Source organism: Arachis stenosperma, chromosome 10 (genome assembly GCF_014773155.1).
Source record: "Arachis stenosperma cultivar V10309 chromosome 10, arast.V10309.gnm1.PFL2, whole genome shotgun sequence".
NCBI classification, from domain to species: domain Eukaryota; kingdom Viridiplantae; phylum Streptophyta; class Magnoliopsida; order Fabales; family Fabaceae; genus Arachis; species Arachis stenosperma.
In genome coordinates this window covers 126,668,026-126,739,873 of record NC_080386.1, presented here as the reverse complement: position 1 = coordinate 126,739,873, position 71,848 = coordinate 126,668,026, and the positions used below count along the sequence as shown (strand labels likewise).

The 71,848-nt window shown below is 31.6% G+C and overlaps 7 protein-coding genes across 10 annotated transcripts; 6 read left to right on the top strand and 1 right to left on the bottom strand.

The window, feature by feature from the left end:
- The first annotated feature begins 4,851 nt into the window (after positions 1-4,851).
- LOC130957665 (ATP-dependent DNA helicase PIF1-like) lies at positions 4,852-6,236 on the top strand. Its single transcript, XM_057884513.1, has 2 exons — positions 4,852-5,084; positions 5,177-6,236. The coding sequence occupies exons 1-2, from the start codon at positions 4,852-4,854 to the stop codon at positions 6,234-6,236; spliced, it is 1,293 nt and encodes a 430-aa protein (XP_057740496.1).
- An 8,933-nt stretch (positions 6,237-15,169) lies between these two features.
- Positions 15,170-18,087, top strand: LOC130957948 (UDP-glucose 6-dehydrogenase 1-like). Its single transcript, XM_057884810.1, has 2 exons — positions 15,170-15,257; positions 16,410-18,087. Exon 2 carries the CDS (start codon positions 16,419-16,421, stop codon positions 17,859-17,861), a length of 1,443 nt encoding a protein of 480 aa, XP_057740793.1. The 5' UTR covers positions 15,170-15,257; positions 16,410-16,418; the 3' UTR covers positions 17,862-18,087.
- A 465-nt stretch (positions 18,088-18,552) lies between these two features.
- Positions 18,553-27,042, bottom strand: LOC130955252 (alpha-1,4 glucan phosphorylase L isozyme, chloroplastic/amyloplastic). Its single transcript, XM_057882076.1, has 15 exons — positions 26,533-27,042; positions 25,914-26,152; positions 25,728-25,829; positions 25,172-25,348; positions 24,793-25,068; positions 24,355-24,626; positions 24,015-24,132; positions 23,544-23,933; positions 23,058-23,210; positions 22,360-22,488; positions 21,579-21,815; positions 20,666-20,742; positions 19,608-19,794; positions 19,255-19,455; positions 18,553-18,982 (listed from the first exon to the last, which is right to left on the bottom strand). The coding sequence occupies exons 1-15, from the start codon at positions 26,801-26,803 to the stop codon at positions 18,866-18,868; spliced, it is 2,946 nt and encodes a 981-aa protein (XP_057738059.1). The 5' UTR covers positions 26,804-27,042; the 3' UTR covers positions 18,553-18,865.
- An 11,118-nt stretch (positions 27,043-38,160) lies between these two features.
- LOC130954477 (elongator complex protein 5) lies at positions 38,161-42,425 on the top strand. 3 transcript variants are annotated; one of them, XM_057881221.1, is made up of 10 exons: positions 38,161-38,463; positions 38,592-38,797; positions 39,281-39,373; positions 39,736-39,893; positions 40,049-40,095; positions 40,666-40,702; positions 40,871-41,091; positions 41,183-41,272; positions 41,827-41,902; positions 41,982-42,425. In XM_057881221.1, exons 2-10 carry the CDS (start codon positions 38,631-38,633, stop codon positions 42,164-42,166), a joined length of 1,074 nt encoding a protein of 357 aa, XP_057737204.1. In that variant the 5' UTR covers positions 38,161-38,463; positions 38,592-38,630; the 3' UTR covers positions 42,167-42,425. The 3 variants fall into 3 exon arrangements, with proteins under 3 accessions (XP_057737204.1, XP_057737203.1, XP_057737202.1); XM_057881220.1 differs by having other exon boundaries at positions 38,631-38,797; positions 40,633-40,702; positions 41,982-42,423; XM_057881219.1 differs by having other exon boundaries at positions 40,633-40,702; positions 41,982-42,423.
- A 2,840-nt stretch (positions 42,426-45,265) lies between these two features.
- Positions 45,266-51,387, top strand: LOC130954804 (probable galacturonosyltransferase 13). Of its 2 annotated transcripts, XR_009076423.1 has the most exons (7): positions 45,266-45,945; positions 47,055-47,110; positions 47,233-47,388; positions 48,488-49,078; positions 49,673-49,975; positions 50,458-50,799; positions 50,886-51,387. XR_009076423.1 is itself a non-coding variant. In XM_057881571.1 (6 exons), the coding sequence occupies exons 1-6, from the start codon at positions 45,735-45,737 to the stop codon at positions 50,740-50,742; spliced, it is 1,602 nt and encodes a 533-aa protein (XP_057737554.1). In that variant the 5' UTR covers positions 45,266-45,734; the 3' UTR covers positions 50,743-51,387. The 2 variants fall into 2 exon arrangements, 1 of the variants encoding a protein (XP_057737554.1); XM_057881571.1 differs by having other exon boundaries at positions 50,458-51,387.
- A 1,587-nt stretch (positions 51,388-52,974) lies between these two features.
- Positions 52,975-60,966, top strand: LOC130955161 (chaperone protein ClpB3, chloroplastic-like). Its single transcript, XM_057881966.1, is given in 10 exon segments — positions 52,975-53,322; positions 53,951-54,169; positions 54,593-54,830; positions 55,143-55,338; positions 56,090-56,169; positions 57,204-57,353; positions 57,664-57,972; positions 58,926-59,191; positions 59,338-60,264; positions 60,488-60,966. Coding segments are annotated over 10 exon segments (2,955 nt in total). The 5' UTR covers positions 52,975-53,082; the 3' UTR covers positions 60,818-60,966.
- Positions 60,967-62,211: 1,245 nt separating this feature from the next.
- On the top strand, positions 62,212-69,213 carry LOC130958207 (CSC1-like protein HYP1). The gene is made up of 10 exons (XM_057885182.1): positions 62,212-62,329; positions 62,786-63,130; positions 63,547-63,696; positions 64,266-64,329; positions 64,431-64,640; positions 65,221-65,409; positions 66,461-66,759; positions 67,463-67,739; positions 68,010-68,285; positions 68,427-69,213. The coding sequence occupies exons 2-10, from the start codon at positions 62,850-62,852 to the stop codon at positions 68,820-68,822; spliced, it is 2,142 nt and encodes a 713-aa protein (XP_057741165.1). The 5' UTR covers positions 62,212-62,329; positions 62,786-62,849; the 3' UTR covers positions 68,823-69,213.
- The last annotated feature ends 2,635 nt before the right edge of the window (positions 69,214-71,848 follow it).

Sequence of the window (71,848 nt, the reverse complement as noted above, 5' to 3'; positions counted from 1 at the left end):
AATCGAAACATGAAATTAGATAATATATCTATAGGAGTCGGAGACAAGGCTATGCGATGCTCGGCTTTTTCAGTGGAGACCTTCAAAATATGGAGGCAACTTGAACGAAATGGCTACTTTATATTTGTCATATTATTAATAACTTGAAAAAAAAGCAAAACACGCAAAATAGCAAATCAAACCACGGTTGAATAGATAAAAAATCAGGGAACCATAACATCTCAGAAAAATCATGGCTGATTATAAAAACGAAGAAAAAAAATTCTTTTTTGATGTCTTCCCTTCATCTTCACCCCCAAAACGTCATCTTTGCAAGCTTTTCCCTTTTCTCAAATCCAACAACGTGAGATAAAGACTAAAATTTTCTTCGTTAACATCGAAGCCACATGCAACTAATAATGGGCCCTAATATACCAATCAATCGAAACATGAAACTATATAACATACCTATAGAAGTTGTAGACAAGTTTATGCGATGCTCCGATGATGAAGCTGTTGGTTTCTTCCTCTCTGCGTCTTCGTTTTTCTCTGTCGTGGGTCGTGGGTTTATGGTTAGAATGAAATGGGAGAGAAAAGTCGATCTTTCACTCCAGTTAATTTGATAGTGTTTTTGGATGTAAATGTAGATGAGAGATGTTAGGGATTTGATTTAGAAGAAACTGAATTGAATTTTAGGAATGAAATTAATTACTACAGGTATGGAGAAAAAGGTTGAGTGATAAGTATGTTATTGATAAGAAGGTGTACTCCACTCGCTTATCATGAGATTGTCATTTATTCAGTGCTATATATATATATATATACTTAATATACTAAAACTGGGTTTTTCCCCAACTAATAAAAGTGAGGTGTCACTTTCTCGTGAATCCATTTTTCCTCCAAAATGAATACATTTAATGAATGATGCATGATTATACTAATTTAGGAAAATATTTTTATTATAATTATATAAAATTAATATTTAATGCATTATTAAACTATTTATCAATTATTAAACAAAAATATTTTTAATTATTTTAATGAATAATACATAATTATACTAATTTAGAAAAATATCTTTATTATCTACTTAATATACTAAAACTGGGTTTTCCCCCAACTACTAAAGGTGACGTGTCGATCTCTCATGCCTCCGTTTTCCCTCCAAAACGAATAAATTTTTTTTCTATTCTAAATTATTTTATTATAATTATATTATAATTAATACTAAATAAATAATATATAATAATACTAATTTGGCAACATATCCTCATTATAATTATATCAAATCAATATTTAATGCACTATTAAACTACTTATCAATTATCAATTAAAAATATTTTTAATAATTTTAATGATAATAATAATATCAATAATAGTAATAATAATAATAATAAATATTTGTTACCCAATTCACGTATATCAAATAATTTTTTTAAATTATTTTATAAAAAATATCTTTAATATAATTATATTATAATTAATATTAATGAATAATATAATTATACTAATTTAGAAACATATCTTCATTATAATTGTATCAAATCAAAATTTAATGCATTATTAAAAAATTACCTTAATAATAGATAATTTACATATTTATTTTTGTTTTACTAAAGTCTATATATAGTGTTTTCCTGTGGTACATGAATCTAAATTTGAGAGTCAATTCATAATTTTATATTTAGTGTTTTTTTTTACTACTTCATAGAATAAGAATGTATTCTTCGTTTTTTATTGAAGTTGATCCGATCCTTTTAAGGTTCAATTTATAATTTTTTATAATATTTTTTTATATACTCATTCTATTATATTATTCTTTTGATAATTTTTTATTTGTTGTTACTCTAAGTTATTCTTATCGTCTAATGTTCCAGTTCGATTGTCTTTTGCCACAATCATTTACAATGCATCACATCCATAAAATACCTCATCGAGTTGTCTTCACTGATTCGGGTTCCAACTATATGGATGTAAGCGTTCAAAGAAGAGGCAATAGTCTCTACTTTACCGAAGGATGTAAGCGTTCAGTTTTGCTAAATTCATGACAAATTCAGATATGCAATTTCAACGATTGGTAATATATTTAAATTTTCTTAGTTTAAGATGTTCATTATTAGAATAATTTTTTAACATTTTAATTTTTTTCAGAAATTACCAGCTTTCTTTTGCATGTATGCAATGTCATTGAGGGAAATAAGAGTTAGTTTGGTTTCTCGGTGTGGCAATTCTATACCTTGCCGCATTGCATGGATAGCGGATGATGAAGCTTATCTAACAAGAGGATGGTCTGATTTTGCACGAATTCTAAATATTAAAACTTACGATGTTATTTCAGTTGGTTGTTGTTATAAGAATGATTCTATACTATATGTGAATAAGGATTAAAATAGGTTCAATATTGTTTAGGTAATTTGGTTTTCCTATTAGTATTTGATTAAATTATAATTATAGAATTTTAAATTATTTTCTCAATTTATATATTACGATTATTTTTTGTGGATGTGCTATTTTTAAATAATTTAATAAAATGAAGTAGTGTAAGATATTATTAACTTTATTTTTATCCTTTATTTCTTTATTTGTATTTTCATTATATTTTACAAAAAATGAACCTACACATATATTAAATCGTTGACCTAAAGATAATTTATTTGTCAATAAAAACAGATTTTATTTATAATTGGAATAAAATTTATTTACCAATAATCGGTGGATAAAATTAAAATTACACCGTGTCATATAATTATAATTGATTAATTGGTATAAAATGAAATTATACCCGTGCCATGAGTAATATCTAAATAATTATATCTTAATAAAATATAATTTGAAATAATTTATAAACAATTATCTTAACAAAAATAATTATTTAATAATTGATTTAAAAATCAATGCAAAAAATAATTATTAATAATAGTATTATTAACTGGGTAAATAATATAATTTTAAATTATTACTTGAATATAAATAATATATGAAAATCTATTGAGTAAATTAATGATTTTGCACCTTAATAATTTGATAATTATTATTTAATTAACCAGTTAATTGAATTAGTAATAACAATTTCCAATTTCAAATTTTGTATATTAAGAAGTTATTAAAAACTGGGTAATAACGATTTACACAGAAAAATCATTGATAAATTCAATTAACTATATAGAAGATAATATACTAACAGTTTTAGTACATTATTTATGGCAAGCGAAATTATTTCCTCATATTTTCTATTAAAATTGAAATTAGTAATAGTTTAAAAAAAGGTTTATTAATAAAATTACTAATAGTCACATTTTTATACACAAGATATATGTTTTCTATATATTATTTAAAAAATATAATGAAACATGAATAATGAATGAGTATGTTATTTCTTCGACTAGCTAATTAATGCAAAATCGAGTACCTTTTTTTATTCGATTGAGGTCATATTCTATTTGGTGAAAGTTTTAATCACCTTAATTAAATCCTGTCTTTGTGCCTTAACTTATACAAGTAGTAATATGTTACATATTATTTGGTATATCTAAGTAGTTATTTTTCATAGTGGAGATGTAAAAAATCATATTAAGGTTTATTTCCAAATAATTAGTGGATGAATAATAGTAGATTATATTATTTTGGGAAAGTATTTTTATTATAATTATATCAAATCAATATTTAATTATGATAAAATATGTTAATTATAATTATATCATAGAATTATAATTACGATATTTATGTTATATATTTTAATCATTTATGTACGTAAATAATTAGAAATCAATCAAATTAAATTATCACAGTAAATAATATGTTGTATATTATTACGAAAAATAATCCGTAGATAAAATTAAAATTACACCCGTGTCATATAATTATAATTGATTAATTGGTATAAAATGAAATTATACCCGTGTCATGAGTAATAATCTAAATAATTATATCTTAACAAAATATAATTTGAAATAATTTATAAACAATTATCTTAACAAAAATAATTATTTAATAATTGATTTAAAAATCAATGCAAAATATAATTTTTAATAATAGTATTATTAACTGGGTAAATAATATAATTTTAAATTATTACTTGAAATATAAATAATATATGAAAATCAATTGAGTAAATCAATGATTTTGTACCTTAATAATTTGACAATTATTACTCAATTAACTGGGTAATTGAATTAGTAATAACAATTTCCAATTTCAAATTTTGTATATTAAGTAATTATTAAAAATTGGGTAATAACGATTTACACGGGAAAATCATTGATAAATTCAATTAATCATAAAGAAGATAATATACTAACAGTTTTTAGTATATTATTTATGACAAGGAAAATTATTTCCTCAAATTAAATTTTATATAATTATAGTAAGTCTTTATAATTAAAGCAATATAAAACTGCTTCATATATAGCAATAATATTATACATATTTATATATCTCTTCTTTTATCTCTTTTTTAAAATATTGACATATAATTAATGTAGAAAATATAATATTAAACTGTTTTGTTATGCATATATATGAATTTATATAATAACCCGTATAATTTATACGTATGGCATAATACATATGTCAAAAAAAGATTCCATAATTTTTGAAAACCACTGTTTTGTTATATGAAATTGAAATTGAAATTAAATAATTTCTATTTATATAATTTTTTTTATTAGTATCAAGTATTTTCATTAAAAATTCATATCGTTTGTAATTAGTATATATATATATATATATATATATATATAAGTCGTAATAGTCAATTGTTTCAATTATTTTGACGTTAATGCTCTTGCGAATGAACTAAGTGGGTATTTAAAAAGGCTAACTAATGAGCAGAAATTTGCATACGATCAAATAATTGGTGCTGTTAGCGGTAATATGGGTGGATTTTTCTTCTTATACGGTCAAGGTGGTTGTGGAAAAATATTTTTATGGTCAACTATATCATGTTCAATTAGGTCTAAAGGAGGTATAGTTTTAAATGTTGTTTCGAGTGGGATTGCTGCACTTTTGTTGCCTAATGGAAGAACTGCACATTCAAGGTTTAAAATTCCTTTTGCCATAAATGAGGATTCTTTGTGTAGCATTAAACAGGGAAGTCCTCTTGCAAGGTTAATATCCAAGCTAAGGCCAAATTAATCACATGGGATGAAGCTCCAATGATAAGTAAGTATTCTTACGAAGCTTTAGATAAATGCCTCAGAGACATCTTAAGGTGCTCAGATTCGTATAATGCTCATTTGCCATTTGGAGGTAAAGTTGTTGTTCTCGGAGGAGATTTTAGACAAATTTTACCTGTAATTCTCAGAGGCTCAGGGCAAGATATAATTCAGTCTTCTATTAATTCTTCATATTTGTGGCATAACTGTAAGGTTTTGAAGCTTACAAAAAACATGAGATTGTCACTAGGTGAAAACAACAATAAACAAGAACTTAGAAATGTTGCAGAATGGCTACTCAAAATTGGTGATGATTTGGCTGGTGATACAACAGATGGTGAATCGATCGTTCATATACCATCTGACATTTTGATTAAGAACTCTGAGACAGTTTTGGATAACCTCATTGATTTCGTGTATCCAAATATGTTATCCAATTTATCCGTTGAAATTTATTTCAAGGATAGAGTAATTCTTGCACCAACTTTAGATTTTTGTGTCACTGATGTCAACAACAAGATGACTGCAGGGCTACCTGGACAAGAAATAGTCTACTTAAGTTCAGACTCTGTGTGTGCTGAAGAGGGAAATATGGAACTTGAGTTAGATGCTTTCTCACCGGAGATTCTAAATGGAATAAATTGTTCAGGTCTACCACCACACAAGTTGGTTCTGAAGGTTGGCGCTCCTGTTATGTTGCTGCGGAATATAGACCAAACTAATAGTTTGTGCAATGGAACGAGGATGCAAGTTAGAAGAATGGGAAATCATGTGATAGAATGCAAGACTTTAACTGGTAACAAAGTTAGAAGTATTGTTCTTATCCCAAGAGTGAATCTAATTCCAAATAATGAAACATTGCCGGTCAGGTTTCAAAGAAGACAATTCCCAATTATCATGTCATTTGCAATGATAATAAATAAGTCCCATGGACAAACTCTATTGAAACTTCCAAGGCCAGTTTTCACCCATGGTCAATTGTATGTTACGTTATCAAGAGTAACGAGTAAAGATGGTCTGCGAGTGCTGTTGCAAGATCATGGACACTTGGAAGATAACTGCATGATGAATGTGGTATATAGAGAAGTTTTTGAGAGCCTATAATAAAAAGGTAATAACAAAATGTCTTACTAAATCTATTTATTTATTAAAATTTATTACTATCACTTAACAAAATTTAGAAATTCTAGGAACTAATAGATGAATTCTTATTATACATTAATAGTTTGAAAATATTAAAATTATCATTAAAATTCGTATAATTTTATATACAAACATTGATACGGTATTGTTTCATGTATATATTTTGCAGGTATCAAAAGATAGCATTGAATTGTTATTCAGTAGGTTTAAATTATTTATTGTTTATTACAAAACTTTCTGCATTAGGATTCTCTATTAATTTGTTCTTCATTTTGAGCTGATTTTGATATTTTCTTACTTCACAGTAAACCAACATATAAAATTTTATTGGTAGATTTAAGTATCACTAGATTATTTATGGTCATATTGAGTATATATGCCTGATTTATTGAAAAAAGTAGATTAAATAACTATTTTATAGTTAATACAATTAATATTATATTAAAAAAAGAAAAACAACGCATACAAGTTATTTTTTATTAATTAAATTATTATAATTAAAATGAAATTTAACATAACAACTTAAAATTATAATTTTAATCTTATCACGTGCATGGCACGGGTGATTAAACTTGTAATTATATAAAATCAATATTTAATACATTATTAAACTAATTATCAATCAAAAATATTTTTAAATATTTTAATTATATTCATTTTAATTATATTGATAACCTTCTAATTCTTATTCATTATCCAATGATTTTATTAGTGGCAAGTTATTAACCCATTTATATTGATAATAATAATAATTTTATTAGGATAAATATCAAATTCTATTCCTAATGTAAAAATATAAAATTTAATTCCTTCCATTTTTATTTTTTCACTATAAAAGACCATGTATGCTAGAAGAAAATATCATTCGTTTACCAATTACTCTTTCATTTGATAGCTTTTACAACAATTTTTTTTCTTCCTATGAGGTGTCGTTACAAGAAGACAACTATCGTGGACACAAACTACCACACTCTCCAACTTTGGTGCTTATCATTCGGAGCTATATAAGATATGTTATCTATGAAATATTTATAGACCATGGTGTTATCATGTATGCATAAATAAAAAATATTTCGTATTTAAATTTAAGTCATTTACCTGTTTGTGGTATATATTGTAGTGTGAAATTACTTTCAATATGTGTTGTGTAATGATATTATGTTCTAATTTAAGCTTTTACTTTATAACTGTATTATGATTTTATCTCATCATTTTTTTTAGATATCAAGTTGACGTATTTTTATTTTTTATTATTACTGAAAAACGGATGTGATATGAAATGTACCAAAAAAAACTCTCACATTCAATTTACTTTATTGTAGTCTTCTATCTATTTTATTTATTTTTATTTTCTTCTTATTCATTTTATTTTCTTTTTAAATGTTATGTATTTTATTATAATTTATACAAATCTACTTAATTTAACTATTTTAATGATATTAATTTTAATTATATTGATATAATTATATTTTTTATTCATTATCCTAAAATTTTATTAGTGACAAGTTATTATCTTAATGGTAACCTATATATTAATAATAATAATAATAATAATAATAATAATAATAATAATAAAAAAGATAGAAAATTATATTTTAGAGAAATATAAATGAGTTATTAATAATAGGTTATTAATAATGATAATTATATGATTAATTTTTAATAATCATTAAATATATTTAATATAAATAATCAAGTTTAAATATATATATATATATATTTATATATAAATAACTAATTTAATATTAATCATAATTCAATATATATATTAATAATCAATTTAATATTAATAACGATACTTGTCGTTATTCTTCAATAATAATAATAATAATAATAATAATAATAATAATAATAATAATAATAATAATAATAATAATAATAATAATTTTTTCTTTTATTAAAACACTCATTTAATTGAATTAATATAAATATTTAATGAAAATAAAGGATGAATTTTTTGGCTTGAAGGATAATACAATCAAATATTCTTGAAGATTTTAAAGCTGTAAGTATATATTCTTCCTATATTAATATACGCATGTATGTTACCTTATTTTTTCCATAAATAGAAAATAACATTTATCCGTTAAATTTGTTAGTTGCTCAACCGATTCATCTTATTTATTGTGATTGAGATTGATATATAATGATAAAGATTTTTTTCCTCCATTAATTTTAGTAAAAAAATTCATGACGTAAAATAAAATAAAATAAAATCAGTACCTACTTTTTTTCTCAATAATTTTTATATTTACGGTAAATATTAAATATAAAAAAGAAAAAAATAATATTAATTATTATCACTTTTATTTATTTACATTCATAATTAAATTTAATATAATTATAGTAAGTCTCTATAATTATAATAATTTATATCTGTTACATATATAGAAATTATATTATATATAATTATATATCTCCTTTTTTATATATACTTAGCAAGTATTTCTATTTATATAATTTACTTAATATATTAAAATTGAATTTTTTTCTCAACTAATGAGAGTGAGGTATGAATTTCTCATAAATTCATTTTTCCTCCAAAATGAATGCATTAAATGAATAATGCATAATTATACTAATTTAGAAAAATATTTTTATTATAATTATATAAAATTCATATTTAATACATTATTAAACTACTTATCAATTATCAATCGAAAATATTTTTAATTATTTTAATAATAATAATAATAATAATAATAATAATAATAATAATAATAATAATAATATACTTCTATTTAATATACTAAAATTGTATTTTTTTTCCTAACTAATTGAAGTGAGGTGTCAATTTTTCATAAATTCATTTTTCTTCTAAAATTAAAGCACTTTCCTCTCTTCTAAATTTATTTTTAGAAAATTATTTTTATTATATTTATATTACAATTAACATCTAATGAATAATGTATGGTTATACTAATTTAGAAAAATATATTTATTATAATTATTTAAAATTAATATTTAATGCATTATCAACTAATGAAAGAGAGGTTTCAATTCTTCATGAATTTATTTTCTCTCTAAAATAAAAGTATCATTCTCTCTTCTAAATTTATTTTAAAAAAATTAAAATTCCATGCTGAATATAGGTGGCAAGTTAAAAAAAATAAGCAAGTTAATGGAATCCAATCATATTTCTATAATATATATAAGAATATATATTTTTATTATATAAAAATTGAATTTCTGCACTTCATGATGAGCGTGGCATACTTCTATATCAACTAATTATATTAACTAAATTAATAATATCAACTAATTGATTTGATTAGGTATTTAAATATCACACAATTTATTATAATTTATATCAATTAAATAATTATAATTTATTATATCAATTATTTTAATTCATTAATTTATAAGGTACATAATAACATAGATGATTTGTTACTTATACTGATTAAATACAATAAATACATATTAATTTAGTTAAAAAAATCATTGTCTCCTATATTTTCCTATTTATTTTTTTTAATTCATTAAATCCAATCAATTTTAATAAATTAATTATATCAACTAATTAATTCAATCAATTATTTTTTAATTTATTTTTTGAATTCAATAAATCAAATAAAATTAATTATACTAATTATTTGTGTTAACTAATTGATTTGATTAATTCTTAAAAATATTTTTATTTAATTTATTTAAATATAACTAATTAGTTATTTAATTTTATTAGGATAAATATCAAATTTTATTTCTAATATAAAAAATACAAAATTTTATTCCTTCCATTTTTATTTTACCACTATAAAAGATCATATATGCTAGAAGAAAATATCATTAATTTACCAATTACTCTTTCATTGAGTAGCTTTTACAACAATTCTTTTTCTTCTTATGAGGCGTCGTCACAAGAAAGCAACTATCATGGACACAAATCAGCACGCACTCTTCAACTCCCATGCTCATCATTTAGAGCAATATATGATATGTTATCCATTAAACATTTATAGACTATGGTGTTATCATGTATGCATAAATAAAAAAAAAATCTGTAATTAAGCTTAAGTCATTTACATATTTATGTGGTATATTATAGTGTGAAATTACTTTCAATTTGTGTTGTGCAATGATATTATGGTTTAATTTAAGTTTTTATTTTAGAATTGCGTTATGATTTTATATCATCATTTTCTCTTAGATATTAAGTTGATGTATTTTTATTTATTATTATTGAAGCGGATGTGATATAAAATTTGTAAAAAAAAAAACTCACATTCAATTTATTTTATTATAATCTTCTATTCTTCTATTTCTTTTTATTTTTTTATTTATTTTATTTTCTTTTTAAATATCATACAATTTATTATAATTTATACCAATTAATTAATTATAATTCATTATATCAGTTATTTTAATTCATTAATTTATCATATACATGATAAAATAAATCATTTGTTATTTATACGTTTATTTTTCTAAAATCTAAATCTGAATAATTATATTTTTAGTTTTTGTTATGAACAAAATATTATTAATAATAAATAATAATTAACCACTCATACTTTTAATCAAAGTGTTTGGATAATTTTTATATTTATTAATATTAATTATTGATTATTTTTTCATAAAAAAATTATATTATAATTTTATGTTAGTTCATAATTGATTAATGATTAATGTTCATGTAACTATGTTACTCTAAATTTTATATTTTATAAATATTTTATTTAAATATAATTTTTTAACATAAAAATATATTATTTTTAATAATATCATAATTTTATATTTTTTAATTATTTTAAATGAATATTTTATAAAATACTAATTAAAGTCATTCTTCCCTTTACTTTTACTAATCTATTATCTAACTATTATATAAAATTAAAATCGTATTAATAAATTTAATATTAAAGTTAATTTGATTTTTTATTATTTAGAGTGTTTTTCAATAAATAATTTTATACTCTTTACTTTTTTTTCAGTTTCATTTTGAATTTTAATTTAGTACTCAAAGGTAGTGAAATTCCATTGATACTGAAATAAAGTTACAAAAGGGTCCATAGAGTAGAATAAGTAAAATAATGTGATACCCACATTGCAACATCCAAATAAAACAACTTAAGATCTAAAATGTTTATCTTTCTCTTTTTTGCCGTTTATTATATTATCTATTCTATTATATAAAAATCGAATTTTTACCTTTAATGATAGAATCAACGTAGCATGCTTCTACTTTATTTTGTTTAACTCATTAAAGACAATTCATTATAATGAATTAATTATATCAACTAATTGATTTGAATAGATATTTAAGCATCACACAATTTAAAATTATGTATATTAATTATTTGATTTAATTTTTATGATATATAAATTTAATGAATAAATTAAAATAAGATAATTTATTACTTATTTAAATTGAATACAACAGATATAAATTAATTTAGTTAAAAATTTACTATTTTCTAATCTTCTATACATAAAAATGACAAAATAAAATTATAAAAATAATCTTTTTGTCACTTTTGCTATTTTAATTTTATTTTCTTTGCTTTTTTATGTATAATTTTATTTTATATTAACTTTGTTTATTTAATAATAAAATATACTCATATTAATTCTATCATATAATAATATATTTTTCTCCTATATTAATCGAAGAATTTCAATAGTTATCAACTACATCTAATAGAATGACTGAGAAGTGAGAACTACGAAAAGTTAAACTCAGATTCAAAATGCTGAAACAAAGAAAAGAAAACAGTGGATATATGATTAGAGAAAATGTATAATAATGACAAAATATACTAAAATCGGATTTTTTCTCCAACTAATAAAAGTGAGGTGTTAATTCCTTATGAATTTTTTCTCTAAAATGAAATCACTATTTTTTTTCTAAATTTATTTTAGAAAAATATATTTATTATAATTATATTACAATTAACATTTAACGAATAATGCATGATTATATTAAGAGAAATATTTTTATTATAATTATATAAAATCAATATTTAATACATTATCAACTAATAAAAGTGAGGTGTCAATTCCTCATGAATTCATTTTTTCTCCAAAATGAAAGTATTATTCTCTCTTCTAAATTTATTTTAGAAAAATATCATTATTGATAATTATATTACAATATTACAATTAGCATTTAATGAATAATGCATAATTATAATAATTTAGAAAAATAAAATAAAGTTCAGTAATTTATCTTCCAACTGCACAAGTGTGTAGAATAACTTTTAAGAAGGAGTCACGTATAGTAAATACGGTCGATGATTGTAAAATTGTATACTAACATTGATATAATATTATTTCAGGTATATGTTTTGCAGACATAAAAAAATGTTGAGTTATTTTTTAGTAGATTTAAATTATTTATTATTTATTAGAGAATTTTGTGCATTAGAATTCTCTAATAATTTATTATGTATTTTGAGTTAATTTTGATATGTTCTTTCTTGACAGTAAAATAATATATAAAAATTTGTTGGTAGGTCTAAGTATTATTAAGTTATGTATAGTCATATTGAGTATATATGTTTGATTTATTGAAAAAAAGTAGATTACTAAAACTAATTAATAACTATTTTAGAGTTAATATATTTAACACTAGATTAAGAAAAATCAAATAATACATAACATGTTATATTTTTATTAATCAAATTATTATAATTTAAATTAATCTTAACAAAATAATTTAAAATCATAATTTTAATTTTATCGCGTGCATAGCACGGGTTAATACACTTGTATATATACTATTTTTTGGCTATCTAGCACTACTCTTAAATAAATTATTATGTACAAATACATAGATATTATTTATGGGTTTAATGGTCAAATTAATTTATAAAAATTATTCTCTAAATTTATTTATGAAAGATTTTATCAATTAAATAAAGATTATAAATTAATCATGTTTATTTTTTTGTTACTCTATTAGCTATTTTTGTTGCTTATTGATGACGTAAAAAATAAAAACTGACAATATACATAACATCTAATATGTTCAATTAAATAATAATTAGATAAGTTTATGAAAATTTATCAATTTAGTCTATAGATTATATTGGAATTAAGATTTATTTAATTAAAAAAATTAAAATAATAAATTTTTATAAATATATAATCAACATCTAATTAAATATAACAGATATTATATATACTGTTAGTTAATATCTCACATAATTAATTGTTCTGAAAATTACTAATAAAATATCGAAAGGATAAATATGATTAATTTATAATTTTTTAAAAATTAATTTAACAAATAAAATCTTTTATAAACAAATTTAAAAAATAACTTTTTTTTCAGACTAAATTGCTAGTTACGTATTTATAATAAAACTCAAAATGAAAGAGCCATAATTTACGTGAGAAATGTTTACCGGCTATTTTATTTTGGTTTATATATCTTTTAACGAGTAAATGGTCAAATTCATTCCTAAAAAATTATTTGTTTTTTAAATTGGCTTTTGAAATTATTTTAATTAAATTTGTCTTTTAAAAATTTTAAATTAATTATATTGATATTTTTGTCACTTTCTTTGTTGATAATCTTAAAGTTTACTAACGTGACACGTTAAATGACACTACAACATATCTCCTAAAATCTTAATTAATTATTTATATGATAATTTTATGAAATTAGCACCAACTAAAGCTTAATTAGGGAAATACCTTAAGGTATTAGAATCTTTCTATTTAGAATTAATTTAATCTAATTTCATAAATTTATTGTGTTAATAACTAATTATAACTACTAAGTATATGTTATGATATTTTTTAAGGTACCATATTAGCAAACTCTGATGTCATAGTAACAAAAATGACGAAAGAACTAACATAATTAACTTAAATTTTTTTAAAAATAAATTCAGTTAAAAAAATTGAAGATCAATTTAAAAACAGATGATTTTTTAGGACTAATTTAATTATTTATTATTTTTTTATGAAACATGGCTTACTGACTTTGGTGAAGAAAAGGGCCTCTCTAAATTGTAGACACTTTATTAGGCCATCAAATTAAAGCCTTGGAACAATTCAAGATTTTTATGTTTCTTTTCTCACAGGCTCATAAGCTTCAAATGCACTCATCCTGTTTTTCTTCTTAGTTTTCAAGCAAAGTCCATTCTTAGTGTTGAAGCCTGCACCACCACTTTAATGAAACCCGGTAGAGAATCATACAATTTTGATCAAGATTTAAGACCTAAAGCCAGATTAAAATCAATAAATCATAAGTGAATTCTATGATATTTATAGTACGGTGCCTAACTTTTGCCTAATTTATTTGATATAGTAAATTTTGAATATTTACTAATTTTTTATTTTTATACTTTTAAAATTAAATATTAATTTTTATCCCTTTTAAAAAGTTAGGCAAATATTGTTGGCAACATAGCAATCATCTAAAATCATATTAGTGTAATAATTCCAATAATGATTTTTAATTGGTGATGATGTTGATTGGTTAATGAACAATGTGGCAGATCCCTGAAAATGCTCGAGGATGTCAGGCGTCAGAAATTTATTTTAGGCAAATTCTGTGGTGCCTATAACTTTGGTACCGAAATTGCCGAACTTGCATTTTATGATAAGTTTTAAATATTAAAAATTTATTTACTTTTATATTTTTTAATTTAAATATTTACTTTTATCTCTTTTTAGTAAGTTAGGCAAATGTATATAGGCGCCATAGCATGCACCTTTATTTTATCTTTTCAAAATGAATGGAAATTGGAACCTTGAGTTCATGGGCAAATTTGTAATTTAATTTCACTTAGTTTCCCGTTTTGCCCTTGTTTCTACTCCAGCAGAAAGCCCCTCTACACCAAACGCATCGCTTTCAGTCTTTCACAAAGAAAGGTTGTCCTTTTTGGTAATAAGAGCCACAAAACCTGCATTTTCTTTGGGTTATATTAATAGAACTTTGTCCTAACACTTCTGCCACATAAGCTGCTCTTCGTTTTCTCCATTTCTCACTCTTTCTCTTACACTTCGTTCCTTACTTTGTCAAAAGAGGTAAACGCTTGACACCCCATTTCCTTATTTGCTGATTATTAGTAAGATTTTTGTCAAAGATTTAATCTTTCTCACTATAGTATCATTCTTGTGAAGAGTTGAGTCAATATGAATTTGGAACTTTTGGTTTTTTTTTGTGATGGGTGTAGTTAACTCTTGTTAATTTGGTGGATTTTGTTCTGATTAGTGTAAAAGTTCATAGATCTTTAGTCATTATGTCTTTCTTGTATGTTAAGTTGTTCAAATATATGCTGAATTCAATGTTTTCGTGAGTTTGGTTTGAAGCTCCTTTGCATGTGGATCTATTGCAACAGTAAGGATACATTACAAATCACAAGCATTTTTATTTCTATACTTAGCGCTGGATCTAATTCATGACAATAATTTGTTAAGATTTGCATGCATTAGATCTTGATTCGCATAAAGCGTTTCTTTTTGGATTCTTCCTATGTGATTAGAAGAAAATAAATTAATTCCTGTTTCATCAATCTCATGTCACTGTGACAATGATTTTTGTTTTGATATATAATGATCCACAAGGACCAAATTTGGTTGTAAAACATCAACATACATATTGGGTTAGTTGAGTAGTTATATCACTCGTCCGCTTAAGCAACTGTTAGGAGTTTGAATCCCGCTTTGTGTATGCATCAGTTCATTGGCCAGTGACAAACCCTTAAATAGAGTTCCGATCTGCAGGAAATTAGTAACATTTAGTTCTTTCCGCTTACAAAATCCTCTAAATCTGAAGAGAGAATCAGAATCATTGATATCATTGTCTGAAATCTACCGTTGAAACACACACCAAAATTATCGTCCACTTAGACACTATTTAGACCCAAGGATGGAGAAAGTGGATGAGTGATAAATGAAGAGAGAGGGGGGGGGGGGGGGCACAATTTGGTCTAATGGTAGTAGAATTGGTGTTTAAATGGACACCAACGTTTTATGTGGGCAAATAACATTGTTTGGGATTATAAAGACAGAAGCTAAGCAATTGTGTCTTGCCTCCTTGTTTCCAGGAGGAATACAATTCAAAATTGTTACTCGATCCCCTAATTATGCTGTGCTAGTACTAGAAAACATATGATTGATAGTTTGATACAAAAGATATTGAATTGGCTTTTGCTGTATTTTTACTGATCCATACAGAAAGTAAGAATGGTGAAGATTTGCTGCATTGGGGCTGGATATGTTGGGGGTCCTACAATGGCAGTGATTGCACTTAAGTGCCCGTCAATTGAGGTGGCTGTTGTCGATATCTCTAAATCCCGCATTGCAGCCTGGAACAGCGATCAGCTTCCAATATATGAGCCAGGCCTTGACAATGTGGTAAAGCAATGTCGTGGCAAGAACCTCTTCTTCAGCACTGATGTAGAGAAACATGTATTTGAGGCTGACATAGTATTTGTCTCTGTCAACACCCCAACTAAGACTCGCGGTCTTGGAGCCGGCAAAGCAGCAGATTTGACATATTGGGAGAGCGCAGCTCGTATGATCGCCGACGTCTCTAAGTCAGACAAGATTGTGGTTGAGAAATCCACTGTCCCTGTCAAAACTGCTGAGGCCATAGAAAAAATTCTGACTCACAATGCCAAGGGTATCAACTTCCAGATTCTCTCAAACCCGGAATTCCTTGCCGAGGGAACTGCAATCCAAGATCTTTTCAACCCGGACCGAGTTCTCATTGGAGGCAGGGAGACCCCAGGAGGCCAGAAGGCCATTCAAACATTGAAGGAAGTTTATGCTCATTGGGTTCCTGAGGAGAGGATCCTAACCACAAACCTGTGGTCTGCAGAACTCTCTAAGCTTGCTGCCAATGCTTTCTTGGCCCAAAGGATTTCATCAGTTAATGCCATGTCGGCCCTCTGCGAGGCTACCGGTGCAAATGTTAAACAGGTGTCCTTTGCGGTTGGTACAGACACAAGGATTGGACCTAAGTTCCTCAATGCTAGTGTTGGATTTGGTGGATCCTGCTTCCAGAAAGATATCTTGAACCTTGTTTACATCTGCGAGTGCAATGGCCTTCCGGAGGTGGCAGAGTACTGGAAACAAGTCATCAAGATCAATGATTACCAGAAAAGCCGGTTTGTGAACCGTGTGGTTTCGTCTATGTTTAACACGGTTGCAAACAAGAAGATTGCCATTCTGGGATTTGCATTCAAGAAAGACACTGGAGACACTAGGGAGACGCCGGCCATTGATGTGTGCAAGGGGCTACTTGGCGATAAGGCCCGACTGAGCATATACGATCCACAGGTGACCGAGGACCAAATCCAAAGGGATCTGTGGATGAACAAGTTTGATTGGGACCATCCTATCCACCTGCAGCCAACTAGCCCGACAACCGAGAAGAAGGTGAGTGTGGTTTGGGATGCGTATGAGGCAACAAAGGATGCAGATGGTGTTTGCATTCTAACCGAGTGGGATGAGTTCAAGAATCTTGATTATCAGAAGATATATGACAATATGAGGAAACCAGCATTTGTGTTTGATGGAAGGAACATTGTGGATATGGATAAGCTTCGTGAGATTGGATTCATTGTGTACTCAATTGGTAAGCCACTGGATCCATGGCTCAAAGACATGCCTGCTGTGGCCTAAAAGTAACAGATCACTGCACACAAGTTTGATTCAATTATTGCTGTTAATTTTTACAAGTTTTGTTTTGTTTTGATCTTTGGACACTTTTTTCTTTAATATAGATGTTGAGTATAAATTCAGGGAATGTAGGAGGAGGGTCTATGTTTTGCCGTTCTTTGTGCTCCAAATATTCATTATTACATGGCTGTTATAAATTTTCAAGGAAACTATTTTCTTTTTTATTAAATTGTTTTTCTGTTACTATCATATTGGTTGAGAATTTAGAATGGCCTATGCTAGCTTCAAGTTTCTAGTAAAACTTTTTTTTTCTTGGTTTTTATTTCTTTGTTTTCCATTGTTGGTAAGATTTTTCTTTTGTAGGTACATTGGTGTTTAGTATTCACATCAAGAAAGAAAAAATGACACGATATCTAATAAAATTTTAATTTTTAACACATTCTTTTTTATTATTTCACCAAGACTTTTTTAACTTAAGAGTGTCTTAAATACAAAAATAAGTTTTTGTAATCATCCACATATCTTAATCTGAGTGCCAAAATCTCTTTACAAGCCTTTCACACTTACTGTGACAAAGCTCAAACTAGGATCTACCTCCCCTCGAGATACAAGATAAGAACAATAACCAATTTATATGAAAACTCAGAAGCCAATAAATCTCCTTTAGATAGGGCCTCTTGAGGGTAGATTGAAATTCATCTAATTTTCGTAATATTTATTTTTCGGTAGCATCTAATATTTCCATATTAAACAACGGTCTGATATACTCTCTTGAAAGTTTTTTGGGGCTACACCCAACACAGTACACACAGATAGACATAACATTATATAACTGCAGACTTATTTTTGGACAAACTGGAGATACAGCCAGTCATATCGAAATTGATCTAAGGACTCCTCTATACAAAACTATTATGTTTATTCTTTCGGTACTAGTTGCTTAGAGAAAGTAATGATCATCAAGACTGCGTGGCACCAACCCATGTTATTGATTAAACGAGACCTGTCTATGGCAATTCGACTGGCTCAATGTTCCAAATGTCTCGGGCATATTCATGAATGGTGCGGTCACTGCTAAACTTGTGCGAACCTGCTGTGTTCAATATCGACATTCTTGTCCAAGTCTGCAGGCACGGACATGATTTATGAAAGTTAATCACAAAGGTAAGATCAAATGTATTTATTTGTTGCATATGGATGTTCAGCCAAAACAAGTTGATGCATGAAGAACCAATAATGAGGGGGTTATAATGTGTCTCTTTTAAGTTATGATCACCACAGATCAGCAAGCTTATAATGATTCTGGAATTGGCGCATGCTGCCACAAATAACTCATCAACTTGATAGCTACCATGTTAAGCAAATTCATAAGAGAATATGAAGAGGTTATACTTACTTTTTGATCCTGGTATGCTTTATCAACCTTCTCTTGGCATTCTATGTAGCTGGGGAAGTCCTTGCCAACAAGAAAATAATCTGCACGGCCAAAACCTTCATTTCCTTCTAAGGATCCCATCAATTCATCATAGTTGTAAGGCCCAAAAACACCACTTCTGACGAACTTCTTAACTTCTTCAAATCGTGGATCAGGAACAAACTGAATTGGAAGACTTATTGGGTTATTACCATTGGTTATTCGGAACTTTCTGTACTATATAATTGTGCTACGAGCGAATGCCAAAGCAACATTGCATTAAATATATATTCCATGGAAAGTAAAATGCATATATCATAGATATCATGACAAACCTTTCCCTCAGCTCTTTCTTTCCTAAGACCAGCAATTTCATGAGCCTTAGCGCCAAAGAGGAAGAAGTTGTCTTCTCCAACCTCTTCCCTTATTTCAACATTGGCCCCATCTAATGTTCCAATGAGTATGCAGCCATTCATTGCAAATTTCATGTTGCTAGTTCCACTTGCCTCCATACCAGCAGTACTAGAAGGGACATAAATTATTACTTGGCTATGTTAGCAACACAAATGTTTTGCAGGGAAATAAACTAAAAATTGTAATACTACTGTCACTATCAAATTCTAACTATTTCCTGGAACAGCGAAGATAAACTATCAAGATGCATTCCTCAATTTTCCATGCACAAAAATAATTATTTCTATGAGCAGCATATGATGTGCATATGATTATTAACAAATTGATGTTTTCTATCTAGATCTATTCAAGACAAAATTCGAATAAAGATTAGTGTGAGTGATAATATCTTGCTAATTGTTTTTATATATTAGTTTAGAATAAGGGTTAATAGTCAAATAAGTCCTTAAAAGATGGCTAGTTCTTCAAATTAGTCCTTGAAAGATTATAAATCAATAATTTTTGTCCTTCAATCGCTCAGTTAACAATTTTCGTCAATGATCAATGATATGGAACGTTAACTCACATCATATATGACACCTAGCATATCCAATTAGACGTTGAACAAATATATTTATGAAAATTTATCAATTTAATATCATTAGATTATATTAGGATTAGAGTTTATATAATTAGAAAAATAGACTAAATTAATACATTTTCATAAACATATTTATTCAGTGTCCAATTAGATATACTAGGTGTTGTGTACGCTATCAGCTAACGTTCTATATCATCAATCGTTGACGGAAACTATTATTGAGTGATGGAAGGACAAAAATAACTAGTTTGTAATCTTTGAAAGACTAGTTTGATTGATAAAATTTTTCAGGAACTGACTTTGGAGAATGACCCATTTTTCAGGGACTAATTTGACTATTAACGCTTTAGAATAATCATGCAACCAAAGAATAAGACAAACCATGTAAAATATAATCACCTGATATGTTGTGACAATTCACTTGCTGGAATCAGCATCTCAGCAACACTGACATTGTAATCAGGGACAAAAATAACCTGAATGGATTTACGGAAAAAAAATAAGTAACAATATATTTCAAACTCATATTCCAAAAAATGATCTCGCAACACCAAAGTAGAAAGTTGTCAACCTAACTTTGGTTATATTAACAGCAATATGGTCTGAACCTAATACCCCATGCGAACTACCCATATCCCTCACCACCAGATCACTCTTAGTGGCTAAGAAAAGTCATCAATTTCTAGAAGTGCTCTCTAGAAAGAAAGAGAAAAAGAACAAAGTATCGACTAGGTTTAACTACTGCAGCATCATAGTTCTCTTCTTTCTCCCAAAGGTCCCTTTTTTAAAACAAGTCTCAAACACTTCTCCTATAGGGCCATAGATATCTAATAATAACAAATTTGCATTCAAATATGGCATCAATGATGCAGTAAGACCAAAGTATAATTTGATCAGATGGCAAACTTAATAATTACGGTGGACAAAGGAAATACTTAATTAACAAAAACTTTTTAAGTATTGCATGATTCTTAATCCAGGAACACCGTTTTAGAAGTTTGTTGCTTTTAATATTACTTTCCGGATATACATGATAAGCCTAGGACTAGTTAATGAATGAATCTACCTTCATCAGCGATATCACTATAAACCCTTCGACAAAACAAATACAACTAAAAGAAATAAATAAATCACTTGTGGAAAATGAAAGTTTGTTGCTTTTAATATTACTTTCCGGATATACATGATAAGCCTAGGACTAGTTAATGAATGAATCTACCTTCATCAGCGATATCACTATAAACCCTTCGACAAAACAAATACAACTAAAAGAAATAAATAAATCACTTGTGGAAAATGAAGTAGTGTCTACCTTAAGCAGGTCTCCTATTTCAGGATCGTGATTCACTGTAGCCCCAACATCTGTGATAAATTTCACAATTCTCTTGGCTTGCACATATGTAGCAAATGCTTTTCCCCCAAATATACAAACCCTTGGAACAAAATTTGCTTTCCTTTCTTTGGGAGTCATTTCTTTCATCTTCTTGTAGCGGTAAACAATTCCCAAAATATTCAATAGTTGTCGCTTATATTCATGGATTCTCTTTACCTAAATAAAAACAATTAATTCAAGAGTTAAGCAACCATATACAGTAAACTCTTTTGTATTTTAACTAATTAAAAGAAGGGGGAGGGGGGGGGGGGATGATCACATGAAAGGATCTGAATTAAAACATGCGATATGGAGAAAGAGGGAACTATTCAAGGTTCAAAATTGACGGTTATGAATTATACATAAATAATGGTGTATAGAGCTCTATTTACCAGGGTTTATGGCCTGTCAAGATATACAACATAGCCTACTTATTCCTATATATTGACCTAACCTGTTTTATTAATTTTTTATCCAACAACAACGACGACAAAACCTTGTACAATGCTCTATCTATCATAAATCAATGTGCATTTGATATAGGACTAATGTCTTGTATATAAAAATAAATGACAGTAACTTTGATTCCTTAAGGCATTTATGTATAATTTTTTTCAAGTTACTTACTTTACCTTCAACCTAAAAATGTTTGTAAACTTCCGTTCCATGTTTAAAACTTCAAAATTGGGAGCCAAAAGGATACCTAAAGGAAACACATTACCTGTATGTCAAACATTGCATCAGCACTGACAGAATACCCTGTTCGTTCTCTGATTAATGCTGCAACTTTCATCTTGTTAGCCCTCTTTGCCTCCCTCCACTGCTTTTGTAGATCCTCATTGTCTGCAAACTATTGATAAATGATACTAGTGTAGTCAGCCAGAATTACTGAGGATAATATGCGTAAGACTTTAAATAGCAGTTTGAAGGCAATGGAAAAATCACTTGCTGGAAAAAGCAATGCTTGATTCCAGCTTACTAGTTTCATATAGTTCCCATAAAATTTAATTAATATGCCACATTGACTCCTTCAAGATCAAGAAGTAGCAGCATCCTAATGAAGTTGAGCGAATTATGGACTCCATATACCCATATGCGTTCAGATTCAAACAGCACTCCTCATTCAATGACGCTTCAGCAGATAATTCACTAAGTTCAAATATCTTAGATTGAACAAACAGCTGAAGCAAGATCATTTCCATTGCTCCAAACAAAAGACAACCAAATACATGGTATTTCGATTTTAATTTCTTTATTTGACTGAAATTCAAGATCATTTGTTCATTTATGGAGCAGCAAAAACACAGCATTCATGATAAGAAAATAGAGATTCAAGTATTAAACAAACGCGATCCCTCTTCAATTTCTGAAAAGAAAGGATTCAGTATTAAGACAAGAACAATTAAATAATGTAACTACCTTCCGTAGTTCAGCCAGTTTTTCAGTATTCAGGACCCAATCCTCTGTGCCTATCCACTTGGTTATTATTTTACTTAAGGCAGGATTGCAGAACCTGATCCACCTCCTAGGTGTCACACCATTTGTTTTGTTTTGGAATTTCTCAGGCCACAACTGCAAGAAATATGGCATCAAGATCTGTTACCTAAACAGCTTTTCTTTATTGTGGAGTAAATCTAAGAAAAAGGAGGAAGAACTTTTAAAGACATGCAATACATGCATATCATTAAGAATGTGTATGTATTACATCTTTTTCCCAAGCAGCACATATGCAATTTAATAGGAAAAATGCAGAAAATATTAGCATTATATGAGGCAGTAGCATGATTAAAAAATTTCTACCCTTGTGTAATAGATGAAGTGTAGACTGTTATGTGCTAGTTTGTGCTTTCAAAAGAGTAAATAACTAAGATTTAGAAACAGGGTCTCATCCAATAATGCATTTACCTGATAAAATGAATTGAATACTTCATCCTTCACAATTTCACTGTGTATCTCTGCAACTCCATTCACAGCATGACCACCCACAACACAGAGATTGGCCATTCGAACCAATTTGGGTAGTTCTGGTACTGGCTCCAGCAACTGCTCTTTTTCATCCTCGTTAGCAATTATTTCTTCCCCTCCCTCTTTTGCCTCTTCATTATTATCCTTTTCCACTTCTTGTTCAGGATTTTCAAGCTCGTCATGAGGTTCAATGGTCTCATCAGGCTTAACCAGTACATCCGCAAATTCCACAGGCAATTCAACATTATCTAGTATTCTCATTTCCTTCAACTTTTTCTCCAGTAACTTAGAATCTGATGTGCCATACTCTGTGATTATGGTCCGAATTAGCTGTAAAACAAGAAGTATTAGCAATAACTCAATTGGCTGTACCTTGAAATAAATGAGTTTATACAAATATTTCAACATCACCTCGTGATCAATCATTTCGATAATCTCAACATGGCGTGGAAGCAGTTTCTGCATGAGGTCCAAGCTCCATTTCTCTAATGCCTCAGGAAGTACAGTATGATTTGTGTATGCAACAGTTCTAGATCACAGTGGCAGATAGATACATTCAACCAAGAAACCCAAGTCACATTAAAATGGGATGAGATCACCACCTCTCTCTCCCCCTCCCACAAAAACAAAAACAAATATAACCAAAAGCCATTTTCCTAGTAAGTAAAGTTGGCTATGTGGACCAAATAACATCATAGCATTCTATCATAAAAACCCATGGGAAAATAAATTTAAACAAAAGACAAGATACCTTTGAGTGATATTCCAAGCATCTTCCCAACTTAAATCCTTTATATCTATTAAGATTCTCATCAATTCAGGGATGCACAAGGTGGGATGAGTATCATTCATCTGCACTGCAACCTTTTCAGGAAACTCTTCCCAGTTCACTGTTGCTCCTGATCTTCTCTCAAAACGAGTAATGATGTCTTGAAGAGAAGCCGAACATAAAGTATATTGTTGCTTGAGACGAAGGGTCTTCCCCTCTATTGACTCATCCCCAGGGTAGAGAATGTAGCAAATCTGCATTTAAAAGAAAACAGTCAAACAGCATTAAAAGGATCCTTGTTAACTTCCACTCAGATTGTAATTAGATCAATCAACTAGAAATCCACCATATTATCATAAGTCACTTGTGTGTGTGCTGTGTCTGTGTCATATATATATACATGATCATCATGATGCAAACCTTTTCAGCATTGGCTAAAGCCTCATTTGCTTCAGTGTGCTTTCCAGCATTGAAAGCATACAAATCAAATTCTTCAGATGCAGCTTTGGTAGACCAAAGTCTCAAATTGATAGTGCTTTTAGTTTTATATCCCGGTATTGGGACATCATGTGCAACAGCTAGTATGTCTTCTCCTCCAATCCAATGCTTTTTACCATCTGAGCCAGAAACAACTTGACCATAGAACTTTACAGGATATGAAACATCATTTCTAACAATCTCCCAGGGATTGCCCATCTGTTACACAAAGTGACAAGCAAAGAAAGAACATATTAACAGAAAAGAAAACCTAATGTGAATATTATAATTTTATATATGCCAGGAGAACTTATCAACATACCTCAAGCCAATCTTCAGCAACTTCCTCCTGCCCATCTTTTGTTATTCTCTGTTTAAATAAGCCATACTTGTATCTCAATCCATAACCCCATGCTGGATAATTCAATGTGGCCAATGAGTCCAAGAAACATGAAGCAAGACGCCCAAGACCCCCATTTCCAAGTGCAGCATCCGGCTCCTAATATTGGTCAACCAAAATGAATTACTACAACTCTAAGAAATAAAGTGCAATCAAACATTAAAGTTTCAATCAGATTACTCCTATTGCTATAGCCTATAGGAGCTCAGTAAAGGATAACATTTTGCCAAAATAGATATATAGAAAAGCGAACTTCATAAAAATCCATCAGTTGACCCTGCAATGGGAAAACTTCAATATGACATTCTTAAAGTAAAATAATCACTTCACTGAAACCATTTCAGTTTATTTATCTAAATATATTGATTTACAGGATTCTGATGGGAGTCAAACTAGAGACAACTCATGTGAGTGGAATGAACATACATGCCACATTTTAGAATAAATATGAACAAACAGATACAGTATAATGTCCCACCTGACCCGCCACATCTTCTAATTTATACCCAAGCTTGCTCAAAGCCTCTGCATAGGAACCCGTCAGCTCTAGATTTCCAATCGCATTTAATAATGCTCTTCCCTGCAAGACAGGATGTTACGTGGAAATAAATATTGTATGCCAGAAATGTTCAAATTTTATGAAAGCACCAGCGTCTAGACAAACCTGTAAAAATTCCATTGAGAGGTAATAAGCCTGCTTAACATTCAGTTTCTCATAGTAATCATAAGTAGCATTCCAGTTTATTATTAGAGCATCACGAACACTCTGTGCAGTTGCACAGAAAGCTTGCGGAAGCTCAAATTTCTCTGGTGAAAACAGGGGAGTAAACTCTGCATGGTATTTGATACTTGATGCGATAGAAGTAGCATCTGGTGTGAAGGAGCCCAGAGAAGTTGTAGTTTCTGAAACAAACAATAAAATGAAACGATTAATTGGATCACATTGAAGACACAAGATAACTTTCGGTAACATGCAAAACAGTGAGGAATAATATCTCTGAAAAGTCCCTTGGATGAAAGTAAGGACTCATGTCCCCCGCAAAATAACAAAAGATCACTAAATGTGGCCCGCAAAAAGATCACAAAATTTCAACAATCCTCAGCAATTGTGTCTTTCTTTTCATTCAGATGCTACTTTGTTGAAATTAGAATCTTTCCGATGCCAAAAAATTTCCATGTCCTAATTATTGAACAAAAATAGTAATAAAAAATGAATTTGATCTCAATACAGGGAATGAAGCAAATGCAAAACAGAGAGAGAGAGAGAGGAATGATTTTCAGACCATGTTCGTGAGAAAGTGGATCCTCCTGCTGCTGCAGCTTCTGAGGAGCCTCACTGCTGGACACGCACTTCACCAACGTGAAGGAGCTCCTCCTATTCCTCATCATCGTAAGGTTGAGCTTCACGGTGTTTCGCATCATCAAGAGCTTCGACCTTGAGGATCGCGAAGCCGCACCGATGATCCCGGACACAGAGCTGCACCCTAGAAGCCCCTGGGTTCTCATGGAACCCGCCGTCGCAGAAGAGAGCCGCATTGGCGATGGTGATGCCATTTCCCCAAATCTCAATCTCTCCCTGTGAATGAGTGAGATTTTCTTCCTTTGAAAGTGTGAATGTGAGAGCGAGTGAGTGAGTGCTGTTTCTTTCTTTCTTATCTTGGTCACGAGTGTGGTTGGGTCCTCTCTACTCCATTATTGTTATTATGGAAGGTGTGATTGTTGCACTGTTTTGAGTGTTAGACTTGAAAAATCATCGAAACACGAGATCACTCACTTGTCGTAACTAAAATCTCAATTTAAATGATTTATTCTTTCAATTTCACCTAAAATTTCGATTTTCTCTCACGTGTTCACTTCTATTTTTCCATACTTGACTCATTCGGATCGTACTATCGTATCGTATTGGATTCACTGTGGTCGATGCTATCGTGTTGCCCCTACTCCTCTCTGAACGCCACGTGGCATAACCGTTTCTTTCATTGGCCACTGGCTCCGTGTTAGATGTGTGTGAATCAGACTTTTTAACCTACTGACTACTGTAATAAAGGGTTTATCTAAGAACTAAGAAGTAATTCAAGATGTTAAATATAACTTTATTTTATTAAAACTCACAAATTTCTCAAAAAAAATTAATATTCTTATTGTATATTTATTGAAGTGAAAATTTTAAAAATATATATTTAAAATAGTATTAACAATTATTAACTAAAGTTGCATTTAGATATTCTCTGATAAATAATTATCAGGTTTTATATTTATATCTAATTATGTATTATTATATAAAAATGACTAATAAAAAAATGACTATATTTTAGATTATTGATGTATTAAAAATAAATTAATTTTCATATTTGATGTCTTTACATTTCTATTTGAGAAAAAAAAAAGTCTAATAGCCTAATCAAATGAAATGAAAGATGTAAGAAAAATTCAAATTTAAAAACATAATATTCAGGCTTTATATAATTATAAAAAAATTCTACGACGATGAAAAATAGTCATTATATATTCATATAGAGTAATGTTAGAGAATTAATATTGTAACAAATTATTTTGAATTAATAGTATAGTAGATTATTAACACAAGCTTATTATTATGAAAACTCATTAAAAATGAGTTTTTATTAAGTTTGGAATTCGAATATTTTTTAGTTATGTTTTTAAATCACTATAACAAAAATATTGAGTACCGTTAGATTTATCATTGGAATTAACATTGAACGTTAGCAGTGAGTTTATCAGCGAATTTACTATCAAATTTCACAATAAATTCGTAACTCTAGAAAATTACTATCGAATTTAGTTTTTTGACGGTAAAATTGTCAATAATATTTGGAGAGAAGAATAGAAAATTTGGCGTGATCATTACCATCGGATTTATTGGCGACTAAATCTGACGGTAACGTTGATTTAGTTAAACTATTATTTGCTGTTAGGTTGATTTAGAATAAAATTATAATTTTTTTATTGGAATTTTTCTTGGTTCATAGGTAATTAGGCATGTTATTGTGATTTTTGAGTTTGTAATTCGAATTTGTTTGAATTTATTGACTGATATTCTACTGAACATTGTAATATAATGCTGAATTTTGTGTAATTGATGTTGAATTTTGTGACTTGATGTTAAAAAAATGCAATTAAATTACTTTTTCCTTTTAGGTTGATTTAAAGTAAAATTTGAATTTTCTTATTAGGATTTCTCTTAATTCATAGATAATTAAGCATGCTATTATGATTCTTGGATTTATAATTTGAATTTGTTTGAATATAATGATGAATTTTGTATAATTGATGCTGAATTTTGTGACTTGATGTTGAGAGAATGCTTGTTAGTTAAACTACTTTTTGCTGTTAGGTTGATTTAGAATAAAATTATAATTTTCTTATTAGAATTTTCTCTTGGTTCATAGGTAATTTAGGATGTTATGCTATTGTGATTCTTGGGTTTGTAATTTGAATTTGTTTAACTAATATTTTGCTGAACACTATAATATAATGCTGAATTTTGTGAAATTGATGCTGAATTTTCTGACTTGATGTTAAAAGAATGCTTGTCAGATAAACTACATTTTGCTGTTAGGTTTATTTAGAATAAAATTAGAATTTTCTTATTAGGATTTCTCTTAGTTCATAGATAATGTAGGATGCTATTGTGATTCTTGGGTTTGTAATTTGAATTTGTTTGAATTCATTGACTGATATTCTGCTGAACATAGCAATATAATGCTGAATTTATTGTTGATTTATTTTTCTGAATTTCTGTTAATTGGTATGCTATTTGCAAACATGGCGACGGGTAGAGGTCTGACGGATCAGGCTGCTGGTCGTGGTCGTAGTCGTAATCGTAGTCCGGGTAGAGGGAGGGTTCCTTCTGGTACCGCCAAAAATTCTGGATTCTCTCCCTCTACTCTAACTACCCCCGTGATGCCACAGGTTGCGGATTTAGCGGACCAGCTGTTTATCATGGTCCCTGATCTCAACTACGTGCCTTCGTCGATGGTGACGACGCCATCTCCTACCGCTCAGCAGCCCGTTGCCACGGCAACACCACCTCCAGTGACGGAAGTTGTGTCCCCGGAGTCCTCTCATAGAAGTGAGGCAGCTGATGCCCCTCCACCACCTCTCTCATATGATTGACCATTTGACCTAGTGACGGCACGGGATAAGTATCACTTTGAGTCTTATAAATTTTCTGATTATTGTTATTGCTAAAAGTGCTTAAAACTTGATTATATTTTGGTGGATTTAGGTTTGATTGCTTGAATGTGGTTTCCGTTTACTGATTATGATTATTAGTGAAAATTTCCGGTTATTGTTTCTTGTATAGTAGGTTTAGGGTTGGTTGCTAGGTTAGTGTTTCTTGTTTACTGATTATGGTTATTGCTGCAAGTGCCTAGTTATTGTTTGTTGTTTTGTGAATTTAGGTTTGGTTGCTTGAAAGGTTTCCTGTTTCCTGATTAAGGAATTGCCATAGTGTTTTATTGTTGTTAGGTTTGCGCCGAACAACAACGTGTGTATTTAGGGGTAATTACCTTTTTTTAGTTTCAAACCTTTTAAACTAGTTTATATCTTTTATTTTGATTAACTAATTTTAAAGTTTCTTTGTGCTAGCTGCACTTTATATGGGATGCTGAGCACAATCTTACCATCAGGAAGATATTTGATCATAGAATGGGTCGGTGGCTCCAACAGATACTGGAAGATGCTCGTGAGGGACGGGGCCACCTGACGACATGGCTCCAATTGGAAATAAAGAAGGCTCTATTAGTTCATCGGGAGACCGATGAAGGGTTAAGGCATCGGCGTTTCACCAACAGAGCTAACAGAAAATCGGCCAATCGTCCAAGTATACCGGCGGCTCAGCGACCTTCATGAATACTAAGCTAGGTTTGATACTCCATTAGGCGTAATTTGAAAGAAAGTCGAAAAATGGAAAATATATGAAATATATATATGAGATCTCCCTATTCTATTAATAAGGATTTATCTATTAATAGAAGATTAATTTAGTAATAGTTCTTTCTATTAATACTTCTATATTAATACTTATAATATAAAAGGATTAATCGTAGAAATTAGTCGTATAAATAGAATAAATAAATAGAATAGTATTGAATAGTATTCAATTTGAGAAGAGAATCTTTATAGAGGATTTCGAATAGATTCGAAATTTAATAGATTAATAAAATCTATAAATCTGAATATATTACTCCTATTGAATATTCAAATTCATTTTTCTATTACTATTCTTTTTATTTTGTGATTTTATTCTATAAATTTAATTATATTAAATTGATAGATTTTGAAAGTTGAATAAGGTTGGTATGTAGTGACTTTAGTTTTGTTAATAACTTAGTTATATTCTTTTACATATCATTACTAGGCATCCTAATCATATTGTTTCAATGCAACATGTATAGTCGAAGTCGTTAGATCGCAAAGCGACATTAGCGGAGACGTTCAAGTACAACCACACGCTAAAAGGAGAACAAAGCGATATTTGCTAATCAGCAGTCTCAGGATTATTATGTGAGTAAACATATATATGATTTTCTAGTATAAAATTATTAGAGATTAACTATATATCTGTCATACTAATCACAATAACTTGCATTACACAAGAGTCCTACATACAGAGACTAAAGATCACGACCCAGCAGTCTCGCCAAAGTGGGGAGGACGCCACTGATGGCTTTGCAACTACAGTCGTCGATCTTGACGCAGTTTGGCGCGAGACCGCCTCAGTGTCGTACAAGAATCGCATATATGGTTTGGGGTCATTCTTTGCCAACAGCCTCCGCACCTCCACGTTGAGGCCATCGTCAGACTCTGCCACCAGTCGAGTCGTCGAATCCGAAGAAGGCGTGGATTTGAGGCTACAGGTGCAGGTGCTCCAACGCAGCCTTCACCAGTAGGCTCATGAGCTGAACAATTATCGAGAGAGGTATCAGAAAATTCTTACACGCGTGACAAATACGGATGACCTCAAATTGGAGTGGAGGGAGCAACTAGAGCGGTTCAACGTATGGAGGCTCAAATGGAGGTGTACTAGGCTCAGATGCATGCCGCTGGCATCATCCCTACTGGTGGCACACAAACATCACCGCCTTCTGCGCCGTCTCTTCAAGGCCACAAGACCGACAATGAGGACGACGACGACGAGAACTACCTAGATCTTTAGTTATAAGTGTTTCGTTTTATTGTTTCATTATATTTATTTAATGTACTTGACTTTTAATTTATTTAAACATTGTATTATTTATTTTAAGTAATAGAAATTTATTATTTATGAATTGTCCATTAATTGTGTAAAAAATAATTTTAAATAAAAAATTAAAATTGACTATTTATTTCAATTTTTTTTTAAAAATTAACATTACTGTTAGATTTACCGATGAAATAATCTTATGGTAATAGTGCGAAAAACAACATTTTTTGGTGCCAACAATACCATCGAAAAAATTTGTCGAAGTCAATTGGTTTTTCGAGCTAATAATCCGTTGCAAAATCTAACGGTAATTACCGTCGGATGAAAAAATTCCAACAATAAATATTTATCGGTGAGATTTATACCATCTGATTAATTCAAACGGTAAGTATAACCGTAATTCGATACCGTTAGATTTTTTTGTTTTTCTGACAAAAATATGATGATACATAATGTTTTTTGTTGTGGATGTTTTTTTTTTTTTTGAAAATTTCAGATGTTTTTTTGTATTGAATATTGATGGTATAATGTTGACTCTTGAAATTTTTTATTTATATATTTATTTGTATATATTATTTGAGATATATTTTTAATAAAGTGATGAATCATTCAAATATTTTATTTTTTACCTTAAAATAATTAAATAGTTCAAAACAAAATAATCAAACTTGTCTCCACTGAATTTGTTTAAACTTAAAAGCACTAGTCTCCATCAAGAAATTTGGATCGTCCATTGTAACAAGAAATTTGGGTCGTCCATTTGCGAAAATATCATTTACAAATTGTACACCAAAAAAAAAAAAAAAAAACATCATTTACAAATTACAACTGTATTTGGTTTCTACCTATCAAACAAGTATGCATAATTATTGTCTCAAGCCTTTACCTGGGACGTCCGTTTGTAACATATATGCCATTATCAATAAGTACATAATGTCCCAAAAAAAAAAATTTAATTATTCTATTAGTCCTATAGTTTTATTAAATTTTTAATTAGATCCCTATATTTTTTATCTTTTCATTTGCGTTCCTACACTACTTTTAATTTTGTAATTACGTCTTTTTAATGTTAAAAATCTTAAGATTAATATAATATTTTTACCAAAACACAAGCCCTCAAAAATTTAATTAAATTTTTAATTATAAATACTTTCAATTTGCGAAAAAATACTCAGTTAACTCTAATATTTTTTACATTAGAAAGAACTTAATTACAAAATTAAAATAGTGTAGGGATCCAATTAAAAAGAAAAAAATATAGGAATCTAATTAAAAATTTGGTAAAACTATAGAGACCAGAATAATTAAATAAAAAAAAATTGAATAAGTGCATAGAGTTTAGGAGTCTATTATTGAGTTAATTTTAGATTACATTGTTTAGCGAATATTTTATCTTTAAAATATTTCTATTTTTTGGAGTCCGAAACTATTTCTATTCTCAAACATATATTTTACAATTAAGAGAATTGTATTTTTTTAAGGATAATGTTTGGTTTGTATTTTATTTTTGTTTTAAATTTAATTTTGATGTATTATGTAAAATAATTTTATACGTGTATCTAATTATATAATGTCACATTAAAAAATAACTATTTTATTCATTGACCATATAAATAATCATCCAAAAAATAAATGTAATTGCATGTATTAGTATATTAAAAATAAATTCTTTTATTTTAATATTATTAAAAATTAATATTTTAAAATAATAATTATTAGATGATAATGCATATGCAAATATCACTCCAAGATACAAGAGATTCCTAAGCCACTTTTGTTTATATTCTTATTTTTATTTTAAAAAAAAATAATTATTTTTATCTATGAATATTCAGAATACTAACAAAATTATTCACATAAAAATAAAATTAAACTTATATTCATAAAAAAAAATTTGTATAACAAAAGTATTCAATCCTTAAATTATTATTATTTTTTTTAAAAATTAACTAAAACTTTTAAATTATCCTTATCTTTTTTTTTTTGAACACAGGTAGCTCAACACAATAAAGTGGAGCAGAAGAACAAAGGACAACAATAAACAAAACCTAAACATAAATAAAAAGTTATAATCCGTTGTCATCTCCGTCATTGCCATCAACAACCAAAAGGATCAACTCCACACCATTCCTTGTAATTCAAGAAGGACAGAATCTTTACTCCTTCAACACTTGTCTCTACTCGCTGAAAAACTCTGCTATTCCGCTCCAACCAGATGTTCCAAATAACCGCACAGAATCCTATCAGTCATTTCTTTTGCTCAGACTTCCCACCTATTACTCCAGTCCAACTCTCAAAGAACTCTTTAACGGTTCCCGGAGTGGTCCAAGCTCTACCAGTAAACGTCAACCAAGCACACCATACCTGTCACGTAAACTCACAAGCAAAAAATAAATGATGTATAAATTCTATGTCTTTTTTATACAACACACACATATTGTCATGATGATTAATAATGCCAAGTCTACTCAGCCTCTCCTTTGTGTTGACCATGCCTACTAGCACAAACCAAGCAAATAGCTTAACTCTTGGAGGAACCAAGCCTCTCCAAATGGAGCTTGTGAAGTTGTAACTCATGATGTCGACTGAGAGAGTCTCTTTTTGAAGCATCTGCACAAAAGAATTAGTAGAAAAAATATCAATTTTATCAAATTTCCATACAACTGAATCCTCTCTATCAACCGATAACCTTACAACCCGTAACCGGTCGTGAAATTGATTGAGCAACTCTAACTCCCATTGGAAGAGTTCTCTCCTCCATTGGAAGTCCCATACCCACTCTAGCCCATCCCAAAACCCACAATCCCCTATTACGGATCCTTGTTGATTTGAAACAGAGAAGAGTCTCGGAAAACAATCTTTCAAAGAGCCACCTTGTAACCAAGCATCCTCCCAAAAATAAATGTTTCTGCCGTTTCCGACCTCCATGGACAGACCCTTAATCATCATATCTCTAGTCTGTTGCTCCTTAATATTAAGTTGGCAAATATCTTTTCACGACCCCCTCTTGATAGAAAAGGTTGGGTTGATAACGTTACAGTTGGGTCCAACTGATTACAAGAGCATACAACCTTTTTCCAAAGCGGGCAGTCCTCCTTTGAAAAGTGCCACCACCACTTGAACAGAAGCGACGCATTCCTAATTAGAGCATCTCACACCCCCAAGCCACCTAGCTTTCTCGGAGCCTGAACTACCTCCCATTTCACCAGTGGTATCCCGTTATTCCCATATTCTTTACTCCACAAGAACCTTCTTTGAAGTCCAATGATCTTTTCTGCAACCCCCTTTGGCATCTTGTACAAGCTTAAGTAGTAAACCAGCAGGCTATTGAGAACAGATTTTATGAGAACCAACTTACCCACTTTGTTGAGAGATCTAGCTTTCCATAAGCTCAGCTTGTCTTCCACCTTATCTTTGATTGGTTTTCAGGTCTTCACCAACGGAGGATTAGCGCCAAGAGATATTCCTAAATACCTGATAGGTAATACCTCTTCGGCACATCCCAACAGACCACACATATTCGTCACCCATTCCTTCTCACAGTTGACTGAAATTAGGCTCGACTTTTCAAAGTTGATACTCAGGCCAGACATTAACTCAAAACAACGTAGGAGCCTCTTATAATTCACTAGCGTCTCCATTTCCTAAGGACAAAATAGGATTGTGTCGTCTGCAAATTGGAGATGCGACAATTCTATATTGTCCATTCCCACCAACAGTGGAGAGATTCTGCCATTTCTAACCGCCTCCTCCACCATCCTGTGTAGAACATTAACAACAAGAACAAACAGGAAATGGGAGAGAGGATCGCCTTGTCTGAGGCCCCTCTCCATCTTGATCGGCTTGGTTGGTGACCCATTGATTAACAATGACATAGATGCTGTAGTCACACATTTCTTCACCCAGGTTCTCCATCTAAGACTAAAACCCATCTTCTGTAGTACTATATCCACAAAGCTCCATCTCAGTCTGTCATAGGCTTTCTGAAAGTCTAATTTAACAATTGCCGCTTGCTTCTTTGGCAGCTTAAGCCAGTGGACTGTCTCACAAGCAATGAGGGCACCATCATATATTTTGCGGCCCTTTACAAATGCAGACTGAGTCTCCCTCACTAGATGTGTTGATCTTAACCCAATTAAATAGTTTAACTATACCAATTTTCTAAACTTTTAATTTTATTATTATTTTTTTATTTTTTACGATATTCTCCGATCCAATAGATTAAAGACTAATTATTTGAGTTTCATTTAAAAGTTTATCACTAATAAATAAATTGCTATATATATAAAACGGAATTTAAATTTCGACACTTACTTACGCAGACTAATAAATTAATCATTAAACTAACCCAACTTATTTTTCTAAACTTCTAATTTAACCTATGTAATAATGAAATCAGACCAAATTTGACCCAACCTAATTGTATTTGGGACCAAGTCTTGATCTTGTCCAAGCCACAAACGCTCCTAATTTTTTCACATTATTTTAAGCACAAAAATTATAAATAAAATCTACTCATTGTACAAATTCAAAAAATTTGTGATGAATATTTGTGGTCGTATATATGCTGTCCCATAATAATTTTGCTAAGTGTTCATTTGGATATTATTAAATCAATTAAAAAGATATTTTTAATTAATTTTTTTATTTTTTAATATATTTGAAAAATTTTTAATTAGGTGTGTACATAGGTCGAGCCATACTAGGTTTGGCTTAATTTAAATCCGATCTAAAATATAGACCGTATCTAATTTTTAGATCCTAACCCGATCCTAAACCCAATAAAACCTACACACCTTAGGGTCGGATGAAAACCGGATAAAAATCGGATGAAAATTGGGTCTTTAGCATGTAAAAATTACCTAATCTCCAACTATTATTTCACAATTCACATAATAAAATTCACTTAAAAAAATATAACAAGAACCAACGCTTCTCTAAAATTAAAGCATAACCATAATCAATACTAATATTGTCTAATAACACCAAATATTTAAATCAATACAAATAACAATATTATGCATTAGTGTAAAGTCTTATGCATTTTAAACATAAAACATTAACTTATAATCTTATAATGACTAATAACACAAAATATTAAGGTTTACAATATTTAAATTGCACATAAGAATAGCCATCATCCATCACTAATAACACAAAATATTAATTGTGTATGATGACGGGCCATCGGGCCGAGTTCGGGTGACCCGAGCTATGGGCCGGACCCGACCCGAAATAATAACCGGGTATATTTTTGAGACCCTTACCCGATGAAATCACACTAAATTAACCCCTAAAGTGTTCGGGGCCGGGCCAGGCCACATACACCCTTATTTTTAATAGTAAAAATAAAAGTACTAGAAAAAAATATATTTTTTGAGAAATTACAATTTATATTTTTTTTAAAAATCTGTTTTCTTAAAAATATATATATTTTTCACATAATAAATGAAAAAAAATACTTTTATCTTATTTTACCCAAATATAATTGATAAATAATAAAAATTTTTTATATGAGACATCTAAACATAAAATCACTTTTACTTTTATAAAAAAATCTTTTAAAAAATATTATTTAATAAAAAAGATCTTTTTCAATAATAACACCTAAACAAGCCTTTATAGTATTAATTTTCTAATCTATTTGTAATTCTGTAATATTATTACAGTCAAAATACTACAAATTCTTCTAAAAAAAGTGGTGTTCAAGATCAAATAGACATATTTTTAAAATTTTATAATTTGTAATATTATTATGGACAATCTATAATTAATTTTAAAAAAAAGTGGTGTTCATTTTTTTTGCTTTATTTTTTTATTTTTTGTAATTTTTTTAGGATTAACCACAAAAAATATTCTCAAATTATTTAGATGCCGACAGAAATGCATCCGAATTTTACTATCGACAAAAGTATCTTTAAATAATTTAAAAACAAAACAATGATACCCAACCATAAATATATATTTTCAAAAAATATCTTAGAGATTGAATTTTGATGTGATCTTTTACAAGTATAATTAAAAAAATGAGATATTATTATTTTTAAAATTTGGTAACTTTTTTTTAAGTATATATTTTTGTAATTTTTTAAAAGTATTATTAGTTGTTAACAAACAAATTACAAACAAAATATATACTCAACGAAAAATTACCAAATTTTAAGGATAATAATATCTCATTTTTTAAATATTTTTATAAAAAATTATATCAAAATTCAATCTCTAATGTATTTTTTGAGAAATACATATTTAATATTAGATAATCTTATAAAAAAATTAACATTAAATATGTAAGAAATACATTAGAGATTGAATTTTTATGTAATTTTTTGCAAGTATAATTATAAAAATAAAATATTATTATTTTTAAAATTTAGTATTTTTTGTTAAATATGAATTATTTTGTAATTTTTTAAAGATATTATTGATTGTTAATAAAATAAAATTATAAAAAAATATATACTTAATAAAAAATTACTAATTTTTATATATTATAATATTTTACTTTTATAATTATGTTTCTAAAAAATTATATCAAAATTTAATTTTTAAAATATTTAAAAAAAATATATTTATTATTGAATGTTATTATTATATTTTTAAATTATTTAAAAATATTTTTGTTAGATAATAAAATTTGAGTATATTTTTATTGGGTTTAAATAATTTGAAGGCATTTGATGGTTAACCCTTTTTTGTCATTTTTCCTCGATTAAGAGGTATAGAGGATCCAGTTCCAGAGAAATGCGGAAACCCGTAACCCCAAAACCCTGCTCCGCCCCAAAACCCTCACGTAAGCGTTGGCGTAGCCCATAACCGTCGTCACTCATCCTCCTCCCGTCCTCTCTCTCCTTCGCCGCTCGCCGCCGGCTTCTGCTCCGTTGTGCTCGCTCGCTTGCCGTCTTCTGTTGTCACCGGCCGGCTCTGCAAGTCTGCTAGGTTCGATCTGCCAGCCGTTCTGCCTCCGCTCGCCGCCGTTCCTCTCTGCCTGTTCTGCCACACTGAGGTTAGAATTATTATTTAATTATAATTATATTACATGCATTTATCAATAAGTTGCAACTAATTAACCGTTGAATCCATTTTGCTTAAGAAATGACAAGTAGTTTATGCTATTGTTTTTCACTGACTTAGTGCCTCGACCGTTGGGATTTTGCTGACTCTGCACTTAAGATGGCAGAATCAGTTTGTAGATCTCTTAGGGATGGTGTATTGGAGGGAGAGCTTGCACCTGCTCTCACAATCAAGGACTCTTTGTCTTCCCCTTTTGGATTCAATGTGTTCTCCCACATTCTAGTTCAATTGTCGTCACACATCGTCGCCGGGAAATCTCAGTCGCGGTAAGTTTACTACACTTATCTAAAAATGATAACTTTGTTTTCTATGATTATGAATTGTTTTGTATCCTAGGATACTAAGAACAAGACACAAAGGACAGAAACACAATAATTAGTATTTTTGTATTTTGTTTGGTGAAAAACTAGAACATATTATGAAAGTATAATTTGTTTTCTTTTTTTTTTCATTCAAAAAATTTGGAAAAAAATATAATGATAAATAATATATAGTTATGAAAAATAACAAGAATAATGAAAGGAAAAATAAAAAATAAGATGTGTCTTTTGCTAGTGTCTTTGTTCTTTTCTGTCCGGATAGTCACAAAATACATTAATTCAGTGTCTCTGGACACATCCATGTCTTATCTGCCAAATCGTATCTCCGTGTCCCTGTTTTAGTGTCCCGTGCCTGTAAACAAACGCAGCAGGCTTAATTCTTATTTTTAATATAAAATCTTATGCTCCAATGTTTCATTTTGTATATAGAGGTATGGTGATTGTTTCACTTTCTCGGAGTCCATCGTCGTATACTGGTTTGTTAAAGATGAATGGAGTGGACGTTGAATCTTCTAAGAAATGGTAAATATTTTCAACTTATTCATGGAACACTTGTGTTGAGGAATGTTAACTTCAATTTTTCTTGTGCATTACAATTCTTCATTAAGTGCTATGTCTTACTCTTACTCTTACGTGAATTTATATTTAGATTTGTTTATAATAATTATAGAGAAAATATTAGGGGCTAGCACTTTTATTAAAATCTAGCCAGCATTTAACTATAAAAAAAAGTGTGTAATCCCACACCATTAGATATAATTTCACACCATTAAAAATACTAATGATGGCTAATTGATGGCTACAAATTACCAAATGTGCTGGCTCCTAGCACTACTGATAATTATATTCACTATTGTAACTTCTCAGCATCTATGTTATTTCAGGATTCACATTTTGGATTGTTATACAGATCCCCTTGGATGGAAGGATAAGACAAGGAAATCTGGAGACATTATGGATCCTTCTAACCAAATTTTAAGTTCTTATAAAACAGTGAAAGATGTTAACAAATTATTTTCAGTAATTTGTGACCTCGGTCGAGGTATTACAGTTAGATCTTTCTTTATTCTCACCAAAATTAGCTTGTACAATTATGATATTTGTCCCCTTAAAACCATTATGCTTCATTTATTGGATTCATTATTTATTTATCTTGACACATTCTTTTGAATAATACTTTTCATTTCATACATGCAGGATTGGTTGGGGAAAATAAGTCCCGCTTTTGTGTTGCCATAGACTCGGTAATTTTACATGCTGTAACTATTAAAATTTTGATTAATATTGCTTTAGTATTTAATAGAGATTTACATGAATTTTATTGTGTTATTTTGTGTTGGGGTCTTGGGGATGAATGCTCTGAATGATTCAGTTCTTCATTTGCTAACTGTGTAACGGACATATGCTCAATGAAACTTATGAAAAGTTTTATATGTTTCTGAGCTAATGCAAATCACCTTGAAATATAAGCTTTTAAGAATATAGAATATCCATTTCATTCTAAGACCAGTGTTCAAATTTCATGTTATCAGTGAATAGTGTAGCTATTTGAATTTTTGAATCCCTCTTGCTGTAGGTAAGTATTGCATGAAGTGTGTAATTCTGAGAGTCATTTGTGCCTGCACAGTTACTGGTATTACACTTAAAATTCTTTAGGGAATAAGTAGAGAGAGGGGCAGAAGCTTTTTGTCTCTCTTTTTTTTTTTAAACTGTATTTCTAGCTTTGTGTTGTATTCTCTGTCTGTCTGTGATCCTAATGCATTCTTGTTGGATATTATCAGCTAAGTGAACTGATGAGACATTCATCCATGCAGCCAGTTGCAAGTCTTTTAAGTAATCTGCGTAGCCATGGTATTCACTCTATTATTTATTCAATAAAGTTCCTTGGTTAGCATTGTGTACTGTATTCAAAATAAGGAGGGTAGTTGATTGTTTTGGAAGTTTATGTTTATGGCTTAGTTTGACATAATGCTTTAACTGTTTCTTCACTAATTTCTTTCTTTTTTTCTTTGGTTGCAGATCAAATTTCAAGTATCTTTGGGTTATTGCATTCTGACCTTCATGAGGAGAGAGCTTTAGCTGCTGTTGAGTACACGTCCTCCATTGTAGCCAGTGTTGACCCATTTCATCATTCTGTTGATGGTCAGGGAAGTTATATAAGGAATTCATCCGAGCCCAATTTGACCAAAGGAAAACTTAATATCAGGTCCAAACGTCGAAATGGGCGAGTTAGAGTGACGGTGATTTCTTTATTTCTGTTTTTAAGGTTTTTTGAAACAAGTATTTGACAAAACCAATGCACTGAGGTTGTATTTCTCAATTTGTATTTAGTGCGAAGAATTTAAAGTTGGGCCTAGTGGAATCAGCTTTGCACCTGTATCAGCAGTTGACGGAGCAGCAGTTGCTGGTTTAATTCCAAAGGTCAGTTCTATAATTTCCTTAAGATGAAAAAATGGAGAGTCATGTCTATTTCTTAAGAAGGAAAACCCCAACCATTGTCTTTTGATAAGAGACATTGAACCACGACTTTCTCCCCGGAAGTTTTGATTGAATAGAAATGGGCAAGATTCAAAATTTCCTTCCCCCCATCCCACCCAAAATTTTGTTGCTGGAAAATATAGCCCTCTAGCATAAAGGATTAAAGGTTCAGAAACTCCCAACTGTGATTAATTTAGTTTTTCTTTGTTTAAATGCTTCAAATATTACATGGCATATTTCCACACAAGAAATAGGAAGCAAACGGTTATATTATGTACTAATTTGTTGTGCCGAAAACTTCCCACCGAAAGGCACACCTGTTCTAAGCCATTCGTCTGCCGACACTTAGATGGAGACTATATCGTACTTCTACACATCGGAGTTAGGCTTACTGGATTCTGCCTGCGACCAAGCCATAAATGCTTAATTATGTATAGTTGACTTCATTTTGTTGACTGTCACTTAATGATATGAAACAATTTGGATTTTCTTTACAGGTACAATTCAATCTGCAGCTGTCTGAGAAGGAGCTAGTTGATAGGTCAAGAGTTGTGCTTCCTTTTGAACACCAAGGTATGAAATAGATCTATATTTTCTCCTTCCGTCAAATGATGTGCATACGCTAATACTGAAGCTCTTCATTCTCTTATAGGAAATGGTAAACCAATACAAATTTATGATGGTAGAAGATCTCTGGAAGAGAGCAACAATGAAACAACACCCATTTCAGGTGGCAAAAAGGAGGATTCTGGCAGGGGCGAGATCATATATTTTCGCGATTCGGATGATGAGATGCCAGATTCTGATGAGGACCCTGATGATGATTTAGATATATAAAACATTACTGTTCTCTTCCTGCTGTATTTGTTTTTCATCAAAGATAGATTGAAGGGTGGATTAGGATTGTGACTAATACAGGGGAAACTGTTTTTAGTGCTCATATGTAAAAATGCACATGTATCACATTCCAATATTTGTACAGCCTAACTGAGGAACCTGATTTCGTTTTGGATCATGATGTTTTGAATTCTAAGGTTTCGAATTTCGATTTTGTTTAGACAGTTGGCTTATTTAACGAGCTAAATTTTATCCTAATATGGAACACAATATTTAACATGGTAGCTGTTATCTCCCAAATTTAATTGTTGGGGTGAATGAGGCAAGTGCCATTTTACCCGCTTTTTTAAGTAACGAATTATTTTCTTGGGGATTGAACTGTAATTAATTATATTATTGGGTGCGTGTTAGTTATCGATTAATCATTTTGTATATCTAACCACCTGTTTAGATATATATAATTCTAGATGCATATTATTTTGTTTTCCATGTTATTTACATTTTGATAATCCCATCACTATATACACTTGACGAACATAATTTACTTTTTAAATGGATGTTATAGAGGTGTATTGCACAAATGTGGATTAGAAGAATGTAATAGTAACATATGGATAAGAACATTTCGATAGATATGAGAAGGGTATTTCAGTGGAAGCAAGAAAGGAGTATCAATGAAATAGACTTTTGGCTCAATGAAAAGAGGTTTTACCCCCCATTGAATTTCATGCTCCTCCTATATATGCATACATCACATTTTACATGTTAATATTTTACATCATATTAACATGGATACTTTTAGAATTTAATTTTAATATATTGTTAGTGTAAAATAGTTTTACACGTGTTTGAATAGGAGAAGACACTGATAGACAGAGATACAAAATTTTGTGTTCTTGTATTCTGTTTGGTGATAAACTAGAACAAATTATGAAAATTCAATTTATTCTCATTTTTTTCATTTATTTGAGATAAAAAATATAATAATAAAAATATAATTATGAAAAATTAACAAGAATAATGAAAAAAAAATCGAAAAATAAGTTGTGTCCTTTGTTAGTGTCTCAGTATGCTTCCTGTCAGGATGGACACAAAATACACTAATTCAGTGTCTCTAAACACATTGTCTCTGTCCATGTCTCCTCTATCAAATACGATTTTGTGTCTCAGTGTCCCTGTCTCAATGTCCTGTCTTTGTAAACAAACGCAGTCATAAAAAAACTGTTTGACTGGACTATGCATCAAAATTAAAATTTTAAAGTATGTATATGCCCGAGCAAATGCTCCCTTTCCAAACTTTATGAATCTGCCTTTTGTAATTGCAAATTGGTCCTTACACTTTTAGTGAAATTGTAAATTGATTTCTACACTTTAAAAGTTTATAATTGAGTCCCTAAAGAGAATTAAAATTTGCAATTTAGTTGCTGCCGTTCAAAACGTGTTTGATTTAATAGAATATTCTTAAAATATTCTCTATTTTAAACATGTGAGCTGCACATGTTTGACAATAGGAACCAATTTACAATTTTAGTAAAAGTATGGAGACCAACCTTGTAATTTAATCATTTAAAAATGACCAAAAACTTCCTAGGCTGTCTAAATCCATCTTGCCTCTCCCCAGCTCTCTCACTCTCACTTTCTCACTTTCCAAAACGACACCCCAACCCCAGCGCTCTCTGTCTCTCACCTTGGTTCATTATCGCCATGCTGGATCCACCACATTTGTGCTCACGAGTCGGGTCTCGCCTCCTTCCTCCATCTTGCCTCTCTCATCTGGTGACTTTTTCTTCTCTTCCAATCCTAATACTGAACACCGATAAATGGAAAAAAACAATTCCAATCTCGAACATACCCAAAGCGAACAATTCAATGTCTAAGAAAAAATAACAATAAATTAACATAAAAATAGTAACTCAATTTATCAGTGGATCCGGCCGCGGTGACGGAGGCGAGAGGCACGACGATGGTGAGCCGAGGTAAGAGATAGAGAGCGCTGGAGTTGGGGTGTTGTTTTGGAAAGTGAGAAAGTGAGAGTGAGAGAGCTGGGGAAGGGCGGGGTGAGTCCAAATAGCCTAGGAAGTTTTTGGTCATTTTTAAATGGTTAAATACTTAAATTACACGGTTAGTCCCCATACTTTCACTAAAATTACAAATTAGTCCCTATTGTCAAACATGTGCAGCTCCCATGTTTAAAATAGAGAATTTGCTGAGAATATTCTTTTTGAACGACGGGGACTAAATTGTAAATTTTAATTCTTTTTAGGGACCTAATTACAAACTCTTAAAGTGTAGGGACCAATTTGCAATTTTACTAAAAGTATAGGGACCGACGGTATAATTTAACCTATAATTATACTACTTTGATAATTTACACCTAATATTTACCAGATCACACTTTTTAAAATTGTCAAACGATTAAGCCCGATTCATTTATGTTCAATTTGTTGAAGTCTGTTTTATTCACGAGCCATCATTTTTAGTCTGGACTGTTTATGACCAGTCCAATAAATTAAACGGGTTGACTTGTTAATTTTTTTATTTTACTTTTTAAAAAATATTTTAATAAAAATATTATTTTTAAGTAAAAAATCTTAAATAAATAATATTTTTTTATTTAATAGGTCAAATTAAAAAGAAATTATGGTAAAAAGTACAATTTTTCTTAAAAAATATAAATGGATCGTCCATTTAGTCCTTTTAATTTATAATTGTTTTTAGGTTAATTAAACTCAACTTGTTTAATCCAAATTCAAAATAGATTTAATTTTAAAGACAAAATCTACCAATTTAAATGAATAAACAAATTTATCCGGCAAATTTAGCCCGTTCCATTTACCACGCTCTTCCTTTTTTTTTTTTCTTCTCATTTTTTAAGACAAAAGGCCAAAAATAAATCGATAGCCAGTTAACTACATAACATGAACATCTACATGTACATGGTAAGAAAGATGAACTAAAATTAACCAATAATATTACCATATAATGCTGCCCACGCATTCCTTTTTAGTTTTTATTGACTTGCCCATATTCATAGGAAAATACCTAAATATAACTAACAAAACCATGTCCCTACTTCCTAATCTCAAGGTCAAACACAAACACTTCATTTCTTTCTCTCTCTCTCCCTCTCTCCCCATAATCATTCCTTGGGGGAAAAACTCAAAAAAGAACTAATAAAAAAATTAAAATTAAGTTAAAAAATTAAAAAGAGAAAATAAACGAAACAAAACCCCGTAGAAGAAAAGTTCCGAACAAATCCAGAAGAAGAAGAAGAAGAAGAGAAAGAGAAATTCCTGTTTCGGCTGAATAAGGCGGAGACCCCAAATGCGGTCTTTTAGAAGGCCACAGACGAATACCATTGAAACAAAAGAGAAGAAGAAGAAGAAAGTAAGAGAAGAGGAAGAAGAAGAAAGAAGAAAGGGGATTATAGGGAAGAATAGTGTGGATGTGGTAATGGGAATTGGAAAGGAATGGGAGAGTGCGAGAAAAGGAGGTGAAATTAGGGTTTCTGTTGTTGTTGTGGCGGTGAGTGTTGATGTTAGGGTGGTGTGCATCTGCATAGACGAGAATGCACCTTCGCTTCTCGCCTAGCATGAGAAGCATCACAATATCGAGTAACAATGGATTTATTGACTTGATGAAGATCAAGGTCGCAGCTTGCCACATTTCATATCGTACCCTCTTCCACACCATTCTCATCCTCGCATTTCTCTTGCCCTTTGTCTTCATCCTCACCGCTCTTGTCACCCTTGAAGGTGTCAACAAATGCTCCTCATTCGGTAATTCTTTTATCCATTTTCTATTTGCTGTTTATTATTCCGCTTCGGAGATTTGATTATTGTGGATTCTATTTTGTTGAATTTTACGCTATCATGCAATCAGATTCATAAATTTAGATGACTTTTTGACTAGTGGATTTGATGTAACAATATATAATTGGACTATTTTTTCCCTAGTGTTTGATATCTTTAGGGAGTTTTTTTCATCATTTCTTTATTTTGAATCCTTTTATTTGGCGCTAGAATCTTTTGCCTGTAGTCAACTTTTTATTATTTGATATATTTTGATTTGAATATTGCTTGGTCCGGTCTACATACCTTCTGGGCTAGGCTCAAATTGGTGAGGATGGGGCGAAATGACCTTAGCTTAGAACATACCATTTGATAGATTTTGTCATTTTGATTTAATGTTGTTCGGTTTGATCGAATGGGGGAACGGTCGAATGGTCTCTATGTGATCTCAAAATCACGGTCCAAGCTGTAGAGTCAGCCATTTATGCATTTGTCAGATTAGGTTGAATATATTGCAACCAAAGACTCTTCCTCAAATCCTATATTAATGCAGGATATTTGTGCACTGAACCGCCCTTTTGTTGTATTGTTTGTTCGGATCCAAATGCCATCCAGACTCATCTCTGTGTTAGATGAGGGGAGGAATGACCTTTGCCGGAAACCCACTTCTAGAGAGAAAGTAGGATTAAGCAGAAAGGGGATGGATAAAAAAGATTTAGACCTTAAAAGATTCTAGTGATGATGATGCTTTTCTAATATGTGTTGGCAAAATTTGTACCTATTCTGATAATTCTTTTACATGATAAATTAATGCATGCTAAGTTTTTTCCTTAAATTAGTGAAGCATTTTATATAATCACGAGTAGATAAAATATAGATAAATATTTATAGTGCCTTAGCACCATAGTTTAGCAAAGCTAGGTTTTGTTCTACTATTACAGGTTAACTAATAGAAATTTCAAGATACATATATTTCTTTTTGTTAACTTAAAATGTTATCTTATTTATTTGTAATTTTCGTTTGATTTTCATATGTTTTTGTGTACCTTTTGCCTATATTTAATCCTTGATTTTTTTTTGCTTGTTTTGTACTCTAGATTGTCTTGGTAGGCGTTTAGGACCAAAGTTTCTTGGTAGGGTTGATGATTCAACGGTAATTTTTTTACTTTTTGATTTATTTCATAAGTTTTTCTATTACAATACAATTTTTATTGAAGTTTTGGTTAAATAACTATTTTCTAAAACCTATCTGTGGTGATGGTAATGCTATGGCAGAGACTAGTTAGAGATTTTTACAAGATTCTTAAAGAAGTGAAAACTGGGGAAATTCCAGCTGATCTAAAGCTGCCAGATTCGTTTGATCAGCTGGTTTCTGATATGAAGAATAACAACTATGACACGAAAACATTTGCGCTCGTGCTAACGAGAATGGTAAGTTGCCTAGTGCGTTTGCTTTATGTATTAAATATCTTAGTATTGGTCAATCGGTTTTGAGAGGAGAAAGTAGCTGTTGAAATTTAAATATTTAAATGCTTCTAATTATATAATAGGTGTGTGTGTGTGTGTGTGTTTTTTTTTTTTTCTTTTTAAGGGGGAAACAAACTCAAAAACTCATTTAATCTATGCACTTGGCTTAGAAAGTGGAGAATGAGATAATTGATGTACTATTCATGAACTCTGGCTAAGAAAATTTGTAGAATAAAGACTTAGGAGTTGTACTAATTCTGCTTATGACATCTCCAAATTTTCTTCTGTTTAAGTACTTAGTTTGAACCTACAAAGATACAATAATGACTATTTTTAAAAATCATGTGGAATTTACTACTAAGCTAGGTATTATGTTTTATTTGTACTATAATAAGCTTTGTTACATTGTGTAACTCACTTTTATCATTTTATAATATGCGAAGTTTGAAAGCAATTTTTTAAAAATAATACTGGCTCTAGATTTTTGACAAAAAAAAAGATTTTTTATCAAAAGAGTTTATTTATATGCATTGCAGGATTTACAAGAATCATTAAATTATTTAGTCTTTCTTTTGTTCTTTTCCTTATTCTCACATTACATGAGGAATAATTGTGACAACCCTTTGCCTCCTACGGCTTTTAGACCCACAGGAATAGGCTACTTAACAAGAATAGCTATTGCGGCACAAATTCACACCCATGAGTCCTTTTTAATTGTTTAAAGATTATTTTTATTTCAATTGAATACAATTACATCTTTTCATGTCTCTTAAGAAATAAATAGAAAATGAGAAAATACTTTGTCATCATGACTGTTATCATCTTTGTTTCAGTTTACAATGCTTCATGGATTCCTCTTAGAAATTTGAGCCATTGTTTTATCATGTGTAGCATTGTTATTACGTAAGACTAAATTTATGTGTATTTAAGTGTTTAGTTTTGTCAATATTATGCCAAATCTTGTCATATTGTTCCGCAATAGATGCTATTGTTCCTATGTTAAAAGGTGGTGACAAAAGATAATCATATTGACCTTTGTTACAATGTATTGTTCTTTGGACAGATGGAAAAATTTGAGAGAGAAATTAAGGAATCTAAATTTGCAGAGCTAATGAATAAGCACTTTGCAGCAAGTTCTATTCCTAAAGGGATTCATTGTCTAACTTTGCGTTTGACTGATGAATATTCGTCAAATGCCCATGCACGCAGACAGTTGCCCCCTCCAGAGTTACTTCCTCTGCTGACTGACAACAATTACCACCATTTTATTCTCTCAACTGATAATATATTGGCTGCCTCAGTAGTTGTTACCTCTACTGTGCAGTCATCTCAAAATCCTGAGATGATAGTCTTCCATGTCATCACTGATAGAAAAACTTATGCGGGTATGCATTCATGGTTTGCGCTAAATTCTGTCTTCCCTGCTATAGTTGAAGTCAAAGGTATTCACCAGTTTGACTGGTTGACTAGAGAAAATGTTCCAGTACTTGAAGCGGTAGAACATCAAAATGGGATCAGGAATTACTATCATGGAAACTATGTTCTAGGAGCTAACCTTGATGATATCAATCTACGAAACTTTGCTTCAATATTACAAGCTAGAAGTCCAAAGTACATATCATTACTCAACCATATCCGTATATACATTCCCGAGGTAAGTTAAATTTAACACCTCTCTAACCTTGCACTCATGCACTCTCCCTCCCTCCCTACTTCTCTCCTCTGTGTGTGAGTGTAAATGTTATATAAGAACAATGCATTTTGTTAGGTTTGGCAAAGAAATTAATGCTCTTGAATATTTATTTTTGAATGGAATATTTGTGACTGACTTCACCTATTGGAATTTTGGTCACTTATTTGCAAAATTTATATTTGCAAGAGTTGGTTATGAGCACTACTACTATATTCAAATTTTGATTAGTCATAGTGACTAAAGTGAACTCAAAGATTGTAAAGTGAAGGATAAGTATTGTGTTGAACTATTTGAGTGAGATGTTTGTACTATGTTTCCTAAATTGGTTTGTACATTTTGGTTGCGATTAATTTATATATCATAATGGAAGAAGACAAACTATAACATAAATGTAGAGTTGCTCAATTGCAACATTTGGGGTATCTGCATTGGTTTCATTATCACCAATCCATCATCTGTCAATTTTTATGTGAACCATTTTAACATTCCTAAAAATAAGAATTTCTTGCTCTAATTTGTGCTTATTGACTTGGTGGTATTTTTAATATGTCGCAGCTTTTCCCAAATCTTGACAAGGTGGTCTTTTTGGATGATGATGTTGTAGTTCAGCGAGACTTGTCTCCCCTTTGGGATATTGACCTAAATGGTAAAGTTAATGGAGCTGTTGAAACTTGTAGAGGGGAAGATGAGTGGGTAATGTCTAAGCATTTTAGGAACTATTTCAATTTTTCTCATCCTGTCATTTCAAAAAAATTAGACCCTGAAGAATGTGCTTGGGCTTATGGGATGAATATCTTCGATTTGCGTGCATGGAGAACAACAAATATAAGGAAGACATATCATCAATGGTTAAAAGAGGTAAAGTCCCAAATATATACACTCAGCCTAACAAAATTTTAGTTACTTTTTGTGTTAATAATTTTATGCTCTAACAAAGTTTTTGAACATTTTAAATATATGTTGTTGTATACCCAATAAATTGAGTACCTTAAAGATTTTTTAATGTCAGTTTGGCTGATTTTAGTTTTAGAACACATGGACCTTTGGCTGCATTTGATATTGTCTCTAAGATAGAGAGAATTTCTGTTTCATTTGGTTGTGGAGACAGACACAATTTCTGTCTGAGTTACAAAAAATTATGTATTTTCTGTACTTCCTGAATGTGGGGATAGCAAATATTTGTTTTCGTCTATCTGTTGCTGTTCTCTGTCTCTGGATTTCTATCTCTGAGGCAGTATCCAAATGTAGCCTATGTTCTAATGTTTTAAATTCCCTTCTTGGAGTGCAGTCAAAGTTAGAATTTGCATAAGAATTTATTATTAATGGCTTCTGCATGGCAGAATTTGCAATCAAACCTAACAATGTGGAAGCTTGGAACCCTACCACCTGCATTGATAGCATTTAAAGGTCATGTTCAACCAATTGACCCTTCTTGGCACATGCTTGGCTTGGGTTATCAGAATAAAACTGATGTCGAGAATGTTAAAAATGCTGCTGTTATTCATTACAATGGTCAATCAAAACCTTGGTTGAATATTGGCTTTGAACATCTTAGGCCTTTTTGGACCATGTATGTCAATTATTCAAATGAGTTTATTAGAAATTGTCATATATTGGAGCCATAGTCTGTCGAAGCGACGAGCCATGGTTTAAACGACAGGGCATCCTATAAAAAAGGACAAGTAAATACCATTTTCATCTTAATTTTTTATTTTATGTATTTCTTTACTTGAGATTTTTATTAAGATGAATTCGAGATGACATATAGAGAGCATTGGATGAAAGGGGAAAATGATCAAGACATTGGAGTGGTTTTGCTACCATCCTTATTTTGCAACATGATTCCCATAATGGTCTTGCCTTCAGAGTCAGATTCTTGTGACAGAGAAACAAGTCCTTTAATCACTATTATTAGTCTTTTAAGAGGCTATTATAGTAGAGATACCTTAGAGTGAATATTGGAGAATAAACCAAATTCTGAAGATTAAGGTCATGCCTATTTCATCAAATCTAGTTTGATGCCGACTCTGCTGAGAACACAAGTGGTAGGATAGCTATGTTTTTTCCCCTCCATTTATTATTTTTAGTTTGTTAATTTTATGATAGCACCAAGTTTCTTACTATACACCCATTTGATTTGATATATTGATTGTAAAATCTAGGAGTAGTTCATGAGATTACTTTGTCACAGCTCCATTGAATTGGGGGAACTGTCTATAGGAAATATGTTATTCTTTGTGTACGATTACCAAATATTGGAAATGTGCATATAATTCTTTTTAATTTTTATCCTCTTCTCCATCCTTAAAATTCATGCATTATAGTAATAATAATTCTGTTTTAAATTTTGGACCTTGTTATTCACAACATTAATATTGCAATATGTATAAAAAGGAATTCAAAAAGGTTAAAAAGCCTTAAAAAAAAAAGAATGCGAATACTATAGTAAGAAAATACTACTTAAATATTATTATAACTAACTTTTTGGCGGGTTTGACGAGTTAGTCTGGTAAATTCAACCCGTTTTATCACTCCTAAGCATATGTATAATCTCATATAAATAAAAAAATATGTTAAATAAGTTAAATATATTCAATAATTTTTTTTAAAAAAGTATATTTCAAACATAAATATAAATAAATAAATAAATATCTTTTATGCATCATAGGGATATATAGACTACTTGTGAAATAAAAATAAGGAATTCACAGTGTTAAGGATAAAAAGCTACTCATACATTTATAATAATTTCCCCCCTTTACACCTTGAGAAATTTTCAGAATTTTTTTTATGGAAAAATTCGCGGCTTGTTTGGTTTATATTTACATTTTTTTGTTTTTTATTCTTTTTTTTTAATTTTGTTAAAAGAAAATAGAAATAAGAGATAAAATATTGTATTTCTGTTTAAGTGGTGGTGGCGGTTTTCAAAAGAGAAGTGTCCATTATGGAATTAGTGGATCAATTACATAAAACTTTAAGGCCTATTAAGAGTTGTTTGGAAGTTTGACAAGGAAGGCATATTTTCAACTAATTATTTTGTGCAAGTGATGCAGTCAGAATTCATCCTGGAGAAAATAACCAGCTACAGTTTTACCAGAACTATTTGGAAATGTTTGGTTTTGCCACGAGTGGAGTTGTTTATTTGGTTTACTTTGATAGGGAGAGTGAATACCAAAGAAAGACTGCATAGACTGGGAATTATTAGACATGGTAATAACATATGCATTTTGTGTAAAAAGGATGTTGAATATATTCTTCACTTATTTCTAGGCTGTGAGTTTACTTGGCAGATGTGGTGTCAATGGCTATTTGAATTTGGGAGATTATGGTCTATACCGGGCTCACTAAAGAAACATTTTGAGAACTGGACAGGTGTTGCTAACAGGAAGAGAAAGCATAACAAGTAGCTCATATGCTTTTTCTCGGTTATTTGGAACGTTTGGTTAGAGAGAAACCGGCGGATGTTTAATAACATGCAAGGTGGCGCCGTAATCAGCTATAGAGAATGGAGTTGTTTAGATCCCTTCTGTTGTTGATGACAATGCTGGAGATGACACTAGGGACAATTTTCTGTTCATTATTTTACATGTTCTTTTTGTTTGTTAGTTTTATTTATCTCGCTTTATTGTATTGTGTTGAGCTCCTTTATTAAAACATATATATATATATATATTTTTTTTTTTTTCACAAAATCCTAAAGATAAAAAAATTGAAAATGAAAGTAGAATCCAAACAAATATCCATTCCTTAATTTGAATAAATTACTTTCATTTATCATTTCCTTTCATATCCAAAGTAGGCCCATTTGTGTGAACCGGGTGAAGATGGCGCATTGCGCACCCGGCTTATCCAACAACGTGTTCACGTATTTCATGACTTTCCTATTATACACCACAAAGACGAGCATTCCATATTTCCATCACATTAACAACTTCACCGGAGATATTTTCCGGTAACCTTCGGCCATGGCCTCAACGACGTCGTTTTCGAGGCTCCAAATTCCAATTCCTCGTCGCACAATATCAAACGACGCGCCTCTTGCGCGGGTTCAACAACTCTCCCTCTCCTTTCCCGCGAAATCCACTTCCCTGAGAACCTTGAATTCTGTTCCTACGAAGAAAAGAGAGGCTTTAGCAAATAGGTTTTCGCGAATTGGAAGGAACCCTAAAGGGTTCTCAATTCGCTGCACATCTTCAAGCGGAAAGGTAGCATTACTATCGGTGACATTCATCATTATCGTTGTTATTACTTCAATTGATTATTTTAACGTCTTTAGTTGCTGCTAACTTTCGAAATTCGTTTATCCTGTTCATAGTAGCAATTTAATATGAGTGTTTTTTTTTTTAAGTTTCATTTCTGTTTTTATCAATGATTTAAAAACTGAACCACAGATTGGATTGAGCAAGCTTCCTGTTCCTGGTTTTTACTACCACTGATTGAATTGGAATATATCTGAACCAGAAACATGACACTTTCATAGTTCAAAAGGTTCAACTGTTTAGTATGGAAATTCAAAAACTTTGGTTTTGACTTTTGAGTTTGGACTAAATTATTTCTTAGTATTGAAATCGGACAGCCTGCGAGCTTGAATGAACCGAATTTAAGCTGGCATGAGACCGTTTTTTGTTGTGTGTTAGTGGGCTGGCATGGCTTGGCTCGACTCATTTCCAGTTGTAGTTGCTAAAGAAATTTGTTTTGGAACTTGGTCAACTATGTTACTTACTTACTTGATACTTGTTTGTGATTTGGATAATTTGTTGCTTGTGAGGCTAATTGGATCTGGTTGGAGCTTCAGAGGCAAAGTGATTTATATTGGGCTTTGATGCATGGCAGATTACACAACAGGAGTTCACAGAAATGGCATGGCAAGCGATTGTCTCAGCGCCAGAAGTGGCTAAGGAGAACAAGCATCAAATTGTGGAGACAGAGCACCTGATGAAAGCTTTGTTAGAACAAAAGAATGGGCTTGCTCGTCGGATCTTTTCCAAGGTCGGGGTAGATAACACTCGACTTTTGGAGGCTACTGATAAGCACATTCAGCGGCAACCTAAGGTGATTGACCAACTTAAGTAACTTTTATTCCTTTAGCGTGTGTTTGTGAATCTTAAAATTTGGAGGGGAAGCAAAGAATGGAAGGGGTTTTGAAGGGTAAAATATCGTTCTCAGTCTCTCTCTCTCTCGCTTCAGATCACTTCCTTTTCCTCCCTTCCCCTGTGAAATAAAACTAATAAACATAAATATCTTTGATGGTTATTGTCTTCAACCTTCCATAGTAGTTATGAATTTGGATAATTTGGCATGTTTATGTTAGATGTCAAAATATACACGTGTTATGGAGCAAATGAACACCAATTGAATCGTTTCAGATTCTTTTAAAATTTGGCAACGTTATACTTTTTATCTGATTTGAGTATATTATTCCCTAAGCCTGTAGGCCCAGAGCCTCATTAATTGTAACTTGTCTGATCATGTTAGGTTCTAGGGGAATCAGTTGGTTCAATGCTGGGGCGTGATTTGGAGGCATTGATTCAGAGAGCCAGGGACATCAAGAAAGACTATGGTGATTCATTTGTGTCAGTTGAACACTTGGTTCTTGGTTTTGCCCAAGATAGACGATTTGGGAAGATATTATTTAGGGATTTTCAAATATCAGAACAAGGTCTAAAATCTGCCATAGAGTCTATAAGAGGGCGCCAATCAGTTATCGACCAAGGTCATTCACTATCCTTGTTTTTGCAATTATAATGTATAATTTTTTGTTTAAAATCAAATTTAGATTTAGTTCATTATCTATAAATGTGTATGTTATCTTACTTTTTTTCCACCTTGTTTTGTTTCGGGGTAGGCAACATTGAGTTGCTAATTGTCTATTATTGAAAATTTAGTATCTTTAGATGTTACTGTGAACCAGTGGACTCTAGTTCTGACTGAAATACTCCATGGAGTGTTTGGAGCTGTACATTGAATTTTTCATTTTCCACATCTTATAATGCATAAGTCTGAACTTAAAATTAAATTGTCACAGATCCTGAAGGAAAGTATGAAGCCTTGGAAAAATATGGCAAAGATTTGACAGCAATGGCTAAAGCAGGAAAACTTGATCCAGTCATAGGAAGAGATGACGAAATACGCAGGTGCATTCAGATTCTCTCCAGGAGAACCAAAAACAACCCTGTGCTGATTGGTGAGCCTGGTGTTGGGAAAACAGCAATTTCTGAAGGGTAAGTGACTAAGTGCTTAGTCTTCCTCATAGCTTTTGCTTGTGTTTGTATTATTGTTAACATATTTCTTTATTAAATTCAACATGCTGCTACCATTTTTCCTTACCTGGATTTCATCTGTAACCACTTCATACATACAATATTGGTACCTCATTGTAGGTGTGGAAAAAAAAAGTTGAATGATTTATAAACTGGAGATGTCATTTTTTCCTCCTCTAATATTTAAGACATAAATAATAATTTATATAACCATTACAATACTATTTAGAAAGAGGACCTATTCAAAAGTAAGAAGACTAGAATGGAAGAAATAGTATGATCAACTGTCTAGTTACTCTTAGTACATGGATTCACATCAAAGTCGTGGTTTCATTGCAGTTACTTTGATTCCAAGCATTGTGGTGACTGCAATGTGTGTTGCAGTTGATGCAGAGCCATGAAATATTTATTCTAAAAAGCATATTATGATGTATTGTCCATGGCAATTTTTCTTGTGAAATCAATCCACAATTGTTGGGTGTTGGCACAACTGCAATGTTGTATCCACAACAGCTGATGCAGTTTGTCGTTTGAAACTGTGCTCGGTTGGTATGGACATCAATGCCATTGGAATATTTTTTTGAGCCACACATGCCGGTTTTTCTCATTATATGAGCAGGTCCAATACTTGGTTATAACTTACGTGGATGTTTTTTTTTATAGTTTTCATTAATATGCTCTTCATGTTGATCGGACTTTGCTTTTGTAATAGACTCGCTCAAAGAATTGTTCAAGGAGATGTTCCACAAGCTTTGATGAACAGAAAGGTATGTGATTTATCCTGATAATTAAGTTATTCTAGCATTTGTGATCAAGCTGAAAATGGAATAAAAGGGCAAGAATATTACAAAAAAAATGTTCACAGAAGCAAGTTTTAAGCAACAAACACTGTTGCAATGGTAATCAGGCATTCACTAGTCAATACCCATATCCATACTCCAGTAAATGTGTAGGCTCTCATGAAATCTGAAAAATATCAGCACAATCCATACCAAATGCAGATTTGAGGTGTACAAGTGAGTCTCAGCACCCAGTGCATGCAAACCATGGTGGCACTGTCATCCCACCAGAACCTAATTATACACCTTGTTCTCCTTCAGTGCATCCACCTCAATCACTTGAGCTGCAAATTAGAGTTTCCTTGTAGGCCTCCTGCTATCCATGTTAGCCACTTCTGTGTTGAACTTCTTGTACCTCAAGTTTCTCCTTCCCTGTATTTGGTCCGTTTGAGAGTGCATGTTTAGTTTAATTTCCTGAGATGAATGCTGAAGAAGGAGAAGTGCATGTGAATTTTATCTTAGACAGAGGAGCACAGACTTAAAAGTCAGCATAAACCTAGATCTTATGGACATCTTTTTGTAATGTATTAAAGAGGGCCTCTCTAATCGGTGAAAAGTGGTGGGTGTCCACTAACAGCCATTGCTGGCTTGGCTCCGATAAGGCAATTCTGAAAGGCGTTGGTAGTTGGGCACTGGATCCCTTCATACCTAGAGATGTGTGATGCTGGGTCGAGGTTTGGTGAACTCGATGCTCCTCTAGTTAAAGTATCGGGCCCCTTTTGGTTTTGTGCCTAGGTTACTCCTTCATAATACCCCAGAAGGGAATTTCAATCTAAATCAGTCAATATTCACTTTATGCTATTATCTCGTTTCTCACTATTTTGATCTCTATTATATATACACTGCACTTCTAGTTTTTATTCTTTTCTTTTGCTTTACAAGTTTGTAATAATATTTATGTTATTTTTTCTGTTCTTTTGGTACTGCGTAAGCTGGCCAGGATTTGTGAAATACTGAAATAGATATGATGCGCTTGTTTCTTTTCAGCTTATTTCTCTGATATGGGTGCACTTATTGCTGGAGCAAAGTATCGAGGAGAATTTGAGGATAGACTGAAAGCTGTTCTCAAAGAAGTAACCGAATCTGATGGTCAGACTATCCTTTTCATTGATGAGATCCATACAGTAGTTGGGGCAGGTAGCAGGCTTCAAAACTTTCCACTTTTAGATATCTGATTCTTTGGTGTTGTAAAAGCTGTCTGAAGGGTCTGCACAATTCACGCTTATTTCATGTACATCTGTTTTGCTTATTCTGTGCACATAATTGGTCTCTATACAAAAGCCCTTCAGATCCATGGATATTTGGATGATCAAAGATGATACATTTAAATTCATGTATTTTCCTAAAATGTTACATCAGTGTGTTGTTGATGCCTCCAAATGTGTATTTAAAATTAAAGATGTGAATGTTGAACTTGATTACAATTTCTAATTTTCCTGTATGTTAGGTGCTACAAATGGTGCAATGGATGCTGGTAATCTCTTGAAGCCCATGCTGGGTCGGGGGGAGCTGAGATGTATTGGTGCAACAACTCTAGATGAGTATCGGAAGTATATTGAGAAGGACCCTGCACTAGAGCGCCGTTTCCAACAGGTTTATGTTGACCAACCTTCAGTTGAAGATACTGTTTCAATTCTACGGGGACTGCGGGAAAGATATGAGCTGCATCATGGAGTACGCATCTCTGACAGTGCACTTGTTGAAGCTGCAATCCTTTCAGATCGTTACATAAGTGGGAGATTTTTGCCTGACAAAGGTATTAATTACAGGTGACAAACACTTGGTTGATGAATATTTGATGCAATGAGAAATTTTCTCAAGCATTTATGCTTTCTTGTAACAACAAATATTATATCTGTGGTAATTGGTATCTTGACCCCTTACAAGTTTCATAGTATGAGTTTTTGTTCTCGATCAAAGATCAGGACATTTTTTGACTGATTTGAAGTGTAGTATAAAAACATGTGAATTCAGTGTAGGTTATGGTTATAGATTTTTGTTAGAATAGAATTTGTCTGCTTTTCAACACCTTGGAAATGCAAGTGCCAGGAGAATAGTATATCATGTTTAAAGAATAAATGATATAAGTTATTGCATCTATTCCGTAAAATCTTTAAAGCACTTCCCTAGTCTCCACTCTCCACTGATGTTACATACGTGTGAGCAGACATCAAATTATACTTCATTTCAAAAGACTGCTTTCGAATGGTCAATATATTGCTTTAGGTTCTCCTCTCTTATTTTGTGTTTGGCCAGATTCTTTCTAAAAGCATAAATGACTACATTTCTGTATTGGTCTAGAATCATTTATTGTCGTGAATTGCTAGAAATCACTTATTGTTAGAAATCAATAATGTTACAAATGCCTGTATAGTTATCGCTACTTGTTGGCAGGTAGTGGTTGATCGTTGTAGAGTATATCGCGAGTAGTTGATGTATGAATTATAAGTAGTTGAGGTATCATGATAGCATTACTTTCATTAAGATAATCAAAGCTCTTAAATTCTCTCTTCATTCTAACATGCTATTTATACAACTAGGATAAGTTTGGGAAATAATTATAGCAACTACTTACAATTGATCCAGAAAGCACTAACAATAATACTCTGCAACTGCCTGCCATTACCTGCCAAGAACTAGCTATATGTTAATAGACATTATTAATGCTCTTCAAATATTATTGTTTTTCTAACACTTCTGAAATTGCAGCTATTGATCTGGTTGATGAAGCAGCTGCAAAACTAAAAATGGAAATTACTTCTAAACCTACTGCACTTGATGAGATTAACCGGTCAGTGTTAAAACTAGAGATGGAGAGACTGTCTCTTATGAATGATACAGACAAGGCTTCTAAAGATAGGTTGAATCGGCTTGAGGCAGAGCTTTCTCTCTTAAAAGAGAAACAGGACGAACTGACTCAGCAATGGGAGCATGAGAAGTCTGTAATGACTCGACTTCAGTCAATCAAAGAAGAGGTGTGTTATTAAATTTTTATATTTTTTTTGCCTAAGGTGCGTTTAGATTTTCAATTAAATAAGTGAGGAAGGAATTTTAAACGAACAGCAGACCGTATTTGAATGTCCAAAAAATATTAAGATCACTTCTGTATTTATGCATGCAGATAGACAGGGTAAATCTTGAGATCCAGCAGGCTGAGCGTGAATATGATCTTAATCGTGCGGCTGAATTGAAGTATGGTAGTCTGAACTCCTTGCAAAAGCAACTTGAAAGTGCAGAGAAGGAGTTACATGAATACATGAGCTCAGGCAAGTCCATGCTCAGAGAGGAAGTTACAGGCAATGATATTGCTGAAATTGTAAGCAAGTGGACTGGAATCCCTGTTTCAAAACTTCAACAATCAGAGAGAGACAAGTTGTTGCAGCTAGAAGAAGAGCTCCATAAGCGTGTTGTAGGTCAAGATCCTGCAGTTAAGGCGGTAGCTGAGGCTATCCAACGTTCAAGAGCAGGTCTTTCAGATCCTCATCGCCCTATTGCTAGCTTCATGTTTATGGGACCCACTGGTGTTGGTAAGACGGAGCTGGCTAAGGCCCTCGCTTCCTTTTTGTTCAATACAGAAGAAGCACTTGTACGAATTGATATGAGTGAGTACATGGAAAAGCATACGGTCTCAAGATTAATCGGAGCTCCGCCTGGATACGTTGGGTATGAAGAGGGAGGCCAACTTACAGAGACAGTTCGCCGCAGACCGTACGCTGTTGTTTTGTTTGACGAGATTGAGAAGGCTCATTCAGATGTTTTCAATGTATTTCTCCAAATTTTGGATGATGGAAGAGTGACTGATTCGCAGGGTCGCACAGTAAGTTTTACCAACACTGTCATCATCATGACATCAAATGTTGGATCACAGTACATTCTCAACACAGATGATGACACTGTACCGAAAGAGTTAGCATATGAAACCATAAAGCAGCGGGTAATGGACGCTGCAAGGTCCATCTTTCGGCCTGAGTTCATGAATAGAGTTGATGAGTATATCGTCTTCCAGCCTCTAAACCGTGACCAAATTAGCAGCATTGTCAGGTTACAGGTAGTTTTCCCTCCCATCCTCCCTCTTAATTAAGAATGCTATTAAGAAATATGGTTCAAGTGGTTTGAGTTTATCAATTTTGGATGGATGACAACTGCATTTTAATAAGCTAGTCTGGAATATAATTTCTGATCTGCATATCTGTTATCTTGAGCATGATTATTGTGAGGATCTTTTCCTGTAATTTAATGTCCAAAGCTCACTTTGTAACTTCATTACACAGTTGGAGCGCGTGCAGAAGAGAATCGCAGATCGCAAGATGAGAATCAAAGTCACAGATGCTGCAATCCAACTTCTCGGAAGTTTGGGGTATGATCCGAACTATGGTGCTAGGCCGGTCAAGAGAGTGATTCAACAAAATGTGGAAAATGAACTTGCCAAGGGTATACTTAGAGGAGAATTTAAGGATGAGGACACAATTTTGGTAGACACTGAAGTCACAGCGTTTGCTAATGGTCAACTTCCTCAACAAAAGCTAGCGTTTAGAAGGCTTGATGCTAATTCAGAATCCTCCATTAGAGGCAGCATTGAAGGCTTTCCACAGATTCTGTGAATGCCTCGAACTGCTCCTTACTATTCCACTATATTCTAGGTTTCACCCAAATTTTGAGCATTCATAGTTCATACGTTCCTTATACCAATTGAACTTTTGTGTATACTGTATAGATTCCATGTACCTTAAAGTTCTTCATTTCTAATCCATTTCCATTTTGATCGATAAAGTTTGAAGACAAACGACTTATCTTTTAAACCTGGGAAACAATTTGTGATGCCATTTCAGCAAATTTACCTGAGCCAAACAAAAATAAGTCGGATTAATGTCCCGAAAAGAACAATTAATAAATCATCATCATCATCATCGTCATCATTTTACTCTTCAACTACCAACTTTAACAGTGAAAAGTTTGGATCTTGCTGTAATATGTAATATGTGTTTTGTAGTTTTGCTGTATAAAAACAATATATAAAGTATGTATAGAGTTGGGTCCAGACATGCATGGTGCTTGCTGATCGAGACTTCGAGTTTTACCATACGATGCGAAACAACAATATGAATTACGGTATTTATACATGCATGCATGGTGAATTTGTTTAAGATAATTACTGTTCACATAAAAATAATAATTAACATGTGAATATGTATTATATTAAACAGTTTAATAAAATAAATTAAATTATTTAATAATTTGTTACCATTATTTGTATATAATTTTTTTTATGCGAATAAATACTTTTGTGTAATTGTAATAGAAACTAAATATCTCTTTCTCTTATACTTATGTTTTATGTAGCAAAATAATCAATATTTTTAAACACTAAATATATATAATTTTTTAATGCGAATAATTACAAAGTAAGATTCAAACCTCAAACACTTATTTAAGTGGATGAGTGAGTTGACCACTTGACCTCAAACACTAATGTTTAGTATTTATATAATAATAATTTTTATAATATACGTTAAATATGCTTAAGCCACGTGCAATAATTTTACAAGAGAAGTTTGTGGTGCTAGAGATTTTATTGTTCTTAAAGTTTTAATAATTAATTTTGATATATAATATATTATTTCACATGTCTGATGCATGAAATGCGATATATGAAAGGGGAAAAAAATGTAATGTAATAGAGAAGAAAACCCATGGCGAAAAGAAAGGAACGAAGGTGCAGCACGTGGTCGACTGCTCGTTGCTTTTCAATCCATCACTGCCACCAAGCACGGCGCCTCATCATTTATAAATAAGAATAAAGTTACAAATAAAACTCGTAAAAAAATATTAATAAAAATTTTTAAAATGATAAATGCGAATACATTATTTTTAAATTAATCACTATAATTAAAATAAAAGATGTTAATTTAAACTAATTTATCTACGTTTATTATCTTAATGGATTTTATTAATATTTTTTTAAAGTTAATCTACTCAAAATATAAATCTGTAAATAATAATTGCAGCAGAGTAAGAGTCGGTTCCTGCATCGTCTTTTGTTTCTGCTACTTCTGTGAGTTGTGTCGTTACTCAATTCACGTGCTTATCTCTTTCGCTGCTTCTGCGCAATACAGGTTCTCTTCTCTCTTTCTCTTCGACTTCAAGCTATTCATTTTCTGTTTAAACATGTATGAATTTTGTTTCATTATTTCGAGCACGTTAATTTGGCAAAATTGGTGTGTTCCTCATTGTTCTAAATTTGTATGTTGACTTTATTATAGCATCAGGAGTTTAGAATTAACTTATGCTTCTTATATAATCTATCATTTGAAAGAACAGATTAAGGTCAATGATTGATGAAGTAGATTTATGGTGTTGGACTTGGACAAGTTCAAAATTCAGATGCTTAGTGTTCTTATGTTGCTGTTCTTTGGTGCTTAATGCTGAGTGGTTGTTTGCATTGTGCTTCCTCTTTTGTTTGGGATTCTTCTTACTTCGGCATGCATTAGTATTACGATGGAACCAAAACTGGAAAATTTTCTGTGATCCTTGGCTATGTGCTGATGCCAAATATTTCGATTCATTTTCAGGTCTGCAGTTGTGTTATCACGTGTCAAGAGCTGAAACTTCTGGTGTCAAATCCGAATTTAAATTATGATTCTTTCTGCTCTTTTGACTTCCGTTGCCATTAATCTTGGCCTCTGTCTTTTATTTTTCACCCTATACTCTATATTGCGAAAGCAGCCTGGTAATGTCACTGTCTATGCACCACGCTTAGTTGCTGAAGGAAAAGTTAAAGAGGGTGGTCAATTTAACTTGGAGCGGTTGCTACCTACTGCTGGATGGGTGAGAAAGGCATGGGAGCCTTCGGAGGAAGAATTTTTGTCAAACGCAGGCCTAGATGCTTTTGTCTTCATGCGCATATTTATCTTTAGGTGAGGTGAAATGTTTGGTTGACTAAAAGTTTGGAGATTTGAAGATGCTTTAAATCATATATCTACTCATTTTAATGGATATTGTAAATATCAATAGCTGATTTCTGCAATACAAGACAACTTCATATACTACACTACTAAAGGTTGTATTCTGTTTTAACGTGTATATACTCAATTATATTCATTCATTTTCCTTTTGACTGACATTAAGTATTTTCTATATCAAATTCTGAGTGGATATTCACATTTTCAATGTGACATATTTATATGTAACCACCATGGCTCAGCATTCATTAACCTTTGTGTCCATATTGCTGTAAACTATTATTGGTTTCTCTAGTTTGAGTATCCTTGCATTGGGAGGGCTCTTTTATTTGGTTCAGCTGACCCTTTTCCCTTCTTATGCCATTGTACAGTTTAAAAGTATTTACATTCGGAGGAATAATTGGAATGTGCGTTCTTCTCCCAATTAATTACTTGGGGACTCAGCTTAAAGATGACTCAGATTTTCAGCACAAGTCTTTGGACTCGTTCAGTATATCTAATGTTAACAACGGTTCAAACAGGTGAATATTATGTATCAATAACTCAGATATTATCTATTCATGATGAAGAACTATATAACAATGATATATTGATGTCTAGGATATATATCGATATTAAATCTGAAGACACACATTTTACTTAATAAATCCACCTTCAGGTCAGGTGACTTCTATTAAGTTCTACAAAATCATTTGTTTGAATGACACCAAATTTGTGAATATTCTCCTAGAGTTGGCATCTTTCTTCTCTTTGCAGTTTATGTTTCTGAAATAAACAACACTGTTGCCTTAATTTGAAATTCATTGCCTCCTCTGACATGGCAATGTGGCTAGGAATGTTCCGACTAGATTAAGAAGGCCAAAGTTTTAATTTTCATGCATTTGTATTTTGATGTCCTGGTTTCTAAAACGGCATTTGTTATATAAGTCTATCATGACACTTATGATATAATTTTATTTATTTATTTATTTTCTGTTGTGGCTACATAGCATGTTCAAATGAAAGGAGTGTTACATGAGCATTATTGAGATTTTTAATTATCTTTTATTGTAACATTGAAATTCTGATACCTAGATTGGCTTTTATCAAGGTTATGGATCCATTTCAGTGCTGCATATGTTTTCACTGGAGTTGTTTGCTATCTTCTTTATTATGTAAGTTTTATTATACTTTTATTTGTAAACACAGACAAATTCTCCTATTATTTTGTAAAGAGAATGATTGTCTTCTGTGTTTAATTTAATGCCATATGCAGGAGTATGCTTACATTTCATCAAAAAGAATTGCTTGTTTTTATTCATCCAAACCTCAGCCTCATCAGTATACCTTGTTAGTCCGTGGTGTTCCGATTCCACCTGGAAGCACATGTAGTGAGACTGTTGAGCGCTTTTTCCAGGAGTATCACCCTTCTACGTATCTTTCACATTCTGTGATCCGTCGAAGCAGTAGACTTCAAAATCTTACTGTGAGCATATTTTTTTCCCTCTGGAGCTCCCTCCCTTGACTTGATCTTGTCCCTGAATTTTGGTTGCATTGGACATTGCTACCTTGTTAGTTTATTTATTAATGAAAGAGTATCTCTCCAGAATTCCTACATGTTAAATATGGAACATCAATTAAATAATCACTTTATCACTTCTTCCCTATTAACCAATAATTTGTTGAAATTATGGTGTTTTAGGCAAGATAACAGTACACAACTCGCGTCTGTTTCCTGCAAAGATCAGGGCCTATTTTCATGCATTCTCTATATAATACTTGAGGGAAAGCTTTGCATATCTTGTCTGTTTTTCTTTCTTTCATGAGTGTTAAACATTTTGGATATCTAGATTGTGTTTGGTAATTGAGAGATACCAAAATGTGTTTGGAGCTGGTACAAGTATACAATATTGTGTGTCATAAGATACAAAAGTGGAAACATAACTACAGAAGGAAGACAAAACTTATACCAAACACAGCCTTATAGTTTCACCAACCATATAATTTTTTCTTCTAGTCTTCTAGTATTACCTATATATCTTACTATTAAAGTTTATTCTTTGAAGGCTGATGCAGATAAAATGTACAAAAAGCTAACCCGTTTGAAATCAAAAAGCGATGCTCCTCAAAGTCAAAGGCGCGATGGTCTTTTTGGACTTTTCGGGCGTAAAGTTGATCTTTTGGATCACTATGAAAGGAGATTGGGAGACCTGGAAGATAATGTCAGAATGGAACAATCATCAGTGGCAGCCAAGGTAACTCTCATGTCTAAGCATAAATAACAACCTTCACTACTCAAGTGATAACAAAATAACTTATTTTTCATCAAAAGCTTGTTTAATATCTAATTGGTTTACATGCTGCCTGATAATAAACTACGTTAATTAGATTATTACTTCATTAAATCATAATTTAAACCAAATTGACTGTCACTGCATATTTAACACGGATTATGTTTGGTTTTACTCAGTATTACCAACTTGATTAATAATGGCAAGATGTGGCAGGCAACAAAATTCAGTTTTCATATATCAATTCTATTTCAGATGAGACAGGAAATGGGAAATATGGGAAATGAGATCGCATTAGGAGCTCTCAAATACTGAAAAATAATAAGACGAGTGTTGGACCAAAATTGACCGTATTTTAGACTTCTATCATCAAAAAATAAAAATCATTAGCAAATTTTATAGTAATTTATTTCTTTCTTTCTTAACAAAGCCTTTTTCCACTGAATGGGGTTGGCTATATGGATCCAAGACATCATTGCGTCGCATCTATGGATTGGGATGCAACTAAGTTTTATGTTGACTATCATAGGTCTATTATAACCCTCTTCGTTTTTCCGGGATTGGGACTGCGATATTAAAGTCACATGATTAAAATGCACGTTTTAAAGTAACAGCCTAACAGGATTAGATGTACAAGGAGGGTTTTTTTATACTTTTCATGAGAAAATATGGAGAGAAAGAATTGAACATTTGATTTGTACGAGGTAATTCACCATTTACTAAAATGAAGCATAGATTTCATTTGCTAGATAGAAGATCCTAATGTAATATTTATTTCTTGAAGCAAAAAATAATCATAAAAAATTTCACGTACTAGCTCATGATTATGTTCAGTTTGGCTTGCACAGCACTTGTCTCCTCCTTTATAATATGTTGTCTATTAGATTATTCATATCAATAGTTATTTTGATGGAGGATATTCTTTCCTACAATCAGTATATTTCTTAGTAATTAGGTTGAGTAATGACAATAATGATGTCTAATACATTGACTTGTGCTATCAACAAACTTGAAGGAAGTTCCAGCTGCCTTTGTCTCATTTAAGACAAGATTTGGTGCTGCCATAGCTCTACACATTCAAGAAGGTGTCAATCCCACAGAATGGGTTACTGAGCAAGCTCCCGAGCCTCGTGATGTTTATTGGCCTTTCTTCACTGTTTCCTTCATTCGAAGATGGATAAGCAAGCTGGTAGTTTTTGTTGCATGTGCTACTCTTACAGTTTTATTTTTAATCCCAGTGGCAATTGTACAAGGACTGACACATCTTGATCAGTTGGAAACCTGGTTCCCTTTTCTTACAGGCATACTGAGACTGTAAGTAGGAATTCCTACCTGTTGACCTTCATCTTCATGAGAGCATGCATCAGAGTTAGATAATAATATAACTACCTTTGCATGCAGACTTCCATTCTCTACGTCCATTGAAATATATATTTGACTTTTAGATTTTTAGTTGTATAAAGCATCTGCTTTTAAATGTACACATTTTTGTTGGTCGTGGCACATATTTTTCACATTAATTACCATTTTAATTTTATGCACAAACATATTTTCATCTTTCATCTGGTAAGCTATGAAGGGTTTTTTGTTAATTACGAAAATTAATCATATCTTAGACCTTACTTGCATCAGTGCTTGTATCGCAGGCTGTTGGCAATCTCCCATTAGCTGAATTCATTCTGGCTAAGAGCTGCTTTCTTTGAATAGTCATAAGCGGGATGGGTTACACCTTAGATTCAGTATTCGGAATAATATATCCGGAGTTTTAGTTTGAAGGCCCTCATACAGCATATTAAGAAGAATCATATATCACCATCACACAATGTATATTAGGCAATGTGCGTGAGCGCACGCAAGTGTGTCTATGATACAGTTTTCTGGGGAATACATTATCCCTTTTTTTCCCCATTGAACTGTTGACTTGTTGAGTTTGTGATTGCAAGTTGAGAGTATACTTCATTGCTTTATTATTTGCACTAAAGTTTTCTTACCATGAATTTGCAACATGTGTTTGCAGGTCTGTTGTGAGCCAAGTTGTAACAGGATACCTTCCCAGTTTGATTCTTCAATTGTTTCTGTCCTTTGTTCCACCTATTATGATTCTGCTTTCATCCATGCAAGGATACATATCACTGAGTCAGATTCAAAAGAGTGCATGTACTAAAGTATTATTGTTTACCATATGGAACATTTTCTTTGCAAATGTACTATCAGGGTCAGCTCTTTATCGAGTGAACGTCTTTCTTGAGCCCAAAGAGATTCCCAGAGTACTAGCTGAAGCTGTACCAGCACAGGTGATAATCATTATTGAATGTCATATTATATGAAGTTTCACAAAATTTCTCCAGTATTTTATAACATAGATTGATGGTGCGTTTGTTTATCATACAAGAAGTATGAAGTAAATTCTCAGTCAAAAATCAGTTATCTTTAAAGAGGCGGAAACAACCGCACCGAGTTATCAATTTTTTTTGTTTCTCAACTTAATTTTGTTTTGTTATAAATGCCTGTTACCAAAATCCAATCTTCAAAGATGAAATTTCATATACTTTCCCTTGTTGCAGGCATCGTTTTTCATAGCATATGTTGTCACAACTGGGTGGACCACTATAGCGTCGGAACTCTTTCAATTGACTACACTTCTATACAATTTTATTAGTAGAACTTTTAGTAGCAACAGTGATGATGATTTTGAGCCCCCATCAATTCCTTACCACAGTGAAATTCCCAGGATTCGCCTCTTTGGTCTTCTTGGTGTAACATACTTCATCCTTGCTCCACTAATACTGCCATTTCTCTTGGTCTACTTTTGTTTGGGATACATCATTTTCCGCAATCAGGTTTGATATTGTTATTGCTTTTCCCATATATTATATGCATTTGCATTTCTTTTTGTTTTTGACACAGGTATAGTTGCTGTTATCTTTTTTTCTTTTCATGAATGAAATTCTAACATTGCCTTGAACATCTTTTGGTGACAGTTCCTAAAAGTTTATGTGCCCAAGTATGAGACTGGAGGACAATTTTGGCCAACAGTGCACAACTCCACAATTTTTTCATTGATATTGATGCATGTAATAGCCATTGGGATTTTTGGCCTGAAAACGCTTCCTCTGGCATCTGCATTGACTATTCCTCTTCCAATTCTCACACTTCTATTCAACGAGTATTGCCAGAATCGGTTCTTCCCTATGTTTAAGGACTATCCTGCTGAGTGTTTGATCAAGAAGGACAGAGCAGACCAAAATGACCATAACATGTCGGAATTCTATGATACAATGGCCAATGCATATAATGATCCAGCCCTGATGCCAATCAGATACTCCGATAGGCCCAATAGCAACCGCGATCCGCTCCTTCATAATTCTCAAGTTTAAGTTTGCGGCACTATTTGTGTGGCATCTGTTGCAACTGTATAGCTGTAGCCGTTACTACCGTTGTATAGAGTTTGGTTTTGAGATTTGTGAATGCCTGTATATAGCAATGTATCATCAATTCATGATTCTGATTTGAGTTTGATTTGGTGGTCCTTGGTGAGAGGCATGTGTTGTGTTTTAGTGTAAATTTCCAGGGTTTAGAATTTATGCTTGTAATGAGTGTGGAAAGATTTTGATATGAGTAATAACTGCCCTTGCTTGTAAAAGAAAGATGACGAACAATAAAATTCGTGGGTGGAAGCTTTCGATGCTGGTATTTACCAACCAAATGGTCCCAAGTTTCAACTAGTGAGTTAGTAGTAGTAGCATACCATCTGTCTGTCACAGTTTAATTTTGATTGATATCGTAAAATATTTTTTATATATTTGTTTAATTATATGTGTTCTTTAAATGATTATTTATGTAGTAAATATATTTGATGCATGTGTAGAATTCTTTTATACTAATGATGTATGGAGATTAAATTTTACTAAATATAATTTTAGAACTTAAGGCATGTTTACCACACCATTAGATATAATTTTAGAACTTGAGGAATGTTTACCACATCATAATAAGTGATATGATATAACGAAACTGTCGGAAAAAACTCAACAAATGTTTAAACAAGAATTTGTCTAATAGCGGAAGTACTAAAAATAATTTTCCTACAACTTGTGTAATTAAATAGGCAATACAAAAAATATTCCAAGCAGTAAATATAATGGCAGAAATTAAATAAGACACAAGAATTTTAATGTGGAAAAATTCCGAAAAGAGGGACAAAAAATTCACGGGATCTAATCCAGTAAAATCTTCCACTATTAGAATAATGGGTATACAAACAGTCTTCCTAGTGACACTAGGGCATCTCAACAATAAACAAAATACATCATTAAAACTGATGGAATCAACATAAACCCTCTACAAAGTGTGTATCTCAAATCAGGCAAAAGAGAAGGCAATACAACTAGCAAGTTATATCCTAATGTTCATCTTTACACCAGGAATAACATACTAAAATTTTATAAAAAATGGAGCGAATGTACCAAGTTAATGTGATAAAAATGACAATGCTCTTTTCCCCCAATTTTCTTCTTCTCTCGACGCCGAAACCTGTTTCTTTCTATGCTTTCTTTTTGGAATTTGAAGAAAGCTTCTCACTCTCTCTTCGTGGCGTTAGCCACTTTCTTTATTTCTTTATTTATTTTCTTTTTCTTTTTTTTTTGTTTTAAAAAGTTGTGGGTCCCACTTGATGTTGGGGACTCACCAACAAATCTTTCCCTCACCAACTCAAGTGGGGATAGGCTGTTCCACCAAACCCGCCTTCTCTTTGCAGGAATCAAACTTCACTATAGGTAAACTCTAAGTCATCATCTCTGAACTATTATCATCAGTATGGATCTTTTCAAGTGCATATGATTTCATCTCAAGCGCTTGACGTATCCAATGATACCTCACCTCTATGTACTTCGATCTGGAATGAAACGTCGGATTCTTGCTAAGATGGATAGCACTCTGACTGTCACAAAATAATACAAACTTCTCTTGATTAATGCCTAAATCTTGTAGAAATTTCTTCATCCACAAGAGTTCCTTAGAAGTTTCAACAACAGCAATGTATTCTGCCTCTGTAGTAGACAAAGCAACGCATTTCTGAAGTCCAGATTGCCACGACACAGCTCCTCCTGCAAAAGTCGTCATATAACCAGAAGTAGACTTCCTTTAATCAAGATCCTCAACCATATCCGCATCTGTATAACCATCCAACACAGGTTGACCACTCCCAAAGCATAAACAAACTCTGGAAGTACCATTAAGGTATCTGAGAATCTACTTCACCGCTTGCCAGTGTTTCTTGCCAGGATTAGAGAGAAATCGACTAACAACTCCAACGGCATGAGCAATATCCGGCCTGGTATAAACCATAACATATATCAAACTGCCAACTGCAGATGCATATGGAATCTTCCTCATTTCTGCTTTCTCTTTCTCACTTGTAGGACATTACTGCGAACTCATCTTAAATGACTAGCAAGTGGAGTACTAACAGGTTTAGAATTACTCATACTAAACCTCTCTAAAACCTTTTCAATGTACTTTTACTGCGACAACCACAGTTTCCCATTCTTCCTGTCACGAGTGATACTCATGCCAAGAATTTTCTTTGCAGGACCCAAATCCTTCATAGTAAAGGATCTGTTCAAGTCTTTCTTAAGACTTTCAATCTTCTTAGTGTCATGACCAATAATCAACATGTCATCAATGTAAAGCAAGAGAATTATAAAATCACCTTCAGAAAATTTCTTAACATACACACAATGATAAGAAGAAGTCTTATTATACCCATGACCTTTCATGAAGGAATCAAACTTCGTGTACGACTGTCTCGGCGCTTGCTTCAGCCCATATAAGCTCTTCTTCAACTTGCATACAAGATGCTCATTTTCTTTAACCTCGAAACCCTCTGGTTGTTCTATATAAATTTCCTTATCTATGTCACCATGAAGAAATGAAGTCTTCACATCAAGCTGCTCAACCTCTAAATTCAAGCTAGCTGCCAATCCAAGCACAACTCGAATATAGGACATCTTCACAACTGGAGCGAAAATCTCCTCAAAATCAATACCTTTCTTTTGCTCAAAGCCTTTCAAAACCAATCGAGTTTTGTACCTTGGCTGTGAGACATTTTCATCATATTTCAATTCGAACACCCATTTATTCTTGAATGCTCTCTTACCTTTCGACAACTTCACCAATTCAAAAGTATGATTCTCATGCAATGATTTCATTTCTTCTTGCATGGCCTTCAACCAATCTTCTTTATTCTCATCAGACATATCTTCTTGGTAGCTTTCTGGCTCCCTAGTCTCAGTGTTCATCACATACTCATGAGGAGAGTATTTTTTAGAAGGATGACGCTCTCTAGTAGATCTTCTCAATTCAGGCTCAACTGGTGATTTAGGTGAAACTTCAACATCTGGCA

Coding starts and splice junctions, on each gene's coding strand:
- LOC130957665 (XM_057884513.1), top strand. CDS start 4,852: ATGGGTGGATTTTTCTTCTTATACGGTCAAGGTGGTTGTGGAAAAATA. Junction 5,085..5,176: donor CAGGGAAGTCCTCTTGCAAG/GTTAATATCCAA, acceptor TAAATGCCTCAG/AGACATCTTAAGGTGCTCAG.
- LOC130957948 (XM_057884810.1), top strand. CDS start 16,419: ATGGTGAAGATTTGCTGCATTGGGGCTGGATATGTTGGGGGTCCTACA.
- LOC130955252 (XM_057882076.1), bottom strand. CDS start 26,803: ATGGCATCACCATCGCCAATGCGGCTCTCTTCTGCGACGGCGGGTTCC. Junction 26,153..26,532: donor TCCACTTTCTCACGAACATG/GTCTGAAAATCA, acceptor TGTTTGTTTCAG/AAACTACAACTTCTCTGGGC. Junction 19,795..20,665: donor GAATTGTCACAACATATCAG/GTGATTATATTT, acceptor TGTCCCTTCTAG/TACTGCTGGTATGGAGGCAA.
- LOC130954477 (XM_057881220.1), top strand. CDS start 38,631: ATGGCAGAATCAGTTTGTAGATCTCTTAGGGATGGTGTATTGGAGGGA. Junction 41,273..41,826: donor TTGCTGGTTTAATTCCAAAG/GTCAGTTCTATA, acceptor TTTTCTTTACAG/GTACAATTCAATCTGCAGCT. Junction 41,903..41,981: donor GCTTCCTTTTGAACACCAAG/GTATGAAATAGA, acceptor ATTCTCTTATAG/GAAATGGTAAACCAATACAA.
- LOC130954804 (XM_057881571.1), top strand. CDS start 45,735: ATGCACCTTCGCTTCTCGCCTAGCATGAGAAGCATCACAATATCGAGT. Junction 45,946..47,054: donor CAACAAATGCTCCTCATTCG/GTAATTCTTTTA, acceptor TTTGTACTCTAG/ATTGTCTTGGTAGGCGTTTA. Junction 47,389..48,487: donor CGCTCGTGCTAACGAGAATG/GTAAGTTGCCTA, acceptor TTCTTTGGACAG/ATGGAAAAATTTGAGAGAGA.
- LOC130958207 (XM_057885182.1), top strand. CDS start 62,850: ATGATTCTTTCTGCTCTTTTGACTTCCGTTGCCATTAATCTTGGCCTC. Junction 63,697..64,265: donor GTTAACAACGGTTCAAACAG/GTGAATATTATG, acceptor GCTTTTATCAAG/GTTATGGATCCATTTCAGTG. Junction 64,641..65,220: donor GTAGACTTCAAAATCTTACT/GTGAGCATATTT, acceptor TATTCTTTGAAG/GCTGATGCAGATAAAATGTA.